This window comes from Lytechinus variegatus, chromosome 2, assembly GCF_018143015.1.
Source record: "Lytechinus variegatus isolate NC3 chromosome 2, Lvar_3.0, whole genome shotgun sequence".
Classification (NCBI taxonomy): Eukaryota; Metazoa; Echinodermata; class Echinoidea; order Temnopleuroida; family Toxopneustidae; genus Lytechinus; species Lytechinus variegatus.
In genome coordinates, this window is record NC_054741.1 from 20904589 (window position 1) to 20976677 (window position 72089).

Sequence of the window (72089 nt, forward strand, 5' to 3'; positions counted from 1 at the left end):
CCTGATAGAACCCCATGGTCTTGTATCATTTGACCTTTGGACCTCTCGATGACATTTGATATACATGTATCTGATCATAATTTTACACGCACTGCGGACTATCGGACCCGCGGTCTATCGGACCCGCGGTCTAACGGACCCGCGGTCTAACGGACCCGCGGTCTATCGGACCCGCGGTCTATCGGACCCGCGGACTATCGGACCCGCGGTCTATCGGACCCGCGGTCTATCGGGATGTCCCCGAAAGGATATAGCAGAGTTTAAAGAAAACGTGATGTAAGAACTTGTGAAAGTACGAGAGAAGATAGGTAATGAGGAAGTGAAATATTATACTGTGTATACCAAACTAAATAACTACTGAGACTGGGGAGAGGGGGAAATGAGCATACGTTAAACAGAAAACTTCTTTTCGTCAATCGTCACTACAGATATCACTGTATTTTTTTCTACAAAGAGAATGCCGATATTGATTATTAGGCCCATTGTGTGTTACAATGTTTGGTAATTTAATAGTGAAAGTGGACTGCAATATTATGACCTAGAAAGTGATTTCAGTATGCTCCTAAATTCGATTTTCGCATGTCAATTTCTACCCCCCCCCTCCCCATCTCGGTCGCTTCGCTCCCTCGTCGGGACTCAAGACACCAATCCTCTCCCCCAATCATCACAAGAAATCGACGTCTATTTGTTTACATTGAAGCCTACAATATTTTACTGCTTATAGGACTACTTCTCTGACGATGTACGCCCCCCCGGCGGGGGCACACTCCCATTGACGAGTAGATATCATGCCTACCCCCCCCCCAAAAAAAAAAAAACGTAAAAAGGGTCTCTTTTTCAAGATCGGGCATGTATATGTACGTAACGTAATAAGAGTGTCAAAAATACTTTAAAGAGTATATATTCCACAAAGAAATCTACATGATTACGGTCCAATTTGCAAGGGTATAAAAAAGACTAAAAAGGATTAAATAATAATACCATTTGTAGGGCGCTTGATACTGGTGTTTCAAAGCGCACAGGTTGGCAGATTATAAAAATATACAGTCAATCAAAAAATTTCAACGGAGGGAGCATTTTGGATATGAGTTGGGAGTTTATTCCAGAGGGTGGGTGCAATTACAGAAAATGCACGATCACCATATCGGGTCTTAGTGCGAGGGCCATGAATTAAATTATAGGAATATGATGAACGTAGGGATCTGACAGAAGAGGAAAAACGAAGGGAAATACTGTACTTCTTGTATAGTCATTGTAAGGATACCGTTTTGTTCCAATAGTCTTGTTAAGGGCAGGGTTTCACACGCCAATACTTGCTCATTTTCAGAACATGAAAAATACTTGTTTAGGGTGCTTTTCGAAACCCCATGGACGCTCATGATATTAACTCGTCAATGGAAGTGCCCCCCTTCCACCGCGGGATGAACGACACAAACCGACATACAAAATAATGTGGAAATAGGAATACAATGTATACAAGCAAACATGAAATAAGATGTGGGTGCGTGTTTTGTCCACCAAAAAAATGACCTTGAGAAATGTTCTCTCTTGTTTTTGATAATCTATTTTTCACTTATAGTGAATGATTTGCCTTTACTGACGAAACACTTTGTGACAAACTTTTGAACCGTTGTCACGTATACCACCCATCTACAAATCTATTTTATTTAGATGACTTCACATTTGCTTGTATAACGGAAAGCACATAGTGCCCTCACTACGACGTTTCGAGAAAGTGCTTCATAATGATAGGCCTAATTAAAAATGCAAAACGCGAATAAACGTCAAAAATTGAGAAAAAAATTACTCGAAAGAAAGTAGGACTCGTGTGTGTTTGGTTCAGCTTTTTTCCCTTGCAATGTACCTCACAAAACGACAAACATTATTGTTGGAAGTAAAAAAAAAAATGAAAGGAAGTAGGACGGTTGTGTCTTTTGTCCGCCAAAACCTTGCTCCCGGGCCAATAATGTTGAATATTTCTCTTTGTCTACTTTTTTTTCAACCAATTGTTAAAAAAAAATTAGGGGCGATGGAAGTTCACTGGTAAAACTCTTTGATTTTTTTTGCTGACTTCTTCCCTTACAATGTTCCTCACAAAACGACAAACATTATTGTTGGAAGTAGAAATTTAAAAAAATCAATAATCATTTTTGTGACGAACTGTTGTCACGTACCACTCACCTAATAATCTTTTAAAAAGGCTGCACCTTTGTATAACGGAAAGCGTATATTATTGTGCCCTTATTGACGAGGCAAAGAACTAAGACCATTCAAGTGATAATTTGATTTTATTTGATTTAATGTTTTCTTCTGCATCCATGGAACATTCGTATAATACATTTTCCATAACATCCTTAACATAATATGATAGCATTTTTGGCATGAATCATAAATAAAGTGTACTAAATAATTCCAGACAAAAATGATTAACTACCAAATTATTATATGATATTCACAATTTGCAGGATTTTCATCGTAAGCAGATTGCTTGAAAAAATGACAATCCCAAACTAAAACTAATTAAATTAATTAATACATTTATAAATAACGCATTTATAATTAATACTTTTATAATGGTAATCTAAATGAAGAATACAAAATAAAAGGATAATTGGGGAAAATAGGGTAGAAGGGAGGAGATGGGAAACGTTGTGTGATATTATCATTCATTATAGAAATGTATTCACACGAACTTCCTCTGAACCTATTGAAACCTAAGAATAAAAGAAGACAAGAAATTCGGAAAATAAAATGTGTAAACAAAATTTGGTATTTTCATGTCATGTTGGGAACTAAAATCCCACTTAATTAAGATTGTAGACACGATTGATAATTCTTATCAATTTTTAATGTCACTTTGAAACTTTAAAGAAATTTAATTGTTGGTAAAATCGTGTGCTGCAGTTGAGGGTGGATGGGTGATGTGGGAATACAAAAAAGTATTCATCCCCGGGGGGGGGGGGCACTTCCATTCACGAGTGGATACCATGTGCGACCATGAGGTCTCAAAAAGCACCCTAAACACCTATTTTCCATATTCTGAAAATGCACCCCTTAACAAGTATTGGAAACAAAACGATACTATTTGCAAGTATCCCTGAATTGAACCCCTATAAACAAGTACAGCGATATGTTATGTCACGGAAGTCGGTCGTCGGTTTTACTTTTACCTACATGATGGGTTTAGTACAGCCCAACTCGCGCAAATCATACTCTAAACCCCGCTCTAAACAAGTAGTGTTGACTTCTGGGGCAAACATGCATCCTTTATAAAACATTTTAGTCTGGATTTTTTAATACCTTCGCAAATTTGACCCTAAACACGTAATTTTATTTCAGTGTTTTGACACCCTTATTTCCGCCCTATCTTGAAAAAGACATCCTTTTTACATGTTTCTTTGGTCGCGCATGGTATTCACTCGTCAATGTAAGTGCCCCCCCCCCCCGGGATTTCATCTCACAATCTCGACCTAAAAAAAATCCTTCTTGTCAATTGCACTTTGTCTCAGAATTATCGTATTTTAATTTAATATCCAGTGGCGTTTTCAGGATTTTCCGAAGGGGGGGGGTACATTTTCCCCAACGAAAATTTGACAAGCAGAAAAAAGGTCCTTCATTGTGTTTGGACGTCAGATATTCCCATTACATATTTTGTGGCTCTCAAGGGGGGGGGGTGCACACTTGTGTTTAAACAAAATTTTTCCATAAAAATATTGACTATGTCTCTCACAAGGGGGCAAGGGCCGGAAATGCCCCCCTCCTTGGATCTGCCAATGTCAACATCCTCTTTATTTTCATCAGAGAGGGAAAGAACTTAGTCGAAATAACACAAAATAATACTTTTCATTTATATTTCATTAGAAACAAATTTTAATACTGCTATAGGAGATTCTAGAAAAATAGAAAAAATGCACATTCATAAAGATAAAGGAAGAATAATTATTCACGTAATATGGATTGAATATGATACTATCAAAATCAGTATACTTTGAAAGATATTCTCTATTAATAAATTTCTGTATAAGAATCTACATTTAAAATTTAGAGTATATATTATTCACATACATGTATAATTATGATTTTCGATCTTCTTCCTTCTCAGCTGCATGTCTATAGATCATCATGAGCAAAATGCTGCAATACTAAAGGAAATACTTTCCATCATCTCTTCATAATATTGGAATCTTGAATAGGCAATTACGCATACATGAGATTGCAAGAGACTTATAATATTACTTTGTCCCACATTCGAAAATCTAACAGGGGGAATATGGGGCACATTTCATAAATGCGTCAACTACACTATGAGCTCAACACATGCCTATGGCAAGCCAATCTTAACAAAGATCGGTGAACAGTACTGATCTGTAATAGATCCATATCCCATGCGTCTGCATTTTATTCAATGTCAATATTGTTCAGCTTGGCATTCCATATAGATGGCGGCGTAATGAACCGAAAACTTTGAGGGGGTCAGATATGATCGGGTAAAATTAATAAAAAGTTGCGAGCGTGCAAATATTTTGACATTAAATTTTATTACAAAAATCCAATTTTGTTATAGATTTTGACATAATATTCAGGAAATATCATATGTCACCTTCTCTCTTTCCTATTCTCATTTTTCTTCTTGGTCATGAACATTATTTTTTGAGGGGGCGCTATAGCCCCAAGCCCCCCCCCCCTCATCTGTACGCCAGTGGGCGTCGAGGTGGCGTTATTATGCTCCCGAACGTGCCCCTGATCTGAGCGTTTCGTAACTGCATTTGAATATTTTTTTTAAACAGATATGGCACCACTCATAACCATAATTATACTGGATTAACTCAAAGAGTTGAACACAGTTGAATTCCCATTTAATTTATCTCAAGCTTTTAGCACCCCCTTCTTCCCTCTATGTGTCTCTCCCTCTCTCTCTACTGTCCCTCTCTATTTCACTCTTAACCATTGTCGTTCTCGAGCGCCCTCAATTCATTCTTCAATATCTTTATTTGTCCCCCGAATTTGTCCATATTCTCCTGTACACACTAGAGGACTTTTTCTTGTATTCTTCAGAAATTATTTTTCCCTCTTGACGTAGTTTTCCAGGTAACAGTTTTCAGGTTTCCACTGCAGCATGCCTGCACATTCTCTTCCCTCACTGCTTCATTGCAGTGGATAGTCTTATTTTATTATATGAAGAGTATTTGTGATTCTCTATTCACATCAAAGATCGATTCATTCTTAAAATTACTTGTTTCATAATGTACATAATAGCCTAAATTTTTCAATATAACCAATCGCATTTAATATGACAATTGTGATGAAAATAATAAAAGTAATTGAGCAATAAAAACGCGTAATTTAGAAACATGATATAAAATTGTTCGAATCTACGTATATATCTCTTTATATAGGTTGTGCATGTGAAATAATGAGATAAGAATCATTATAATAGTAATATAAAGATCATAAAAAATTGATGACGATACTGATGATAAACACAATATTTCAAATTACACAATATAGCAAAGTGAAGTGGGGATGCAAGGTAAAATTTCCAAAACTCATTTATCTCCTAGATGGAGAGTGACAAATCAAAATTAACGTCTTTAATTACTTGTCTATAATCATATAATTGTGGCTGTTAACATCTTTTCTCAGAGTCCGTAGCAATAAGTCGCAGTATCTGACTACAGACGTTACAGACCCACCCAACACGGTCTCTGATGGCACTTTGGTGGAGCATGGCGATGCCGAATCACGATCTTTCGCCAGCTCCGGCGACAATAATATTGCTCCACATTGGATTAACCATATCCTACCATGCTACCCTGAATCTAACACAAAACCCTATTGCAACCCTAGCCCTAACCCTACATCTTAGACAGAATAAAGCCAGGAGCCAGCGTCGTGCCAAACATTATTGTTTCATAAAAAGGGAAAAACAGTTTTTGGAAAATCAGATTGCTTTGGTTCTGGATTTGCCCCTTTTCAAGGTCATTGCTTCCCGTCTTTTGAGAATAAGGATGAAAACACTGAGGGCAGCAGACAGTGACGAGAAAACTGCAGCCAGAACGAAAGTGAGAAGAAAGCTACCAGTCACATCCTTCAGATAACCTACAGAGATACAAACAGGACGATGTAAATATATTGCAAGAATTATGGACTAAGATAAAATCATATATCCCGTTTGTTTGGTCGAGTGGAAGGAACTTTGTTATTCATAATGTATGTTCGATCATTTAAAATTATATCAAGGATTATATCAGACTGGGCCATCCTATCATGTATTGCTTGGCATCTGGAAGATAAATTCACAGAAAATTACAAGACCAGGACTACACGTAAGTCAGTCAAGTCAAATGAACCAATAATAATTATATACTTTGTTTAACACAAGTTAAAATTAACAAATATGTGACAACATTTAGCAGGACTATAGTACCAATACAAAAACAAGAAAAAAATATTTACCCAATGCCAAACTGCCGAAAAGACCTCCAAAACCTTCGACAAGGAGAAGCCATCCCAAGGAGATTGAATTGGCACAGTCATCGATCACCCTCTGCATGACGATGTTGAGTGAGACAATAGTCCCTGCAGATACTCCGAGGGTCAAAGATGCCAAGACAGCAACCGCATAAACCCTTATCAGGAGTCCCAGGACCAGTGAGGACGATGCCATTAGTATCTGTGCTCCTATGTACAGATGCGTGGTTTTCACATACCCTTTCATCACTATGATGCCATTGGAAAAACGGCCAACGGCTTGAGAAATCCCTACGGCAGAGAGGAGTGTAGCTGCCTGCATGGGAGAGAGTCCTCCATGCGTTCCAGCAGGGGCAAGGAAGATACTACACGTCATGTAGGTACCTGACAAGAAAAATATGGCAACGAGAAGTGCAGCGTGGCAAATGGAAGTTGTCCGGCTGATGGGTTTGGCACTGAACTTGCAAAGTTTGGATATTCTGAAAGTAGATCGTACAACCTTTGCATTCTCAAGGTTATGATATTCATTTGGGATATCATTCACTCCAGTTTGACTACCGGTGCAATCTTGACAACTCGAAAGATTGTCTTCTCCAGAGACACTGGATCGAGAGCATCTATTGTCCTTTGTCATGGAGACGCCAGACTTGACATCAACGTGTCTATCCAAAACTACTAGACCTTCTTCTACCAATTCTTTGTTTTCGTCGATATCTTCATCTGAGTCACAGAGACGGTCATCACCATGGGCTGGAATACCCGTTGATGATGGATAACATTCTTTGGTGTCAGACGATTCACTACGGTTTTCGGCAGCTCCCACAGAAGAGCCTAAGTCTTTTGTTTCTGAAGACTCCATACAGGAAGTAGGTTGTTGGTCAGAGAAAGTTTTTCGAAGCAGGAGTTCATGTGTGCCGTTTTTCACATCATCATCATTGTCATGATTAAGGTTGGATACTTTGCAGTCATCACTGACCACCGGTCTTCGTTTCCTGATGACCTCAGGTTTTATGAGTGCACCAATGACAACAGTGTTAAGCGATATGGCCGAAGCAATCACTAAAGCCCCCCTCCATCCGTAGTAGGAAGCAAGGACCCTGAGAACTGGGGAAAAGACAAACACCGACATGGAGACGCCTGTAATTGCCGCACCATTAGCTAGAGCATAGTGACGGTCGGAGTAGTACTGTCGAATGGTAGCTGTAGATGCAGTGTAGATGGCACTTCCTCCAATCCCTAAAGACAAGAATGAAACGATAACAAATTGAGGAACAAATAATTATTAAAGTGCTTGATGAAGAAAGTTGATTACAGATACCTTTTGATACTGACAGAAAATAAAAATTACAATATTTTCCCAGCTTCGTCTGTTTTTCTTCTTTCTACCCCTCCTTTTATAATGGTTTTCGATGGATCCCGAAGTACAAAGTATCTTCTTACATTCTTCATTTCTCTCTCCTCCCCTTCTCTCGATCTCATCAACTTGTTGCAATTTCAAATGTTTCGTACAGTACTCCATATCATATACAAGTACATGTTTTTATTTTTCTTTACCTCCAAGCAGACTGTATCCAATCCAAATGAACGCAATGTGCCTTGCGAATGCCATGATGAATATTCCTGCAGACAGCACAACACCACCCATCATTATTACCGGTCGACATCCTACAACGTTGAGAGCGTAAGACACTATTGGTCCTGAAATCGAGAATAGAATAAAAGTAAAAAACAAACAAAAACATTAAGTACAGTAACGTACATCATTCCGATATTAGGGCATTTTCGCATTCGACCACTACGCAGAGAATTCTTATTAAAAAGCCTTTCATTGACAAAACGGTCTTTGTCGAAAATCGGTGAATCCTAACAACAGGGTCGTCCTGGAACTCTGGACAAACCAGATATTTGCAATTTTTCGTCAGGTCCTAGTTTTCGGGCGATCTGCAATTGGTCTACCAACTGAGGCTTTCGACGAAAACCTCGATCTCATTGCAGCTGTCCTTTGTGATTTGAGTAGCATTTTCAAAGGAATTGCAAACCTAGGCTAATATTCTGCAGACAAGGTTTTGTTTATAATCGGGCGATGTCACGCAACCTTTTTGGAAAAATAAAGATACGTCAAAGATACATGGAATGTGGTGTGTGAAAGAAAACGATTAAAAGATAATAACTAGGTGTAGTAGAAATTCTTGCTCCCCAACCGTATCAATAACCTCAAAACTTACAAAATTTCATAATCTAATCAAATCATTAGTCTCTTTTTTATGCACTCGCTGACTAATTCATCATTTGTGCATTTGATCTATTGTGACAATGAGCCATGGCGTCTATGACATAAAACCTGTTTGGTGACTCCATAATCAGATCAAATCACCGTTACTCAGTGTTCAAGAAGTTAAATCAATATAAGGATTCTTCAGTTATCGCAGGAAAAGACATTTTAGATTTATAAAATAAATCACACAGACACATATAAGACCGTTAGTAGCCCGAAATAAAACCCGTTAGTATTTAGCCTATGAGCAACTTTTCTCAAATTACATTTCCTATTTTTGTTGGGATAGGGTATTCAACACTTGACAAATGAAGATGTACACTATGTATGATATCCCGACATATTCTGTAGTATTCAGATCCTAAGAAAGAAAGAAAGAAAGAAAGGAAGGAAAGAAGGAAGGAAGGAAGGAAGGGAGGAAGGAAGAAAGAAAGAAAGTAACCAGATGGCTAAAAGAGTACGTCAGTGATCAAGAGCTCAAAGTTGAGTTCAATGATTATTTTGTAATCATCAGGATCATGAGAACAAAAACGGGATAAATAGACGGACAACCCCAAAACAACAATACCTATGGTGGGCGGAAGCATAATGTAAAAAAAAATGAAAACCGAAGGGTGTGTAATGGCATTTCATAATATATAAAAATAATTATTATATATAAGCTATCGTTGTTTGCCCATAAAGTTCTTTAAAGTTAGTGGAGGTGCAGTGGCCGAGTGGTCTCAGGCGCCTGACTATACATGGAAAAAAATAAGATCGGATACGGGGTCTATAATGTGACTCGGGCTTAAATGTTTCTGTGCTGTGCTGCAGTCGCATTTTCCCTACGGCGGCCGTTCAGCGAGTCGAAAACAGCCGTTTTGTTTATTTTTATTTAAACCGTCTATATGAAACGGGTACAAAAAATGTTAAAACGCCTGTTTTCGAAAGGAAATGTGACTGCACCGTAACTGCACAGCCAGGCTACCCTGATCGGACGCTCGAGCATTCAAGGAACTCTTCCTACCAGGTATACCCATTTACTACACCTGGGTGGATTTTCATTGTTATACTGAAATGATTTGTACCGGGGTGGCGTTAAAGGGTAGGCGGTGATGAAAGCCTTCTGTTTTTTTTTCAAGTAGTGAAGAAATAAATGACAGAAGAAAGCAGGGAGGGATAAAAAGAAGACAAAGGATCCGAAGAGAAAAGCAATGACGCCAAACTTCGGTCGCCAAACTTCGGTCTCCAAACCCCTTCTCGGATCATTTTAAACAAAGTCCGATGATGGCTTTAAGCCTTTGATGTAGAAAGACTCCAGGGAAGCGTTTCATCAACATTTCTAAGTGTCACACCAAAGTGAAAAATAGGGGGCTCTGGAATTAAACTTGGTCTTAAAATACGGTTCTTCGGAACGGCTCTAGGAACAACGATTGCTAGAAATACAATGCTCTGATACATGACTATATCAGAATTGAGGGCCTGGGGGTCTCCATGCCAGACTGACCGGCGCCATCCGGCTATAAAGTTCAGTATAGTCGCGCACTAGGACGGGGAACCACAAATTTGAGGGTCTCCGCAACGGAAAAAAAATCAGAATTTCAACGGCTTTCTCTGGAACGGAAATTTGGGCTGTAAATGGGGGTCTCGACAGCTATGGAAGGCGAAGTGTTCCAAAATATTTTGAAACACTTCGCCTTCCATATATAGACTGCGGCACATACGTTTTACACAAGTACTGTCTTTAAAACTTTGGCAGAGCATGACTCGGACAAAAAGGGGCAGACCAAAATTAAGGTGATCGTCTGATCATCCGATCCTCACAGTCGCGGGTAGTTTTTCCATCACCATATATTTCTGCATGATTCTGCATAAGAACAATAAATCCATTAAAAAAAAACTTAAGCGCCGGCCCTGGGTTTGCACTTGAATGATTTACATTCGATGAATAGAATGATGAAAAATGATCTGAATTGAAAATCAGATTGTTTGTTTGCTGTGATGGGGTTCAGTAAAAGCGCCCTTTGTTATCAAACCGCCGACAACAAAAGAATATAGCTGTAAATGTTTTTACATACCGGGGGTGGAGGGATCGACCTCACCTCCTTCAACACCAAATGTAGCTCTCTCAAAACTAAAACATGGCCTTGAAAGTAATATTTGCATTCCTAGCATGAAAAGAAGTATGGCTTGCTTTTGGTCTCGGGTGAGTTGTCTTGTATGAGTCGCTTGTTTGTCTGTCATGATTCTGATCTTTAGAAATAATATATTATAATTATCCTCGATCTTTACATCTGACAATTCATGAATGCGTTAACAGCATGTGCAAAACTCTCAATAGCAGCAAAACAAAGGGATAACACTTCAAATCATCTGAATGCGTTTAATTTTACTGAAATAAGGTATTTGTTTATTGTAATAAAAACATAATTTTGTACAGGACATAGTGTCCTGTTTCATAACGAGTTACATCTGTGGCAACTACTATAACATGTATAAAGAACATGGCTCAGCAGCCACTAACAATAAAGTTTTAACGTGGTTACAATCAGGCGCGCCGGAACACTTTCAGTTTTGGGGGGGCAAAATTCCGAAGGGGGCACAATATTTTTGACAGCGTGAGATACCGAAGCGATCGAGCGGGAGAGGCTATGAGACCCCCCCCCCCCCCACGGTAAGGATTTTGTGTAAAAATGGAGTATAAAAGTTGCGTTTCTAAGTGCATTCAAAAATAAATTTCTTGAGAATTAAACAGTCTCGGAGTTCTTTTTGCTCCTTCTGTATCCTCCCTTCTGACCCAGCCTGGTGTTTCTTCATGACCAGGGTCGCAGTTCCAGCAAATTACGAGCCTTATTGCAAACGAAATTGTTTCAAACCAGTGTAATATAGGCCTTTTAAAGACTTTAAGATGACAAACATGACCGTACGCCGCCGGGGGCCGCCGATCGAGAGGGCAAAATTCCCAAAATTCACCAAAAGTGTGCACGAAATCCTTCAATTTCATTCTAGAAAATGCAAAAGCTCCCCCATCACAAATCCCCTCGCTCTTACGTTTCTTCGAAAATTTAGGTCTTGCAGCCCCACCCACTCCCGGGTTGTTTTTTTATTTTTGCAAACGTCCATGAATAACAAAAGCTGGGATGAACCAGAGAACATAGCTGCCATCTCGATCTGATTAGTAACAGGTAATGTGAAGAAGTTTTGGAATCTAAAATACATAAGTGCTATATATAAGCTGAAATATTAAAAGACAAAACGCCTTCCAATCATGCCAATGAAAAGGAATAGAGGAAAATACGGGGCTGTGAAAATAGCTTAAGTTTTTTTTTTATAGTAGAGCACTACTGTAACGCTTATTTTTTTCTTTTATATTCTTTACATTTTTATTCATATCTCGGATAATATGAGTCCGGTTAAGGAGATACTTTCACAGATGATTTTATTTATTCATGTCTAAACATTATCTCTAAGTTGCTTTCGAGTGGGATTCACCATTTTTACAAATTATAATCCTCTACACATGATTATTCTGAGTGTAATTTTCTGATAACATGTCTATATTGAGTTGAAATGACCTTGGTATTTTCTTTAGGGCACTGACTTGTTATTATTATTTGTTTGGCGTCACCTGTGCCTGGGAGGCGAAAAGCGAACTGAATCACTATGATCCACAGGTCTCTCCTCCCGATATATAACTGATGGGGGGATGCAGGTGGACCTCGACACCGGGGTTTCCCCCTACTCTTATACGAATAGTGCAGTGGGTTCTTAACGTGCAAAGGTGGTGACTCTCCTCTACACGGGGCCTCCATTTAACGTCCTATCCGAGGGACGGAGTGTTTTCCATTGTAACATAGCCTGCATCTATGAAACATGGGAGAGACGTTTACACACAACGCACTGACTTCAGTCATCCGCCCAGGGTGGACTCGAACCTACGATCTTTGGTTTGACTTCGACGGGCAGACGCGTTACCGACTGAGCCAACACCGCTCTCTTGTTATCACTGTATTAACTCAATTTATATTTAGTTGAAAATGAAATAATTGAAACAAGTTTCTCGAGATGTTATGGTTCCTGGGCTTGACAGCTATGACATAGATTCCATATCTTGCTCGAGTAACTAGTGTTCACGCGCGTTCAAGCCTGCGCGCGTTAGTTATATCGGGTCCGGTCTGAGCGTTTCTGGGCGACCGCGCGTTTGTTAGACGACACAGCCAGCATCATAGAATTATAAACCTAATCATTGGTGGACCACTATCAATTTGCCATTCGCTTTTAGTCTGAAATGTATTCATTAAAAGGTTAAACGTTATCACACTGTAATAAGATGGAAAATGGGCTTATCAAAGCTATGTTTCACAGAGGAACTGTTCGTCAAAAGACGCGAGGCTTACTATGATAATGTATTTGCCCCGTCTGGGGCAAATACATTATCATACGTTAATCTGGGGGGGGGGGGTCTCATAGCCTCTCCCGCTCGATCGCTTCGGTATCTCACGCTGTCAAAAATATTGTGCCCCCTTCGGAATTTTGCCCCCCCAAAACTGAAAGTGTTCAGAAAGCAAATACATTAATCTGGGGGGGGGGGTCTCATAGCCTCTCCCGCTCGATCGCTTCGGTATCTCACGCTGTCAAAAATATTGTGCCCCCTTCGGAATTTTGCCCCCCCAAAACTGAAAGTGTTCCGGCGCGCCTGATTGTAAAATTTTTTCATTTTTGACAATGGAAATGGAATGGAAGTGCCTTCATTTACTTTTGTCCTTAAATAATTTATCATTTTTCATCTTTTAGGGGGGAACGTTGGGGGGGGGGGCAAAATCTCGTTTTGCCCCCCCCCCAAATTTTATTTGGGGGGGCAAGTGCCCCCCTGCCCCCCCCGCTTCCGGCGCCCTTGGTTACAATAATGACAAAGTTACCACAGTCATGATTAGACTTTATGCAAAAGGCCCCGATATGTATAGACAATCGTTGTGTTATGGGATCTTTTATCTAGATATTAGGGAGCATCAATAAGAAAAATTCATAAACAAATCAGGAAAATATTATATGTCAATATTCAGCAGTATAACCGCATTCTAACAACTTGAGTTGGAAAATATACAGCAACAGCAGGCCCCGGGGGGGGCCACTTCCATTCACGAGAGGATACCATGCGCGACCATGGGGTCTCGAAAAGCACCCTAAACACGTAATTTCCATATTCTGAAAATGCACCCCTTAACAAGTATTGGCGTGTGAAACCCTACCCTTAACAAGTATTTGAAACAAAACGATACTATTGGCAAATAATCCCTGAAATGAACCCCTAAACAAGTACAAGAATGTTTTATTGTTACGGGTCCTTCGGTCGTCGGCTTTACCTTATTTGGTTTAGTACGACCCCACCTTCTACACCTCGCGCAAATCGGACTCTAAACACGAAGTGTTGGGACAAAAAGGACATCCTTTATAAAACATTTTAATTTTGTTTTATCATCCCCGCAAATTCGACCCTAAACACGTAATTTTCCTAGCGAAATAGATACCCTTTTTTCATTATTTTTGCGTTTTTGACACCCTTATCACGTTACGTACGTAACGTGCCCTATCGTGAAAAGGACATCCTTTTTACGTGTTTTTTTGGTCGCGCATGGTATCCACTCGTCAATGTAAGTATTTCTTCATGATTCTAGGTCCCGTTGCATAAAAGTTACCATCATGGTAACTCTGACTGTCAATGGTAGCTTTCCTGAAATCCTTGATCTTAAAGGGGAATGAAACCTTTGGAACAAATAGGCTTGTGTAGAAACAGAAAAATCAAAGAATAAGAATAAAGAAAGTTTGAGAAAAATCGGACAAATAATGACAAAGTTATGAGCATTTGAATATTGCAATCACTAATGCTATGGAGATCCTCCCATTGGCAATGCGACAAGGATGTGTGATGTCACTGATGAACAACTTTCCCTTTGTGGACTATAAAATACCCTCAAAATGTCTCTTTTTGCTTTTTCTTACGATGATACAAACTCTTTATCCATTATGTATTCTTAAAAAATATGTATTACATGCCCTCATGTAGAAAGAACACATGATCTATGGATAGATGTGATAAAAGAGGCAATTCAAGTGAAATATATACTAAAGTAATAGGGAGAGTTGTTCATCAGTGACATCACACATCTTTGTCGCATTGCCAATTTGCTATCTCCATAGCAATAGTGATCGCAATATTCAAATGCTCATAACTTTCTCATTATTTGTCCGATTTTTCTCAAACTTTTGTTGATCTGTTTCTTTGATTTTTCTGTTTTCACACAAGCTATCTTGTTCCAATGGTTTCATTCTCCTTTAATTGGCTGTTGATCAGCATTGCCATGGTATAGTTATACCATTGGATGTCAAAGTTACCATAATGGTAACTATTAAGCAACGGGACCTTGGACTTGTCTCTGCCTATAGCTTTGCGTGAACTCCCAACCTTGTTTCATTACATTAATTTCCTCAATGCAAATTATAATCTAATGGTGTTGGGTTATAGGACAAATTGACCCGTATTCTGAAGTCGGGTTTACCTTACACTCGGGTTTAAAGTTGTGGTTTAAGTATGGGAAGCCAATTGTTACATAAATCACAAACGGTAGAGATATCATATTTCAGCTCATTTGGCTCTCAAATAATTCATAATTGCCTAGGACATATATATAGAGATTGTTTTCACCATAAATGAATCAGGAAAGAGCACAGTAAATATATAAGAAACATACAGCTTAATTTTTTTTATACTTTTGGCCTCCCATACTTAAACCACAACTTCAAACCTGAGTTTAAGTTAAACCCGACTTCAGAATACGGGCCAAGGGGGTTTAATTACTGGGAAGGGGGAGGGGGTTCGATGTTCTGTGTTTAGGGGCTCTCTCAAACTATGAACAGCTATACGATTTAATTGGATGAGATTAAATCGATAAATCAATGAGGATTTTACTATAAGAGGGATCTGCATGGCCATCAAATGGATGGTTGACTTAATACTGCTGCGCTTGATAGATCAAGTGCAGACGGGTCCAGCTCAACTCGGTACACGAGACAACTCGGCCTCGCCAAAAAATTAGGTATATACAGACCTATAATTCCTAACGTTTTATAACTTTCATTGTCTTCCACCGAATTTCTCTCATCATTTTGTTTTGTTTCTTCTGGAGAATGGATGTCTGCTACACGTACATTAAACGCGCTGTTTGAAATATATTTATTTATTCATTTAATTCTGTTTTCTTTAGACAGGTTGGTCTCTGCAGTACCTCAAACTGCTTTTCGAGAGTCATATTCAACGCTGCTTAGTATGAACATTACAGTAGTTGTTTAATAATTTCTAACAAGGGTCCCGACAAGGGTTTAAAATCTTAAACACAAAGTTTGATTTTTAATATTCAACTGTTGATCTCTGTTTTTATCCGGTGTATAGTTGATAGTAGTGAGTAAAAGAATTGCAACTGGTAGTAAATTGATTGGAACATCGATCATTGGCATCTGCCACTATTCTGTTCAAAACAAAAATACAAAGTAGAACAAAAAATATACAAGATCATTGACAAGATATCTACAGTTTGATAACGCAAGGTATACAAGTAACTTTGAATGGAATGTATATCATCAAAACTCAAGTCTATAGGCTTTTATATATTAAAAGACCCTCGCGTCGTATTGTTGGATGCCTTTAAAACAAATCAGTCAAATTGACTAGACCAGTAGTCAGCTGGGAGCAACTGATATGGCAATCACTGATATTCACATTTCTGACATTCTAGTCAGAAATAACTATGTTCTAGTAAAATATGACTAGAAAATAGTCAAATATGACTAGAATAACAGGCACCCAGCCGACCCTATTAACTAGTCATTTTTGACTGATATAGTGCACTGAAATAGAATTAGGATCCGGGGGGGGGGGGGGGAGTCCATTTGAGTCTCACCTGAGATACCAAAAGGAACTACATATGTCGCCAATGTAATTCCGATCACAGCAGTGGTCATATGAAGGTCTATCGAAACATCATCTATGAACACCGTTAGGCTTGTATGAACACCCGAAAACATCGTGCAGATGAAAAACGCCATCGCCACCCACCAGAGCGAAAAGAAATGTTTTAAACACATCATTCCTCGATGAAGGCGACAATATTATTTTCGTAGTCGAAATCGACGTTGATTTCACGTTTCTTTGACGTCCCTTAACCGAGTATCGTTGATCAAATTAGACATAAAAAATATGCAGGTCCCAAATTTTACTGGTCTCGACGGTATAGCTCTTCTAGTAGTACTCAATATTCCATCGACTTCCTGCTCTTATGACAGTCAACCATAACTTATCCCGCTTTCAGACCTACCATCATGACGTATATACAACTCTGGAATTAACCGACCGTGTTACTTCAGACACAAAAAGTTTTTGATTACCACTCAATCCATACGCAATAGCGCTGCCAGGGTATATATAGATAGTGGGGGGGGGGGGTATATACCCAATTGAATTCAGGTGTATATCATACACTACTCAGGCCCTACTTGAAAAACAACGAGGTGCCAGCTAATTCTGCACAACTCGGCGGCGCCGAAAAATTGGGTGCCGTGTTCTTCAATCTCAGATCGCTATATTTTGTTGACAAAATTTGTTTTCTACTATGATTTCAATTGATGTCTGTATATTGGTAACAATCTTACCTAGGTTAGGGTTGGGATTAGGTTTGCAGCGGACAACTCGGGACCTAACTTCATTATTGTTTATTCATTTATTTATTCCACTTTTAAAACAGATAACATAGTATACATAAACAGCGGACAACTCGGGACCTAACTTCATTATTGTTTATTCATTTATTTATTCCACTTTTAAAACAGATAACATAGCATACATAAACAGCGGACAACTCGGGACCTAACTTCATTATCGTTTATTCATTTATTTATTCCACTTTTAAAACAGATAACATAATATACATAAACAATGTATCAATGATCAAATTAACTATCTAACATAAGTATTTAATACAAGGTAAACTGCAAAATGTAAAAAAAGTGAGGAGCTTGAATAAAAAGCAGAACTTGTAGAAAATAAGGCTTTTCAGTGGAGCCGAGTTGTCTCAATCGCAGTTTTTTTCCTGGACCTGGGGCCTGTTGCAGAAAGAGTTGCAATCAAACGCAACTCTAAAAATCATGCGCAACTTGATTTTCAACCAATCAACAGCGCGCATTTGGGACTTGCGATTGATTTCTTGGCTTGCGTTTAAACGCAACTCTTTCTGCAACGGGCCCCTGCTCATAATGGTTCCGTGACATTTGCTCCGGCGACCATTGCTCCGCTGCAAATTCCACACATTGATAATGGAATGACCAACTTCAACCCTGGATTTAGACTAAATTCTTAGACGCAACAAATATAGAGTCTGGAGCAATTGTTGCCGGACCGAATGTCGTGTCGCCGTTCATAATGTATACGTCCGAAACTTCTAAACGATAATTCAATTCAACATTACTTTATTTTCAAAGGTTCAAGCATTAATACATTCTCTAAAAGCTATATATTACAATGGAGGTAACAACTTAGTGAGCAAAGCTTGTAATGAGTGCACCGTGACATACTGGTAAACACAATAAAGACAAAATGAATTTAATTTAAAAAGGACGGGGGAAAAAAACTTCCATGCAAAGTACAATAGATCAGATGAATATATAGAAAGTTATGACATTTAAAAGTTTCGCTTTTATTTCACAAAACAGTTAAATGCACCTTCTGGTCGGTATGCAAATGGGGAGACCGATGGCGTCATCCACTATTTCTTTTGTATTTCAATACAAGTGGAATGCCTCTGGCCGTCTCACCTGCATCACGCAGTTCAATATAGCAGCAGTGCTGACTTTGAAAACTACTCTAACTCGCACAAGATGTTCAGTGATACATGGTTACTCTTATGTCCACTTTTTATGAACTAGACCAATAAACTTACAGAGATATGATGGTTATTCAACAAATACCCCCAATTCGGCCAAAGTTCATTGACCTTACATGACCTTTGACCTTGATCATGTGACCTGAAACTCGCACAGGATGTTCAGTGATACTTGATTACTCTTATGTCCAAGTTTCATGAATCAGATCCATAAACTTTCAAAGTTATGATGGTAATTCAACAGATACCCCCGATTCGGCCAAAGTTCATTGACCCTAAATGACCTTTGACCTTAATCATGAGACCTGAAACTTGCACAAAATTTTCAGTGATGCTTGATTACTATTATGCCCAAGTTTCATGAATCAGATCCATAAACTTTCAAAGTTATGATGGTAATTCAACAGATACCCCCAATTCGGCCAAAGTTCATTGACCCTAAATGACCTTTGACCTTAGTCATGTGACATAAAACTCATGCAGGATGTTCAGTGATACTTGATTAACCTTATGTCCAAGTTTCATGAACTAGGTCCATATACTTTCTAAGTTATGACGTCATTTCAAAAACTTAACCTCAGGTTAAGATTTTGATGTTGATTCTTCCAACATGGTCTAAGTTCATTGACCCTAAATGACCTTTGACCTTGGTCATGTGACATGAAACTCTAATAGGATATTCAGTAATACTTGATTAACCTTATGGCCAAGTTTCATGAACTAGGTCCATATACTTTCTAAGTTATGATGTCATTTCAAAAACTTAACCTCAGGTTAAGATTTGATGTTGACGCCGCCGTCGCCGTCGGAAAAGTGGCGCCTTTTGTCTCACTCTGCTATGCAGATGAGACAATATGAAATATTCTAATTTTCTCCTCATTGTTAAGTGGAACAAAATTTAATTCTTCCTGAACACATGGAATTAGCATTTTCAGTCAGGTTGGCCCTTATTGTCAACTCTGTAAATAAAAAAAATGAAATATTGTATTATTCAAGCAATAAATAACAAAATAGATAGTGAGGGACATCATCCATTCTAACATTTGCATGTGACTAAATATAATATTACTGTGCATATAACTATTTCATGAGAAATAAGCGAAACTTTATGATGTCATAACTTTATTTTGCATTGGATTTTGATGAAATTTTCAGCGTTGTGCTTGTTTGATTTTTCTCTATAGTATCGATTCAAATAAACCATTTTCTGGGGTGGACTTGACCTTAAAGTTTATCTTACGATAGATACGAGAACTCAAAGATCGAAAGTGAGGTTAAAAATCGGAATAGAAAAATGCCAGCAGAAAATTAATTGACGTTACCAGACGGAAAAACGAGTGGAAATTGATATGGATGTGTCCATATCGCTCATTTTCTGAGACCATTTTCAGAGGAATTGTAGTTGGAAGAGAACAGATAAGCAATCGTTGGTATGTGTATTGGAAGATGAGAACACGAAAACGATTTTCTTACTTTCTCTTATTCATGTTATTATAGGTTTTCCCGTCCAATTTCATCAGAGTTGCAGTTAAATTAGTGAAAGGACGTTCAAATTCGAAATATTTCATCCACATTCTGCACACATGGTTCATTTTCATTTATTCAGCATTCAATTCTGTTGTATATCATTCCTTTGAATTTTGTAGAAATTCAATTTAGAGAGAAATTCGTTCAAATTAAAGGCCCAAGGTGTCATTTAATATCGCGACTACGAACTAATCGGTTAATTTCGCCTAAAATACCATTTTCAATTTCATTTGTCGGCTCGCATGCATATTTGCACTTTAAACGTCCAAATTCAGATAATATGTTTCTGTGCTCATTTTTTTCTATGTTATACAATGTTTTTTTTTTCTCCAAACTTTACCCTATCTTTCAATTTTTCTGATCTTTTCAGTTAGAATCAGTATTCCATTATGTTTGATAAAGACGTAATTCATGTAACACAAGGTTGTAAACGGTTATTCTTGTGGTGATTGATGAGTGGGTGCAGGGGCCGATCCAGGATTCCCAAAAGGGGGGGGGCACATTTCCCGAGGAATTTAACGAGCAAAAAGGGGGTTTAACCAAAGAATAAGGGTATTTCGTCCACGAAAAAAATAACTGTGCCTCTCAAAAATAGGGGGGCACGAGCCGGCTGTGCCCCTCCCCCTGAATCAGCCAGTGAGTTGGTGGATGACTTATACCAAATGGTATGTATTTTTTTATTCACCATCTTGTTCTTTTTTTATTATTTTACATTGTAATTTATATCGTTTTGGGAAGGGATAAGAAACATAGTATTGACCACAGTTTATATTTATGAAAATGGAAAAAACGAGTTGTTGTTCCGATGATGATTTGTCAGATGGATGATAAATTTCAGTAAAATTATGAACATCCAATTTAGAAGTAACCACATTTTCTATAGTTATTCGAAAGAAGTGAAAAAAAACCAACGAAAAACACTGTCCATATCCTATAAGTGATTGCATATGAATGATTTTGAATTCCTACACGTTCGCAAGGAGGTTACAGGTGCGAATTTGAAAACACTTCTTCAGCTATTTTAATTTGATCATTCTTTACATACATGTTTAAATGAGATAACCATGAAATCGCGTGCCAATAGAATTAAATTGAACGAGGTATTTGGCTAATTAAATGCTGATCTCAGAGGTCATTCAAATTTATTTCAAACTGAATTATTACATCATTAAATCAGTTGAAATTTTGACGAAATTGGACGGGAAAACCTATATTACCTATAACTCAATCCGGGAACTCAACATATTGTGTTGAATACATTTTCCCAAGAAATATCATGAGATAAGGAGACAATCTGCACCTCGAGATAGTGGCGATTTTTCTTGTACACAAAATATAAAGATAGTTGTGCATATCACTTTGAAGCAACACTGCCAATTTGAGGATCGCTAAAGAAAGTGAACTGATTTATTTTTCTTTTTAAAAATTATCATTATAGCTATCTCTCCCGTATCTCTCTATCTCAACTTTTCCTTTCTCCAATTAAGATTTATTCCGCCTTTAAGCATACTTATCATTCACATCAGCCTGAACCAAACACAGACCCTGGAACCATAGAGCTATCTGTAATAGCTCTATGCTGGAACATTAATGAGCATGTCATTGTGACTTTTGTAACAATGAATCCTCCATAATGCAGCGACTTCCTCAATGTTACTGTTAAATCACACACACACACTTTTTTTCAACATATACACACTCTCACCCACCCACACAAACAATTAAAGGAAGTTGGCACATTTTATCATGGGCCATTGAAAGCCATATTCATCATCTGTTTTGAAGGAAACTGATCATAAAACCATTGTGTAATAAAAAGATTTAATCGTATTAACGACATGATATTTTCATTATCATTCTTCCTAAGATAATAATTTTTGTCATCACTAACCAGGCACAATAACACCCGGTGCCATGAAACCAGTACATTCTGGTTAGTAGGTCTAGTTTATGGCAGAGTAACTCTTCAATACCGAGCAAGTTTTTACCCTTCGCAAACGCAAACTAATATGAAAGATCAGGGCTCCGTCTTATAATAGTTGCAATTGATCCAACCAATCACAGCTATGGAAAGCCAGGAATGTCAACACCTAAAATGCATGTTTGTTCAAAATATTTGTTAACTATGATGTATTCACACACCCATGGTTTCTTGAAAATTCAGTGTACTTCTTTTTGTTTATAAAGGACATTTTTTTAAAACATTTTTTGTTGAAAATATTATGACAGTACTGGATTTCCATAGAATTGCGATTGATCGGACCAATCGTAACTCATTGTAAGACGGGGCCAAGCCGCCCAGGTGACCATTTCATAGCTGTTCGTAAGTTACGCACGACTTTACGCACGACTGGTGATCCTTTCTTGTGCCATATGATATCCCTATCTGACTTCTGCGTAAGAACATGTTCCAGTCGATCGTAAAGTTGTGCGTAACTTTACGAACAGCTTTATGAAACACCCACCAGGCATGTATGAAGAGACCATTGTAGGGGTGTAGAGTTATAGGGTGTTGTGCATGGCCCCGGGAAGCGGGATTGCTGGAGGGTGTTTCATAAAGCTGTTCGTAAAGTTACGCACAACTTTACGCACGACTGGAACATGTTCTTAGGTGATATATCAATTATACAGGGATATCATTTAGCACAAGAAAGGGTCACCAGTCGTGCGTAAAGTCATTCGTATCTTACGAACAGCTTTATGAATCACCCAGAAAATCTGGCTGAAAAAAGGGTTATTGCTCCAAAAAGTCTTTATTTATCATTTAAAAAAAAAACCCTAGCATCCCTATTAAAATGGTACACAGTGGCCATGGGTGTTGCAAGAAAATATTTGCAGTCTATTGCAAATTTTGATGCAGATTTACGACAGATAGATCCGAGATAGATCAATTTAACAAAAGCAAATCAATTTATATTTGCACACTGTTAGAAAATTTCAACATAAGTTCCTGCATTGTGTGAAATTAAATAAAATGTGTATTTAGTGTATGGAGCATTACAAACTAACCATTAAAACTCTTCTTTCAAAGCAGACCTGTTCTTTTAAATTGCAGAAAATTTCCTTTCATGACAATTTATCGAATATTTCTGTTATTTTTTCCCTGTAAAATCCTGTTTTTTAACATTTTCTTTAAAAAAAAAAAATCGTTTTTTTAAAATCATAATATTCATACGGCTTAAAACTCAACATCTAGTTTTGTTTTGACATATTCAACGACTTTACCATAGATATGAATATATTGAGACTAACAATCTTCTCATACATTACAATCCCCTCAAATGCAGACTTAGAGTGAGATTATGTAATTACACATAAATATATAAGCAATTGTAGAAACAGTCAGGGGGGCTACTAGTCTGCAGGCATAGACCCTGATTTAAACTTTGATTAACAATGCTTGTCTCCACGCAAAGACTAGTACATACAAAACTTGCTGTTTCTATTCAGTACACAAGGCATGAGTAGGCTGCAATTCAGACCCTTTACTCGAGTAAAGGTTTTGCACAGCAGACTAGGGGGCTACAGGGAATGTCCCATTTAGCAGTTTAGGACCCCTTTTTATGACTGTCAAAAGCACAAAAGCAAATTGCTTGTCATGTTTTTTTTTTTCCAGCAAAGTGCTCAACATCCTTTGTATATTCTGGACCCGCCCCTGCATTGGAGCAGCTTTATGCGACGCCCCCAATATACTTGTTGGTCATAATGCATCATCGAATTAAAGTCCTAAATTGATATGCAATTAATAAACCCCGAACATGTAGCCAGTTGGACCTACAACATCGAATTAAATTTCGAACCTGAAAGGGGCGGTTCCGGAGGCCAATACAAGGGGAGAACCTGGTAACGACCTTTTTAGGCATAACTTAATAATAAAAGATAACATAATAACGGCTAATACAATTCATTTTTTTGATGAAAATATCTCACTCCCCATTATCTTCTCTGCTATTATCATCACTCAAAGGCAGATCGAGGCATGCATTTCCACTTTGTTTGTCAAAAGGTATAAATTTGAATAGTTACTCCCTGAACCTTGGGTAATAATATCAGTACGTTGCCTTTTGGAAGGCTTCGAATGTTCGATAACATAATCCATCCATGTGAGATAGCACTAGAACATTCTCAACTCTATGTCGACTACGTATTGCCTGATGTGGTAGGTTTTTTCTCACTTTGAAAATTAATATTTCATCATTTCCAAAATGAGCAGATGTATCGATCTCATTGGTTAGTGGAGGTGCCGTGGCCGAGTGGTCAAGGCGCCTGGCTATACATGAAAAAGTCCGGGGTTCGATCCGCGGCAGCTATACGCCCGTGAGCAAGGCATTTAATCTACAATGCTCTTTTATCTTGCTTTCAAATAAATGGAAATGCTGTATGCATTATTGATAACTAGTTGTAAATTGTTTTTAAAAAAAAACAGAAAAAAAGTTTCTGTGAATTATTTGTAATTCTTGTTTTGAAAATGGACTTTTAACTGTTATAATTGATTACAAAAAATACTGATAAAAAAAATGGCATGCCTTTTACATGTCATGTCAACTTTTAGTTGGCACTGCACTGCGAATTACAAAAAAGGATATGATAGGGAATGACATGTCATAACTATTTGACTGAGTTGTTGTCTTCGATCTAGTCTGAGATACTTAGGGGAACGGTTAATGAACAATGACACCCCTCTCCATTTTAAGTCAAATAGAAATTATAGACTACTGATTTATGAGGGCCCTGATCACCAAGATAAATTATTATTTTTTATTTCACACACACACACACCAACAGGCATTTAGAACATAACATACAGGGACGAAGCAGCCAGGGGCATAAGGAGGGGTGGGGCGCATGACGACTATAATGGTGACGTCACATTCTCAATTAATAATAGGGATATTAACGTGGGACATTATTGAATACGTTTCTCCTTACTCTTTTCTGACCTCTTTGAAAATCACAACTTAATTGGCCAGGTTGCATCGGGTCGCTCCCTTACCCCCACACCATTTGAGGCGGCGCCCCTGGATGCATCATCAAGAAGAGGATTATACCTGAAATACCAAATGGAACTGTGTACGAAGCGAGCAACATCCCAACAACAGCTGTGGTCGTTTGAAGGTCCTTGGCGATATCGTCGATGATCACGGGTGCTGAATTCGGTACGCCACGACCGATGCCAAGACAAATATGGAACAAGAATGCCATCCACCATACGTGCAGCAGTGAAGCCCCGAGTGAAGCACAACCTTTTAATTTCGACATCGTCGTTCGATCGAGATCAGATCGTTGAATTCCGTCGGCTTGCTGAAAAGTGCTAGGCCCTACAGCTTCCTTGACAATTTACAGGTCAAAGAGAGATTGACAACAAAATGACACTGAATATTACAGACGGGAGCCTTCCAAGGGATAGAAATACAACACAACTTGAAGCGTGAGCTTCAGAACAGTGTTGCGCTTCATTAGACATACCGACTTTTTTAAAGATTGTTCTTTCATGAGCCAAACCCCGATACCCACATCAGCCAGAGCGTTTGACAAAAACTATTTTTGAATGAAAACCCCCGTATTTTTAGGATATCTTTTGAAGCGTGTAAGGGTATAGTCATCCAGAAATGGAACTCCATTGGACTAGTGGGCATGAAACGTTAGAGGCTTAATTTGGCTTAACGTACAGATTTTCCATCGGAGCAATTGTCGCCGGATCGAGCAATGTCATTGAAGTAAACCCTCAATCAGGGATACGAGCATGTTACGCCTCTTTAGGTTTTCCTAAAATGGTCTTTGGTAGAACCGCTCTTCGGAAGAACGAGATATCGTTCAACTGTTTCACAAAGCCGATTTAGGCGATCCGAAGAGAAAGACACCTCCAGACCCCCCCCCCCGGGGGGGGGAAGCACTTCTAATCAAGTATTTTCAAACGCACTCCCATTTCATCAATATCTGGGGTATAGAAATCAAAGTTCTATGTCTTTCTCTCCTACGAACGCAAAGGAGATAATTATCTTGCCTAAAATTTGATTAAAAGTGCAGGATTCTCAAATTAATAGACTTTTTTTTCATGCAGAATTCAGGGCACATACAAATATTCTGTTTTTAAGAAATAAAGTCTTGAAGATAGTATTCTTTTCAACTCGGACAGTTAATGTACAAGTTTATCAATAAACAATTTACCATTACTTTTTAATGATATGTTTGTAAAAAAATGATACGATTCATAAGCACTTCACTCGCCAGGCGAGTTCCTTTCATTTACCTCTGAATAGAACATCGTTTGCACAGAAGACATTTGTTTATTTTCATTATTTATTTTTATTTTTTATTTTTTATTTATTAAATATATATTGTTTATTTCTTTATTTTATATTATATTTTTATTTATATATTCATTTTTTTTACTCTACTAGTTGTGCTTTTTAGTTGGTCTCCTTCCATTTCATGGTATTATTGTATCATAAAAATTGATTTAAATGTTATAATTTGTCATCATTGTAAATGTAAACAGATTTAAAGAGGAAATAAATGAATTGAATATTCTGAAAATGCACCCCTCAACAAGTACTGGCGTGTGAAACCCTACCCATTAAGTATAGCGATACCCTTGTCAAGTATTCCCTGAATTAACCCCTGAACAAGTACAGAGATATTTTGTTTTATGTCACGGGCGTCGTTTTTTTTATCTTTACCTTCATCATTGGTTTTTTTATTTTATTTTATTTTTTTAGTATGACACCCTGCACCATCCACACCTAGTCTGCTATGCAGACTCTGAATGGCTCGTGAGGTGGGATCTGCTACTGGTTTGCCTCAGTCATGTCAGTAGACCTAGTCTGCTATGCAGACTCGTTGAATCAGCTGAGGTATACACTGCAGATGTGGGTCTACATTTGTAGACTAATCCACACCTCAGTCTCGCAAATCGGGCTCTTAACCTGCGGTGTTGTCTTTTTGGGCAAAAATTATATCCTTATACCCTCGCAAATTTGACCCTAAACACGTATATTACATTACATATTAGTCACCGTCACGCCATGCTCGGACGCATCTTCCCTCTATAGGTATCTCAAGGTAAATATCTGAAATGCGGTATCGGACTGAAAAAAAAGTTTTTCCGAGCATATATAAAGAGATATCATAATAACATATTTTGTTCTCAAACGATCCGAGCCTTACCTGAAATACCAAAAGTTATTGAGAAACTTGCGAACATCATTCCGACCTCAGCCGTGGTCGTTTGCAAACCCTTTGCGATATCGTCGATGATCACCGGAGTGGAAAGCGGTACAGCACGGAAAGCAAGGCATAGATGGAACAAACACGCCATCCTCCATACATTCAACTGCGAAACGATGTTTTTTAAACTCGACATCTTGTACTATATTTGTAAACGATGAATGGATGTCGATTCGGAAGGATAATGCTGGTCTTTTTTATTATTATTCTTTTTTCACTACTTATTTGCCAATAATTGGCCTGCATGGACATAGATTATTTTGCTGAAAATTAGCAATTATCACTCGATTATCCTAATGGTTTTACCGTATAGGCACTACCGACGAATATAACGACGTCCAAGATCATAAAACACGTCCTGGTTTTGCTTTAATGTAGAACATGTAGGGTATGACGATAATACAGTTTACCAGGGCCCCGCTTCATAAAGAGTTACAACTGTTGTAACTTTGCCAAGTATGACAACTACAAAAGACCGTGGACCGTTGGGTAATACACCGCACCCTTTTCGTCCTGTCGGCAGGACTGGGGTAAAAGGTTAAATTATTCTGAGTACAGAACAATTTATCTAGGATATTTTTCATGTACTTACACAGTGTGTATCAATGTTCTATTAAAGTGCAACGATATATGCTTTGTATATTTTGATTGTTTTTTAGACGAATAAAAACTGCAAAGATAAAAAAAATATGGCAACTACAATAGCAACAGGGCTCATGATTTCACGGACATGCGTCTGTCGCAGATTTTCTGTTTCCATAAATTGAAGAATAGATTTTAGCACAAAAATTGGCCAAACTTGGAACAAATTGCAACAGCTTTTTTTTTCTTCACCACAATGCATTTATGTGAGGTCCCTAGTACAACATACTAAAAGTCCCAAACTATCAAAAATAGGGGAAATGCATCTAATTTGCATGAACCCAAGATGGCTATCAAAATTAATTGATATGCCTTATCCTTAATGGTGTTCATATTTTGTGCACAATAGAACATTTTTAAGTGAATACTATTACCTAGGAGTTAAAAATCGATTTGCAATCGTTTTTTTGGACTGATTGGTTAATATTTTTTCAAAATATGTGATAATTTATTCCAAAATGTCCATGTTTTGGAGTCAAAAATTTGCATGTGCGTTGAAAGTTTTCTGTTTTGTCATTAACAGCAAAAACTAATTCAAAATATCCTCATTCGACACGAAAGGGGATAGATTAACAAGGATAGTGCATTGCTTCATGACAGTATTATCCATAGCTTAACTATTAAAATACCGTGCTTTTCTGAGCCCCAAATGTGACAAAATGGTGTTTTTGCTAGAGAAATAAAAACTTTTGTGGTCTTGAAACCACTTGGAGGCAAGAGTCGTCTTTTTGCTAACAGTTACATATAAAAAAGTGATGGCAAAGCAAATCCTTTCCCCTCAGGGGCTGCCGAAGTCACCAACCCCTCTATTTTATTTTGCCCATTTCTTGGAAACTTCGCCCTTTTTAGCCCCATTGAGGCAAAAGGCGTTTCCTCTTTGCAGTAAACCACTATCATTGATTTATAAGCACTTGGGGATGAAAAAATAGATTTTCCCCTACAAGCACTGGCACTGCTGGCACAGCAAAGCCTATCCCCTCAGGGGTTTGCCAAAGACACCCACCCCTTTTCCATATTTTGCCAATTTATGGGAAAATCTGTAAATTCGGAGCTCTCATAAAGGCAAAAAGGTGTTTCTGCTTTATAGAAAGCCACTTTCGTTTTAAAAACCACTTGGAAACGAAAAAGTAGCCTTTTCTATATCTGCTTCATATAAAGAAGTGCTGGCATATCTCCCCTGTTTTGCGTATTTTGCAAATTTCTTGGAAAATTCGCCATTTGGGAGCCCCGTTGAGGGAAATGGCGTTTCCCCCTTTTCAGTATACCACTTTTGTTTTTTAACCACTTAATAATAATAATAACAATAATAATAATAATAATATAGGCATTTATATAGCGCCATCTATCTAGAAATATTCTATTCCGAGGCGCACAAGAAAAGAAAGAATGAGAAAGTTTGGATGAGTGTCAAAGTGCCAATAACTAATACTGTTAGAAAAGATAAGATTTCAGTTTGGATTTAAAGGTCTCCAGTGATTGTATAATTCTTAAATTTAATGGCAAATTATTCCAGAGAGAAGGTGCTGAGGCAGAGAAAGCTCGTGCACCATATGCTACACGTGTCTTGGGAGTCTTAAGAAGTTGCTGGTGTGATGATCTCAGGCTTCTAGCTGGTGCATAAGGCGTGACAAGGTCTTGTAGATATTTTGGTGCCAAACCATTAAACACTTTCCAAGTGAGAAGAAGTATTTTAAATTCTATACGCTTCCGGATTGGCAACCAATCATAACTTTTGGAGAATTGGTGAGATGTGTTGATATTTTGATGTACCAGTTAAAACCCTGGCAGCTGTATTCTGAGCATACTGAAGTTTATGAACATTGCGTGAGGTTATATTAAAAAGAAGAGCATTTCCAACATCTAATCGAGATAGTACAAATGAGTGTATAAGCATAGCAGCAGACTTATGGTCAAGGACTTTCCTCATGCTGTTAACATTATGAATATTATAGTATACTGATTGACATATTTTCTTTACTTGTGCATCCATAGACATATGTTCGTCAAATACGACACCGAGATTTCGAACTGATGACAAGGCTTTAATCAAGGAGTCCCCAACCTGTATAGTCCGGTCCTTAATCAAATGACTTTGTGATTTAGAACTAATAATCAACAAGTCTGTTTTACTTTCATTTAATTTCAACTTATTGTTTAGCATCCATGACCGCATATCATCTATTGTATTTTGTAAACGAAGCCTGGCAGACAACTCACTAGCAGGGTCAGTTGGATCAAATGCATACAACTGTGTATCATCCGCATACATATGAATGTCTATGCCATGTTTATGCGCAATTTTTGCAAGAGGACTGGAATAGATGGCAAAAAACAACGGCCCGAGGACTGAACCTTGGGGCACTCCAAAAGGAAGTTTAACAGGAGACGACACATTTTCACCAATCTTGACAACCTGTGATCTATCATGAAGATAAGATGAAAACCAATCAAGAACAACTCCTTCTATGCCACAATATTTCAACCGATCCAATAGCAAATCATGGTCAACAGTATCAAATGCTGACGAAAGATCAAGCAGAAGGAGGAAAACAGCCTTCTTGTCATCAACAGCACGAAGAATATCATTTGATACACGAACCAAAGCAGTTTCTACCCCATGACATTTCCTATATGCAGATTGGAAAGGTTCAAACAATTCATTATCCAAGAAATAGTTGGTGAGACGCACAGCAACAACCTTTTCTAATATCTTTGACACAAACTTTAAATTTGAGACAGGTCTATAGTTTTTTAATTCCTCTGAGTCTAACAATGGATTTTTCAAGAGAGGAGTGACAAGTGCTTGCTTGAAATCATGAGGAAAATTACCAGTTTCAAGAGAAATGTTGATAATTTTTGTGATTATTGGAAGCAACAGATTCATATGTTTCTTAAGAACCCAGGTTGGAACTGGATTTAATGAGCACGATTTAGCAGGATAAGAGGTCACAATATTCTTAACTTCTTTATCGGTTGTCATTTCAAATGTTTTCATTATAGGAGTAGCTGTATGTGAGGAATCACATTCTTCAACACTATGAGATAAGGTACCACGCATTGAGTCTGAATTATCCCGGATAGTGGATATTTTTTATACGAAGAAATTACTGAAACGTTCTGCTAGGTCTAATTGAGATATATGTTCCGGCAGTTTTGGTTTGTTCTTTTGATGAAGAGCACTATCAATAACTCTGTAAAACTGTCCACTATATTTACAATTGGACAGCTGTTCCTTCAAGTACTTTGCTTTGGCATCTTTTATCATATGCCAAATTAAGAGGCGCTGTTTAGTAAATTTTTCTCTATTTATGTCTGTTCTCTCAGCTCGCCAACGACGCTCAAGTCGTTTACGTAAACGTTTTGCTTCCGCTATGTCAAATGTATAACAGACATTCCTCGGTCGGATTGTTACTTTACTTTTTGTTAATGGAGCATGTTTGTCCAAGATAGACTGAAGACTAGAATCATATTGATTGACAAGAGTATTGACATCAGAAGTAGGATGTAAGAGAAGATCTGAGGTAAGAATATCAACAGCCAACTTTTCATGATCAATGGCTTTGAACTTCCTGTATGAAATGACCTTTCTGTTTCTCATAGGTTTAGTTAATTTCAAATTACAGTGTATTGCAGCATGATCAGTAAGAAAAGATGACACCTCCAGAGCTCTGATAAGCTCGTCATCGGTACGCGTAATCACAAAATCTATAATGTGACCAGTTTCATGAGTAGATTCATTTACGTGCTGTTTTAAGTTGAAAGACTCAAGTCAGAAAACTTTTTGTTCTCTTGATTAGCAGGATTATCCCAGTGAATATTAAAATCACCAACAACAATCAACTTACTTGAAGTTGACAATAAGGACGTTAGAAAATCAGAAAATTCATCAAAAAAGACATTAAACCCCACTTTATTCTTTTGACTATACGGTGGTCTATAGATAACAACAAGCATAATTGGGAAATTTTGTTCCATCAAACTTCATGGTAACACTCATACACTCAAAACTGGATGCAGTGTGTTCCATTTGCATAAATGTACTCTTGATTGAAGAATGGTGTATAATGGCAACTCCTCCACCGCTACGAATGGAGCGAGGTACATGAATTAGATTAAATCCAGGTGGTGTTAATTCACCGATTGTCTTTTTATGTTTTTCTGTGTCTGATAACCAGGTCTCTGTTAAACACATAATGTCGATGTCATGTTCAATTAGGTGATCAATAACAATATCTGTCTTGTTACACACTGATCTAGTATTAACTAAGCATATCTTACATTCTTTAAGGGAACCAGTGTCAACAACCCCTAAGGTTGGAGCTTCTCTTTTCTTTTTTGCCTTGGTCCCACCTTTTCTTCCACGCCTTGTATAGTTACAAGAACGCCCCAAACCAAGGGAACGAATGTTTGCCCAGACATCATTGGGGAGTCGATAAGCACAATTCAACTCTAAAAGATTGTCCCTAGTATACACATACTGACACTTATTAGGAATCAAATTCAGATTTATTTCTGTGTTATTTTCACCACCCTTGTTACTACTGGAAAGAGGATCAGGGCCTGGATTTGGGTGAATATCACCTGCAAGGAGCAATAGGGATATTCTAAAAGAAGCACAAGAATTACTATAGTAATTAATTGACTTTCCAATATACTTGCACTTCACATGCCCTCCTGACAACCATTCAGTCCTCCCACAAAGACTGAACCTAATCTCTTTAGAATTAGGATCTGGTGGACAGACACTGAATAACAATATAACCAACAATAGATGACTGTGCAGCTTCATTGTAGCCATTTAGCTGCTCCAACATTCCATTCATGTCTGGATCTTAAATACTACTTGAATAACTACATACCTTGAATGAAGTACATGATAAGATGTCTACCATACTTAATAGTGCACACAGCAAGAAAGCCAAAAATCAAATTTGAAAAAAGATCATCAAAACAGCACCAGCAATGCTCAATCTTGGTCTAGTTGAATCTATGGTACATAATAACTTGACACTTAAAAAAGAACACTCATCCGTATAGAAGAAATATAGTAAAATTCAGATGAATTCAGAGAAGGTTGTGCAAGCTGCCTCTCAGCGCTAAGCAATGGATTCATATCCATTTGAAGATAACAAAAATCCTCTATCAGCTAAATAATTTATAAAGAAGTGCTGACACAGCAAACATATCCCTCAGGGTTTTGCTGAAGTCACCCACCCCTTTCCCCATATTTTGACAATTATGCAAAAATCTACCGATTCGGAGTCCTCATTGATGAAAAATGTGTTTCTGATGTATAGTAAGCCACTTTCAATGTCTTAAAACCACCTGGAGACGAAAGTGCAGACTTTCCTCTATCTGCTTCATTTAAAGGGGGGCTGGCGAATCGAATCCTACCCCCTCAAGGGGCTGCTGAATACACCCACTCCTTTCCGTATTTTGCTAATTTATGGGGAAAACCTGCCAATTTGGAGTCTAAATTGAGGCAAAACGATGTTTCTGCTTCACAGTGCTAATCAAATAAAAGTTTACACATGTAAAAAAAATCCTGTAAAATGATACATTTGTAATATCCTTAAGATTTTCCACATTTTAACATTGGTAAAGATCCATTTAAGCAAATGACGATGTAAATGTCGAAAAATATTCCCACTATAGAGTTGTTCATATTCAGTTATGTCCTCAAATCCAGCTGGCGCAAAAAGGGTAAAGGTTGTGTCATCACTGAGGCAAAAGGCGTTTCCACTACAGTGCGTATAAAAAAGGGCCAGATTTGAAGTCTATAAAAATTTTGTTTCAAATTATCTCTATATTTTGGTGTCAATAGGTGCTCTGAAGAGTTATCCTTCAAATGCCATTAAAATAATTTAGTTTCGTTCATGCTTGAGCGAACACGGAATGTTTTTGTCTGGGGTTAAAAAGGAGGCTTGCGCCAAAATGACATGAAATGATAATATACGATGATCGGACTTCTTGCGAATAAGCAGACTTCCTCTTAACCTTTTCATTATCTTTGCCATAATTTTCGAATTATGCGGTCAAAATCCATTTCCAAATCTACTTATTTGCTTGAATAATTATGTTGTTGTTCGGTTTTAATATGTTCTCTTTTAGCTTTGAATATTCCTTCTTTAGGCAAGAATATTTTTTTAAACCGAAGTATGGGAGAGCGTGTTTTTTTTTATTCAAATCCTTTCATTGTGTGCTACAAAGGTCATGGTGCCTTTGAACAGTGACATACTGATGGATGGGGCTCGGGTGCTCCCCCAAATTTAAAAAAAATAATAAAAATAAAAAAAAAAAATTATGACCAAGAAAAAAAATGGAAAGAAAATAACAGAGAACATAGAAAGTGAAATATGATATTTTCTGAATATTACGTCAAAATTACAAAGTTGGATATTTTATAAAAAATGGAAATGTTTGCTTGCTCGCTTCACAACTTTTTAATACATTTTACCCGATCTGCCATATTTTGCTCCTTAAAAATTTACTCGATACACCATTGCCAATTAAAGACATGAATCCTTTCGTATTGTCCTGTCCAGCACAATACATAATTAAAGTTGGTGAAAGATTCAATAACCCCTTGAAAATATAATTCATGTCTTTTACGTGTACCATAACATAATTTGTTTCACATAATAAAAGGATTTGAATAAGTACAAATTCTCCCAATTAATAATGCAAATCTACTTACTTTGACAAAAATCTTTTCTTACTTATGAAGGAAAATTCCAAGGTAAAAGAAGTTTAAATGAAAAACAAAATAATTCAGGTAAACAGATTTGTAAATGAAATATGACAGCATAATTCGAAAATGATGGCAAAGATGGTGAAAAGATTAAGAGGAAGTCTGCTGATTAGCCAAAAGTCTAATAATGATTTTTTTTTATTTCTGCAATTTTTGCTCAAGACTCCTTTTGAACCCCCGACAAAAACGTCCAGTGTTCGCTCAAGTATGAACGAAATTTATTTTTCTAAATGGCATTTGAAAGATAAGATCACAGAGATTCTATTAACATCAAAATATAGATATGATAATTTGAAAAAAATTAGAGGCTTTTCAAAACTGTCCCGTTTTTGATACGCACTGTATAGAGTAAAGTCACTTTATTTTCCATCAGCTACATATAAAGAAAACAAGTGGAATGCCTCTGGCCGTCTCACCTGCACCACGCGGTTCAATATAGCAGCAGTGCTGACTTTGAATACTACTCTAACTCGCACAAGATGTTCAGTGATACATGGTTACTCTTATGTCCACTTTTTATGAATTAGACCAATAAACTTACAGAGATATGATGGTTATTCAACAAAAAACCCCAACATGGCCAAAGTTCATTGACCTTACATGACCTGTGACCTTGATCATGTGACCTGAAACTCGCACAGGATGTTCAGTGATACTTGATTACTCTTATGTACAAGTTTCATGAATCAGATCCATAAACTTTCAAAGTTATGATGGTAATTCAACAGATACACCCAGTTCGGCCAAAGTTCATTGACCTTTGACCTTGGTCATGTGACCTGAAATGCGCACAGGATGTTCAGAGATACTTGATTACTATAATATCCAAGTTTAATGAACTAGACCAATAAACTTTCAAAGTTATGATGGGAATTCAACAGATACCCCCAATTCGGCCAAAGTTCATTGACCCTAAATGACCTTTGACCTTAATCATGAGACCTGAAACTTGCACAAAATGTTCAGTGATGCTTGATTACTATTATGTCCAAGTTTCATGAATCAGATCCATAAACTTTCAAAGTTATGATGGGAATTCAACAGATATCCGCAATTCGGCCAAAGTTCATTGACCCTAAATGACCTTTGACCTTGGACATGTGACGTGAAACTCATGCAGGATGTTCAGTGATACTTGATTAACCTTATGTCCAAGTTTCATGAACTAGGTCCATATATTTTCTAAGTTATGATGACATTTCAAAAACTTAACCTCAGGTTAAGATTTCGATGTTGATCCCTCCAATATGGTCTAAGTTCATTGACCCTAAATGACCTTTGACCTTGGTCATATGACATGAAACTCTAAAAGGATGTTCAGTAATACTTGATAAACCTTATGGCCAAGTTTTATTAACTAGGTCCATATACTTTCTAAGTTATGACGTCATTTCAAAAACTTAACCTCAGGTTAAGATTTGATGTTGACGCCGCCGCCGCCGTCGGAAAAGCGGCGCCTATAGTCTCACTCTGCTTCGCAGGTGAGACAAAAACTGACGCCTTCCCTCTTTAGGGGCTCTAAATCAACAGATTTTCCCATAATTGACAAAATACGGAAAAGGGGTGACTTTGAATAAAAGTATAATGTCATGTTACAGGTCCGATGGCTACATTTCATTTTGCTCTTGAACTCTGAGATCGAGCAGTATTTTGGTGTACATCACATGACTAGCATATATGATAGTTTCAGTTTGCGTGCCTAGACCCTTTCATTTTAAACAATTAATACAGTCCAAACAGTCGAATAGTAACAATGTTCTTGTAGTATAATATTTTGCTTACTGATATAGCTATAGTTTGAGACACAGAGGCTCAGGGCGATTTTGCCCCCCCCCCAGGGGGGAATCCAGCCTTCGCCAGTAGGGGGGCCCAGAATTTATTTTCAACCATATTTTCCCCGATCGGCCGCTCGAAGACGATTTTTGGTTTCTTTGAAGGGGTAGTCCTAATAGTTACTTTTTAGCTTTATTCTTATCATAGACCTACTTGTAGGTCCATGTTCTTATAGATCAACATAAATATATAATATCATAATCCTCATTTATATAATGCGAGCGCAAAGCGCAAGCTAAATTTTTTTTGGGGAATTCGTGTCATTTTTTCCTAAAAATTTGAACATTCTGGGGAATGTTTTTTTATTAATAATGCGAGCGGAAAATTTTTATATACGTTTTGAACTGATCAAAAGGGTACCTGTTAAGGACTGCTTGCAATTAGCCATGAAGACGTTACATTCAACAATCAAATAAGCGAGCACTAAGTGCGAGCTGAAAATTTTCGACATTTCTACATAAAGAATGGAAAATTTTAATCACTTTTTGTAATGGTGAACAGGATAGCTATATAAATAAACTATTGATGAGAGCGCAAAAAAATCGAGATGTAGACATAAGAACTGGACACTCTATTCAAGTTCTGTAAAATCTACATTAATAATGCGAGCACAGAGCCAGAGCAGAATTTTTTTATATTGTGATCTGAAACTGGATAATGATTTAAATAGAGAAAAAAATGAGTATCCGAATAAACATGCATGCGCGTGTTCATTATTTAGACCTAGAATCTGAGGCATACTAAATATTTTTTAATCATGAAAATCAATGCGAGCACGACGCACGAACTTAAATATTTGATATTCCGATTTGAAAGAAAATAGTCAATTTCAGACCTAGATTTCAAGCACTTTGTAGGAAAATTGTGAGGTGGATATGGATGGCACTTAATAAAGAGCTGATTTTTCATTATTACTATTTTGAGATTTGACATAGGACTGGGACATCCTTAGGTCATGTCTTCATATGAAAATGATGACTATCTTCCTATTCCACTTGCTAAGCGCGAGATGAAACAAAAGGGACAATATGATTATTAAATTAATATCTTATTCATTAATGCCTAATGAGGGCGCGAAATCTGATGATATTGTGGCCTGAAAATTTGACATTTCAATCACTTTTGTTCTTATAAATATGATGCATCAGTTTATATATTTTAACCATTAATGCGAGCGCTAAATTATTGCTAGCCAAATTCTTTTATAAACTGTCATGAAAAAGAGGATTTTAAGTAGTTTCTTTTATGATTGTGACATACATAAATCGCCGATCAAAATGCGAGCATGCAGCGCTAGCTGATTCGTATTGACAATCGGACCTGAAAAGGGATATTTTGAAAACGATATGGAATACATGACAAAAATAAGTACTTGATAAATCAAACTGTTAATATTCAAACCATTAAACTAACAATTTTTAAAGAGCACTTTTAAAAATCAATTTGTAAATCACAAAAATGATGAAAGTTCGATTTCCGAGGTGAAATACGTTTTGTATATCGACGTCCAAACTTGATATTGAAACTCCATATTGAACCAGATATTCAAATCACCAAACAGGCAATGCGAGCGAAAATTTTATATACAAGTGTAGTAACATGAAAGATTCTTTTAAGTTATTCTTTTAAGGCTTCCCCTTATCTTATTTTATTCACTCACCTTCCTCCTCTTCTTTTTTCCCTTCTTTTTCCCCTTTTTTTCTTTCTCTCCCTTTTTTTTTTGTTCCGCCAGTGGGGGGCCCGGACCCCTCGGCCCCCTGGATCCGCCTATGCCCCCCAAAATGCTCAAACAAGCCCTGGGAAATACAAAAGGGCCCCTGAATTACCCATTCACTGACGGGTCATAAGCTCGTCGACATCCAATGTTGCAGATTTAGGCAGTAGGTTGTAAAAAGTAGCCCCCAAAATAAAATATTATTTTTGCCTGGAATCCCTTATGTGCAGTTGTTGTGCACAGCATTATGTGGCATGGTGTACGGAGGTGGATGTTTGGGGGGATGGTATGTGCAATGATGCTCAAACAGTATCAAGGTAGGATCTTTGGGGAGCTCACTGGGTCAACTGGGTGGCAGGATAAAAGGAACTTGTACGCACATGTTTGTACATTTAGCCTATAGTAACCCCCCCCAAAAAAAAAATAAATAAATAAAATTAAAAAAACTCTTTGCTCGACAATCCACTTGAAAACAAATGTACCACGCACACTCTATCCTTCAGACATTGGATCAGATCTTCTTGCACATCGCGCACGCAATGCATTATTTGTATAATATGCCATGTTGACATACAATATTTCACTTTGGAGATTCTGACTTGGACCACTTTGACTGTACTTGACTCACCTTCACTAACTGAGGCATGACAGAGACCATGGGACCACTTACATTAAGATATATATTTAAATAGGATTTTTCTTTTCAAAATATTGTAGATAAGATTAGGCAAAAATAAATGTCCAATAAGCCTAAAAAGAGTTAACACTTTTGATCATTATTTCTTTTAAAAAACGAAATAATGTTATCTCATCATTCATTTGAATTTACTCTTCAATATTGAACTGGAGGTTTTCTAGAGGTTAAGGAGAAAACTATGCATAAACACATCAGGCTTTTAGGAAATTAAAATGGATTACAATGTTGAACTTTTAATACAAAAACACAATTAGAGAAAATAGCATGATCAACTTTTTTGTTTAAAATTTGTTACATACAAGAGGAAAAATATTTCCGAAAATAAAGGACAATTTACAATTTGGGTGATAGACGATTTATATGGACTTACTTATAAACTTTTGAATCCAAGTTCTGGATTTCCTTATTAGGCTGACATCGAAATTCTTTCTAGACTGTGTTGGTTAGGTGTACTTCAAATCATCAATATTCATAAAACTTTTCCCTGGAAAACTTAAGGTAGATTTTATATCACTGTGTGATAATCCCTAGAGCTACAGCATGGAAACAATGGCAACAGTCAATGGTTTTAAAGGGGATTTATTCTCTAATACATAACCATGAGCAAATCACAGAGCCAGCACAATTCAGATATCATCTTTTAGGAGATCAATTTTCACATCCTGAACATTCACTGTCCTTGCTCCTGAGTGTCGTAAGAGATGGCGATTTAAATGATGTTTCTGAATAAATCCTTTGTTACAGTAAGAACATTCATAAGGTTTTTCCCCAGAGTGGGTGAGAACATGGCGGTCTAGATGATTTTTCTGGGTGAATCCTTTTACACAGTAAGAACATTTATATGGCATCTCTCCTGTGTGGGATAGAAGATGACACTTTAGTTTATCTTTCTGAGAAAATCCTTTGCCACAGTCTGAACACTTAAATGGTTTTTCTTCGGAGTGGGTGAGAACATGGCGGTTTAAATTGCCTTTATGAGAAAACTCTTTCCCACAATCTAAACATTTAAAGCGATTTTCTCCAGTATGAGTCATGACATGGGATTCAAGATCAGCACACTGGGCAAAGCTTTCCCGACAATAGCGGCATGCATATGGCTTTTCTTGATTGTGAATCAGTAGGTGGCGCTTAAGATGCTGCTTCTTCGAAAATCCTTTCTGGCAATAGCTACATTGATACTGCATTTCACTAGTGTGAGTCAAGAGATGAAGATTGTAACGCTTTTGGTAAGAATATCGTTTTTTACAGAATGAACATTCATATGGTCTTTCCCGAGAGCCGTGGGTTAAGAGATGGCAATTGAGAGAATCCTCCATAAAGAATCCCTTCTTGCACACTGTACATTCATATGGCTTCTCTCCAGTGTGGTTGATGAGATGACGATTTAGATCGCGTTTATTAGCATACCCTTTGCCACACTCTAAACACTTGTGTGGTTTTTCTCCGGTGTGCGTTCGAATATGGCGCTTGAGGTCACCCTTCTGTGAAAATCGTTTCTTACAATAAAGGCATTCATACGGCTTTTCTCCTGTGTGGGTCAAGAGATGGCGTTTAAGATCACAGCTCTGAGGAAATCTCTTGCTACAGTAGCAGCACTCAAAAGGCTTTTTTCCTGTGTGGAATAGGAGGTGACGTTTTAGAGAGCCTTTCGCTGAAAATTCTCTCTTACATAGGTCACATTTAACTGACTTTTCTGTGTGTGATGTTATAATATCAGGGTTGGAAAGGTTAGCCTCGCATAAACTTTCACTGAAACTAGAACACTGACTCTGCCTTTCTCCAAAATGTATGCCTAGATTGGATATAGCTCCACTTCTGTTTGAAGCACTACATGTATGTCCTACCGATCCATGTCCAGTGTCAATGATATCTGATGGTGGCATAAGAAAGAGAAATAACCAAAGAATCTTTTGGTAATTAATGCTGAAATGCGTCGGTCACATATTAAGTGAGCATGCATCTCAGCTTGAGTCATACCGCTCTAAATGTAATTTCTCATCCAAAATTATAATCATTGCTTATACTTATAAAGTGATAACCAATCAACATTGAGCATGCAAATGGCACATCCTGTCAAGAATAATGGAAGGATGACCAGAAAATACACAAATCCATAAGGCTAACGACCCAACCTTGCTGCTATTAAGGTAGAAGGAAAGTGGCAGAAATTACAGAGGTTGGATAGTGAGCATCTGACTCTGTGTACATCTTTTGTATATATGTCCTTATTTAAACTACAGTTTTGGTACATATGTTTTAGTTAAAATCATAGTACACAGTACAGAGGAAAAAAAAGACACAAAATGGTGAAAATCTGTATACATGTAGTTTTCATTTACAAGATATACAGAACCGAAACAGGCGAAATCTATTATAATTGTCCACATTCACATGCAAAAAATGAGAGATGTCTTCTCAAAAAGCATTGAACAAATCTTACTTTGCATGCCAAAAAGGTGGGCATGAACTTGCAGCAGAAAAGGTAAAAAGTGGATGTTAACATTGTTAGATTACAGTGCCCTTCCATAAATGGCATATGTAAATGTGTATCACACATTCCAAATGCCTAGCTTCATTGAATCTCCATCCATTTTACAGTCAAAAGTATGTGTACTTCACACAGAATTTTTCAAAACTTGTGTCACTCTCGTATAGAGCTCTCAATTTTTTTCATCCTTTTCTCATTATATGATTCTTATGTGAGAATGCAATAATTACTATCTAAATGTTCATACAATACATAAAAGACTATCCATGTGTACACCATAAATTGCAAGCTATATATTTACAATATTCATGCCCTCATAGAGCCAAATGAGTGTTAGTGTTGCACCAGATATATAAGAGTCTTCCAGAAGCTGCATAAGGGAACTTGACTTGGCAAATTCTACAAATTCTTTTTAAAGGTCAAGTCCACCTCAGAAAAATGTTGATTTGAATCAATAGAGAAAAATCAGACAAAGACAATGCTGAAAATTTCATCAAAATCGGATGTAAAATAAGAAATTTATGACATTTCAAAGTTTCGCGTATTTTTAACAAAAAAGTCACATGAACGAGCCAGTTACATCCAAATGAGAGAGTCGATGATGTCACTCACTCACTATTTCTTTTGTTTTTAATTGTTTGAATTATACAATATGTCATTTTTTACGAATTTGACGATTAGGACTTCCTTGCCTGAAGCTCAAAATGTTAAAATAATGGAAATCCATTTCATATAAAAAAATACAAAAGAAATAGTGAGTGATGTCATCAGTTCCTCATTTGCATACCGACCGAGATGTGCACATAACTGTTTTGTGAAATGAAGCGAAACTTTAAAATACATGTACCATATTTTTCTTATTTTACATCCGATTTTGATGAAATTTCCAGTGTTATGCTTGTTGAATTTTTCTCTTTTTATTCAAATCAAGTTTTTGTTGGGGTGGTCTTGTCCTTTAATAGTCAATCACTTTATGACTTTGTGAACTGGGTTGAGGTAATCAGAATCTGAGCTTCAGTTTGAATTCTATTCATTAAATCAAGATAAAAAAAACCCATGGCAATAATGACAGAAATAGATCATAGAATTACAGATCAAGTCTTCTGATCACCCAGGCTAATAATTTGTACCACTCCATACCCAAAGTGGGCATGCAAGCTGATAAAATGTGACATTTACAGAATGATTGAGTCAATGCTCACACAAGAGTGACAAGAATGACATGATAAATGACATCATGTCATCAAACATATGTGACCTGCCATCCATAATCCAACAATTAGCTTCCCCCCCAAAAGGATTTTTAGATTTTTATTATTTAGCTTGAATAAGAAAATCATAAGCTTTATGTACAACTTGGCAAAATTGAATCATGCAAGTTCTTAATTAAAGAGAGAACAGTTACTATTTCAAGTACTGGTGGCTAATTTTCTAATTTTTAATTTTTGGAGACCATATCATTGTTTCAGCTATTTATAGAGAACCTTCCCAGGGGGCCATTTGATAAAGCTGTTTGTAAGAGTGACCTTGAGCACAATTGGTGATCCTTTCTTAGGAACTACATGTAAATCAACGCCAATGGAAATTTCGTGCGTATCACTTACCACAAGAAAGGATCACCAGTCGTTTGTAAAGTCTCTCTTAACTTTAATAGAAACGGCTTTGTGAAACACCCACCTGGGGCCCGTAACACAAAACTTAGCAATGATCGTAGGACATTTTTCTATGATTGATTCCATTGACTACAATGTACAATCAATCATGAAAATCAAGCGTACGATCAATCACTAACCTTTATGTTACGGGACCCAGGTGACTTATTGTTGGTTTTGGAATGGCTAGTCACATTGTCTTAACCCTAAATAGACTGGGCTATTTCGACGCCTAAGAAGACTGGGGGGGGGGCTGATTCAGCCCCCCCTTATGATCTCGGCCGTCGATCGCGCAATCGCGACGAAAATTGGCACACGCGTTACCCATGGCATTATCTACAAAACTATAACATCAAAATCTGCAAAAATCTCATGTTTGATTAATTATGCTAATTTATGCGTAAAATCATAAGTTTGCTGTAATTAATAAAATAATGCCCCTGAAATGCTAATTTTTGTTTCACATACTCTAGATAGGCATCTGATCAAATTTATTTTAAAAAATTTCAACATCACATTTATTTTCTTATGTATTCTATTGTTTTCTAAATTTCTTATGTATTTCTTTGTTTTTCGACTTTTTGTTTTTTATTGTTTTTTCAATGGAAATTGTCAGGGACTTTATTTGGACCATAAAAAAGATAAAATTAATTGATTTTAAGCAGTAAAAGGAAAAATAATGATACATTTATGAATTTTGGTTAAAAACACTATTTGCATTGGATTTGTACACAAATTCACGTTTTTGAGTAATTTTGGGTGTGCATGCACTTACGAAATGTTGCGTAATTTCCGAACCGCGTACCCGGGGGTCACAATTTTGGTCTCAAAAGTTGCGCGAGACTTGAAAGTAAAAAGTCAGTGAGCGACACGGTCAAAAAATTTTGCGCGGCGGATTTATCGCGAAAAATGTCGAGGGGGGGGCTGAATCAGCCCCCCCCCAGTCTTTTTAGGGTTAATGTAAATTCAAAATTACCTTCTGATGTAAGCCGTTTAGACTCTGCTTCATCTCCATCAGAACCCGACTCAGGACTATAGGCTGTGCTTCCAATTCCACCTCCATCTGGACCCGACTCAAAACTTTCATCAGGGCTTTCCCCTGAAATAAATGAAAATTCTCTGGTAAGGCAAACTATCCTTCATCTACATTTTCTGAAGGCAATTTACAGATTCACTCACTGGATCAGTCATACTGCAGACCAAATAACCAAATCTAATGATTTTAAGTAGATAACACTTCCAGAATTTGCTTTTTGAGCGGATGTCATATTACACTTATGATGAAAAACAAGTGGAATGCCTCTGGCCGTCTCACCTGCATCACGCGGTTCAATATAGCAGTGCTGACTTTGAATACTACTCTAACTCGCACAAGATGTTCAGTGATACATGGTTACTCTTATGTCCACTTTTTATGAACGAGACCAATAAACTTACAGAGATATGATGGTTATTCAACAAAAAACCCCAACATGGCCAAAGTTCATTGACCATACATGACCTTTGACCTTGATCATGTGACCTGAAACTCGCACAGGATGTTCAGTGATACTTGATTACTCTTATGTACAAGTTTCATGAATAAAATCCATTAACTTTCATAGTTTTGATGGTAATTCAACAGATAAACCCAATTCGGCCAAAGTTCATTGACCTTTGACCTTGGTCATGTGACCTGAAATGCGCACAGGATGTTCAGTGATATTTGATTACTCATATGTTCAAGTTTAATGAACTAGACTAATAAACTTTCAAAGTTATGATGGTAATTCAACAGATACCCCCAATTCGGCCAAAGTTCATTGACCCTAAATGACCTTTGACCTTAATCATGAGACCTGAAACTTGCACAAAATATTCAGTGATGCTTGATTACTATTATGTCCAAGTTTCATGAATCATATCCATAAACTTTCAAAGTTATGATGGGAATTCAACAGATATCCCCAATTCGGCCAAAGTTCATTGACCCTAAATGACCTTTGACCTTGGTCATGTGACATGAAACTCATGCAGGATATTCAGTGATACTTGATTAACCTTATGTCCAAGTTTCATGAACTAGGTCCATATATTTTCCAAGTTATGATGACATTTTAAAAACTTAACCTCAGGTTAAGATTTCGATGTTGATTCCTCCAACATGGTCTAAGTTCATTGACCCTAAATGACCTTTGACCTTGGTCATGTGACATGAAACTTTAATAGGATGTTCAGTAATACTTGATTAACCTTATGGCCAAGTTTCATGAACTAGGTCCATATACTTTCTAAGTTATGATGTCATTTCAAAAACATAACCTCAGGTTAAGATTTGATGTTGACGCCGCCGCCGTCGGAAAAGCGGCGCCTATAGTCTCACTCTGCTTCGCAGGTGAGACAAAAACTCCTAAGTCCCAATTTACCTCATAAAAAATGTTGTACAATAGTGTTTGGTTTTCTCAAAGTAAAATGATATGTGATCTGAGTGATTTTATTTCACAATCTGAGGTCTTGAGGAGCATGTAATCGAACAAAGAGTGAGCAATTCTGAAATACTTAATCCTCGTATCTGATCGACCGATTGTTCAGAGCAAATTCATCAGTGAAAATCACTTTTTTTTCATGAAATAATTGCCTGAATGAAAGTCAAGGTCAGACAGAATCATTTCACCGTGAAATAATCAAAACAAAATCCTCATTTTGAAGAATGATGCAAACAATATAGGGGAGACCGGGGTTAGTTGGAACATGGGGTAAGTTGAAACATTGTAATTTTCTTTAAACCTGTAAAATAAATTCATGCAATATTGCCCTCAATGTATTGCTATGAATAATACAACAGTGTGGAATTATTATTGCAATAAATTGAGGGCAGTATTGCATAAAATTTTATTTTACAGGTGTTAAAGAAAATTACAATGTTTCAACTTACCCCATGTTCCAACTAACCCCGGTCTCCCCAACTGTAAAATAGGTTTTTCAATGACTGTTGATGAACATCAAAGACTACTAAAATGTTTTTAAGCAGTCTGGAAGTGTAGTTGAAATGTAAATCAACAAAACTTACACCCTTCTCGATTTGTTGACAAAACGCAATCTTCCTCTACTTCCCAATCTTCTTCAAGTTCTTTCTTGATGGTGTACCCAGAAATAATATGTTTGGTCTCATCTTCATTCCCCTCGGTGTCCAACAAGGTCTCTTTTTTTTCTTCCTTGATAAAAATATTGATGGGAACTGATGGTATCATTTCCATGACTGAACAGAAATTGGGAGCACTGTTCTCAACTTCTGGACTGATGCAATCCTACATCATTCTCCTACCTCTGGTTCCAGTATATCTCTGCATTCTTTACAGAGTATATGATATGAAACATCACATCTTCTCATTACAAAATATAGTTCCATGTTGCCCTTCTTTTTCGTATGGCCTTCTCTGCATGACTAGAAATTTGAGACAAAGATCTTCTTCAGAGTTCCCTTTGCTTGATGTCTTCCGGATCCATAATACTCCTACCTGTGATGGGGTAGAAGTTAATTCTACAAATGTTTAAGAATAGAAGTAAAATGTTGGCAACTAGTATTTCTCTTTTGAATAGATCATCGAGTTCATAAGTCGCAAATGATAAAAAGATTAATTAAAGCTCGAGGATAGTTTTGGTGAAGGATCATAAAATCCAGTTGTATGGGTCGTGGCTATTGAATAACAAGAACTGATCATAATGCAATATGAGAGTGGCGAAATTTCTACTTGAAAATGTCTAAATTTTAAATAAACTCAGAAAATGAAGTCATTATCCTCGGCTGAATTTCACCGACATCTTACTCAATCTACCTATTCGCAATGTTCAAAAAGGTGATCAAAAAGGTCACTTTTCACAGCGCCCACTTTCGTCCATGACTGAGCATTTGTTTTTCACGTGACCGATATCTACTTTACTGGAAAACAAAATTCTTCCGCGCATCGTCTGCTATCGCTAGGCTACACGGAGTGCATGCAATGCTTTAGTATCCAAATTTCACCGCGAGTGAGCGCGGGAGCATGGCCGGAGAAACGCCGAGCAGCCACTGTCGTAAAGTCGGTTTGTATTGAGCCAGAGGAATTGGAGGGATATCTGTTGTAGATTTACCTTCGCTATGCTAATGCCATCACTCAGACTTACATATATATATGTATGTATTTATATATATATATAGTGTACTTTGATATCCATAAAATAGTATCGTTGAGGTTCCTGAGAATATTTTGTAGAGATTATAAGACGACTACAATTTCTGCAATGGTTGGTCGAACAACCAAAACACAGGACACCGGATGCGATGCACAAATCGCAGCATCGCCTGACGATGTGTACGGCGGGCCGGCCGCTGACATTCACATCACACTCATTCACGCGAACACTTCTGACCGCATGTAATACGTGCCGCTGAAATCTGCATTCTCTTTCTTATCACATGTGACACACAGCCGCCTCTCGACCAAATTACTTTTTCGAGACTCTGTAAGCAGCTCTGCCATCACACATTTTTCTTCAAAGAACAATTTACATGACCGATGTGATTGTAATCTCAATAAAATTCAACAAATTTCTCCTTTCTATTGTCTTATGCTTATTGCTGACAGTTCCCCGGGCAGTTCCCCCCCTAAATTTGAGGTGGGGGAGGGGACGGTGCTCCCTAAAATTTTTGTTGATAACCTTTTTTTGCTTGTCAATTTTCTTTCATGCGTCCCTCCTAAATTCACGTGGGCCCCCCTGAAACGTTTTGTGTCCCCCCTAAAATTTAGGTTGATGAACTTTTTTTTTGCTTGTCAAAAATTTTTGGTGATCCACTCCTAAAACTTAGGTTGACAACCATTTTTTTTTTTTGGGGGGGGGCTGTCAAATTTTTTACTTGTGCCCATCCCAAAATTTCAGCTGGACCTCCCCTAAATTGTTTGGCTTCCGCCGCCAAGGTGTATTTCCATCTAAATATGTAAAGCATTTTCAAGAAACAACATTTCAACTAATGTAAAGAAAAAATGCACATTTTCGAAATGGCAATTATTGGGTCCTTGATCCGTAAACAACAAGAGACATCCTTTTTTATCATCTTATAAAGTGCTTTGCAGATTTTCGCCTGTATCTTTTGCTGATAAATCTATATGATCTTGGCCCAGGGCCGGCGCTAAGACTCAAACGTAATATTTTCACCTGCAGCCTACCCCCCCCCCCCCCCGACCAGCAAATCGATACTTTTCTTTTGGGAGGGGGGTGCAAAGTTCCAATGCATATCTAACTGTATCACAATCCTGATCGTAAAGAATTCCATTACGAAAATATGTAAAGGTCACGATGGAGAAATAGGCTTTATGTATTACATATATACATCTCTTCTATTTTAGCATCTGACGTGGCGTACCTAGGATTTTCCAAGGGGGGGGGGCAATTTGACAAGTAAAAAATGAAAAAAAAAACGTCTTCAACTAAAATTAAAGGATTTCGTACAGGAAGAAAATTTGACAAGCAAAAAAAAAAAGAAAGAAAAAAGGTCTTCAATTTCAAAGGCACGGGCCACATGTGGCTCATCACGGATCAGTTGTGACTCGTCGGGGGGGGGGGGGGGGGACATGGGTTGTGACTCGTCAGGGGTTGGGTAGTCTGTCCCTCTGTAGGTACGCTAATGTCTGCTAATGTCTCCAAAAAAAAAAATAATAATAATAATAAGATTACACTCGAAATTACCAGGAACTGATCGCTTCTATCACCGACATGCTGTATAAATAGCACTGACCAAGTTCCCCCATCTATCTCTTACCCCGTTTTTTTTTCTTTTTTTTTGGGGGGGGGACAGAATCATATGCCATTGTGGTACTATCAGGTGCACATTACGTTCGGCATGGCTGGGGGGGCACGATATAAAACAAGTCGGGAGTCAGTTGATATTGATCGCGCTTCTTGCGCTAAATAGCCATATAAAATGACCTGAACATGGAAATGGAAATTTATTTGACGACCGTTTATACAAGCTATAGCGTATAGGAATTCACGAAGAGCTAGCGTATCGCTGCTAGCACGAAGCGCGAGCTGATATTGTTTGTATTCCCCGGTTGTATTCAAACCTGACAATAGTACATTGGAGGAGGCCTACATACTAGCTTGTTTTGCAATCATGCCGTGGAATCTATATATAATTAACAATTATAATAAGTAAACAATGCGAGAGCGAAGCGCGAGCTGTGTTTTTTCAAATAACTATTTATATTGACCCCCAAATCGAACGTTTGACATGTAGGTTTGTGATGAAAAGGATACAAAATCCAAGTACAAGTGCGAGCTCTAAGCGCGAGCTTGTTTGTTTTTTTCAGACTGGGGTGGCGGAATTACTGGGAGAGTGGAGCACTTGCCACCCTTATTTCCACTAAAAAAAACATATAATTTTTTCAAATTGAAATGTGCCTTACAAAATTAATTCCCCGTTTGAAGTAAAACAAAATACATTTTAGGCTAGAAAATGACAAATTCTGGGCTGGCGCTTCGCGCTCGCACCGATTTTTGTTCGTGCAAGAATCATCCTGTTCATGGTTACATTTCGTGATAATTATTGATATTCTGATGTGAAACTGGATAATTTAAGTGCAGGCTATCGCGCATGTTTAAGATTTAGACCTAGAATTTGAACATTCTGAATACATTTGTTTAATGGAACATTATGGAATACAAGTATACAATATGAACTTGGCAAATCAAAGAATGTGACCACGCAGCGTTAGCTTAAAATGCTGATATGTATAGACCATAAAATTGATATTTTACAGAGCACTTAAATTTGTAAATGAAAGCTCGTTGTCCGAGCTAAAATATGTTTTGTATATTGACTTGCTCCATATCAGCCTATTGAGCAAGATATTAATCTATTCGAACAGGCAATTCTTGCGCCAAGCGCAAGCAAAACTTTTATATGGTAACATGAAAGATTTGCAAGTCTCCTCACATTATTACATTCACTCGTCTTCCTCCTCTTATTTTCCTCTTCTGTCTTTCTTCTTTTCCCTTTTTGTTTTTCTTTCTCCCTTTTTTTTGCTCTGTCAATTTTTTCAGGGGGGGGGGGCACGTGCCCCCAGGCCCCCTCCCTGTAGCTACACCACTTCGGGTCAGCGGTCACTTCGCCCCTGGATTCGCCAATGCCCAATTTTGAATTATCCTGCATGTCTTCATTACAGAACATTTTCAGTTTATTTAATCCCATTCAATATCAAATCTATCAATAATTGTCAATATACATGAACCTCTATGAAGGGGCTAGTTTTAGCGGCTTGTATTTCCGCTCAGAGTTTTAGAAAGATGCAAATTGGTCGCATCCCCTGCCATTATTTTGGACAGCGTAGGAGAACCCCTTTTCTTATCAATCATGGCAATGATTCTGGTGAATTAAGTTACCAAAGAACGATCGGTCAGAATAATTTATGTAATTAATGTTCAGTGATATCGATGTTGAATGGCCATTTTCAAATTAATGAGCTTGCCTAACAGTTAGGCAAGCTCGTTAATTTAAAATGGCCATTCGTATAGGTTTTTTAGCTTATAGAATAGGAAGGAGAAAACAATATCATTTTGGATATTGAAGCAAGGGGTAGATATAAGTTTTTTACAAAAGAGGGGATGCAGGTGGCAATTTTCGTAGATTTAGCTATATCGTGCGGGACTCTCTGGAGAAGCATGTATACTCAAGAAACTAGCCTTGGTAAAAAAAAACCCGGGAATAGATAAATAAATAAATGAATGAATGAAAAAAATAAATGTAAGCCTATGTCTTCTATGAGCAACTGTAAAAATATACGGGGTGCGTCTCTGCCTGGATCCGCCAAAGATGATATGCCATGAGTGTCGATCGGTGGGGGGGATGGAGATGGGGAAATATACCCCAAAAGAATTCAGGTGGGGATGGCTTGTAAAATCGCACCCCCCATTATATTGAGGGCATCGAAAAAACAGTATATCTCCAGAAAAAAAATCGATCTTATAAAAATACATGAAATCAATAAAAAAATGTTAACACAGAAATACACAAAAGAAAGAAAAAACAAAATTTGTTTTCCAATTCAGTTATACTTTTTTTCTGAAGTTGACAAGTCTGTTTTGAAATAGTTACACATTTATCTGTAATGATAAGTGAACTTGCCGATATCTTAGGGTAATTTCATGAGCCATGAATAAATGCAAATGTTTAGGCCCTCTCTCCATTCGATGGTGCAAAAGTAAAATTGTATTAACAACAAAAGCATTTTATATATGTTATCTGAATTCATAGGCGAATCTATAGGGGGCGAGGGGAACGATTCCCCCGCTCCTATTTGCGGAGCAAAAGAAGAAAACGGGGAAAAGTTAAAGAGAGGAGAAAAGAAAAGGAAAATAAAAGAAGGAAGACGAGTGAATAGATAAGACGATGGGAAGACTTGGCAAAAAAATCTTTCATGCCACTATTTTCGATCGCGCGAAGCGCTCGTATTGCTTGTTCGATGACCCATATCTTGCTCAATAGGATGATATAGAACTAAAAATATCAAGTACTGAAGTCAATATACAGAACATATCTCAGCTCGGACATCGAGCTTGAGCTTTCAATATTGCTATATAGTGCTTGAAATAGTGCTTAAATTACCCCTTGTTCAGACCGGAAGAAGAACAAATATTTTCAGCTCACGTTTCGCACTAATGATTGAGATCGGTTAAATATTAAAATTTTTCTGCCCGCGGTTCGCGCTGGCATTATATATGTAGGAAGAAACCAAATTGCCCAGATTTCATGACTTACAAAGCATGAATTGAGAGTTCTATTTTAAGTCAGAATTTCATCTTTTCCGCTGCTCGCGCTTCGCGCTCGCATTTATCGTTTAGCTTTATATCCTGTCCTTTTCATGATTACAACAAGTTGTTAGAATTCCATTGTGCCAAAACGTCAACAAATTTCAGATGTAGGCCTATACCTATCCTGTTCATGATGAAAAAAAAATCAAACGCTCAGTGCTCTTTCTCACTTCATAAAAGATGACGTATGGAATATATAGGCGAGTGTAAAGTCAGAGATCTTATCATTATGAGCTACGTTTCGTTGACAAACCAAAATTACACTTTTATGTCGGTAATTTATTTTGATTATTTTTTCCTCGCTCTTTGCTTGGTCCGTATAAGAGGTTGAGGAGTAGCGATTTTGTAAGTCGTGTAGTTGAACAAAGTAATATTAAAAAAGAAAGTGTTTTTATAATGACCTATACAGTGCGTATAAAAAAAAACGGGACAGATTTGAAGTCTATAAAATTTTTGTTTCAAATAATGATGTCTATATTTTGGTGTTAATAGATGCTCTAAGGTCTTCTCTTTGAAATGCAATTTAAAAAAATAAATTTTATTCATGCTTGAGCGAACACGTGACGTTTTTGTTGGGGGCTCAAAAAGAGGCTTGCGCCAGAATTGCAGAATATGTGTAATACAATGATCAGACTTCTTGCTAATCAGGATACTTCCTCTTGACCTTTTCATTATCTGTGCCACAATTTTCGAATTATGCTGTCAAATTTCATTTACAAAGTTATTTATTTAATTGAATTAGGCCTATTTTATTTTTTCATTCAAACTTCTGTTACCTTTTAATTTTCCTTCATAAGTAACTGGGAAAACAAGATTTTTTTGTCAACCCAAGCAAGAAGATTTAAATTATTAATTGGGAAAACTTGTGATTATTCAAATCGTTTTATTATGTGAAACAAATAATGTTATGTACCTTTAAAAGACATGAATCTATTTTTCAAGGGGTCATTAATTCCTTGACCAAGTTTAATTGCTTGACAGGAAACACAGGAAGGAATTCATGTTTTCAATGCCAATGGTGTATTGAGTCAATTTTGAGGGAGCTAGATATGGCAGATCGGGTAAAATGTATTAAAAAAGTTGTGAGCCTGCGAAGTGAGCACGCAAATATTCCCATTTTTTAAATTACAATATCAAATTTTGTGATAGATTTTGACATGATATTCTGAAAATGATATCATATTTTACTTTCTATCTTTCCTTATTTCCTGTCCACTTTTTTTCTTGGTCATGATTTTTTTAATTGAGGGGGGGGGAGAGCAACCCGAGCGCCCGCCCATCTGTGTGGCTTTGTTCAAAAGGCACCATAACCTTTGTAGCACATAATGAAAGGATTTGAAAAAAATCCATGCTCTCCATAATTTGGTTGAAAAAAAATCAGATTGAAGTAGGCCCGTTTCGGGTACACGTGTACACGTGTACACGCACGGTCAAGTCAGTGCACGTGTACTAAATTCCATCACCGTGTACACGGTAGCATCTGCATAAACAAGCTCACAGCCTCACATTAAATCTTAGTTCTCAGACACTGCACATGTTTTAATTACTAATATGTCAACATATTTCAATTAATCCAGAGTGAGTTCACTTCCAAAATCGCCAATTTAATCCACATTCTTTCTGGAGACTCACGTTTTTGTACCACGAAATCGGCACGAAATGGGTCTTCTCCGGTCTCAAAAGCTCGAAAGCGTTGCTCAATCACACTCAGAGTCAATTTGAGAATCACCAATTGCGATAGCGATCATCGCTACAACTTACGTGCTATACGCTCGCACACAAGCCTACAAACAAACGCTCTTCAAATTGGCAACATAATAATGAAAATTAATCGATAACTTCAGTTACACTTATTCTGCAGCGATCTGTGCATGCATGTACGGCTAAGAATCTACTGTCTTCACTTTCTGGTTTCATGGTCTCGTACTCTGCGAATCTACCACACACTTTCCCAAATGGGAAGAAGAAAGGGAAGGCAGAATGGAATGCTGAGGTTAGCCAGGCCTATAAGCTGGCTAAGGAGTCCCGGAAGACCTGGCTTTTGACTGAAACCACCAACAAGGTTCAAGCCAATGTTGACCACATCAATGCAAAGAAGTCCTTCAGAAAGCGTCTTAGACAATCCAGGGCGCAGTTGAGGAACAAGCTTCTCTCTGAAATTGAATCTGCCTCTGCGTCAAATAACAAGCTATTTTATCGCCTTGTCAAAATGAACCGGAGTTCGGACTCTTTGCACTGTGAAGTTGACCATCTCTCCTATGGTGACCACGTTTACAAGGGTGATGAAATGCTTCTCGGTTGGCAACATTATTTCACTGCCCTTTCCTCTGGTGGTTCGAATGCCTCCCACATAAACTCCGCTCAAGATCATTCGCCGGTAGTCTCCTTACCCCAAGATGACTCCTCTGCTCCTGAGATAGGGCATAGCATTCAACTCACATCACAAGACCTGGATGAGGCTATCAAGCACCTGAAGTTGGGCAAGGCTGCTGGGGAGGACAATGTCTCCCCTGAACATCTGAAACATCTGGGTGACACAGCTCGCCGTCTTCTTCTTGCCCTGTTCAACACCTTCCTACATCAGGCCTACTGCCCAAAAATCTTTAAGCAAGGCCTTATTCTCCCTCTTCACAAGGGCAAAGGGAAGGATCCACATGACCCAAGGAATTACAGAGGCATTACTCTCACATCCGTCCTTTGCAAACTTCTAGAACACTGCCTTAAACCACACATGATCCGTCAGCTCTACATCAGTGACACCCCGATGAACTCCAGTTTGGCTTCAGAAAGGGATTTTCATGTGCTCTCACATCTATGTCACTTGAGTTGATCATCGAACTAAACACTGTGCAAAAACTCCCAACATATCTTGCTCTCTTAGATGCTGAGAAGGCCTTCGATACCGTGTGGCATAGGGGGCTCTTTGAGAAGCTAAAGTCCTCTCATCTAGACACCAGTATTCAGGACATGTTGGAATCTATGTACCATGGGATTGAAAGCAAGGTCTTCTGGAAGGGTGCAGCCAGTAACCCAATCCCCATCACCCAAGGCGTACGTCAAGGGGGGGTTCTGTCTCCCCTACTCTACACAGCGTTTGTTGATGGACTGATCAAGGAGCTGCGAGACAAGAACCTCGGCAGCTCAATAGACGGCCGGTTCTCTGGCGTTGTTGTTCTTGCTGATGACGTCGCACTGATAGCCAACTCCCCAGATGAGCTTCAGCTGATGCTTGATGCCACATTCAGCTATGCGGAGTTCTGGCAATACAAAATCAATCCTTCCAAAAGTGCAGTGATTGTCTTCAACAATGCTAAGCATCCCACAAAATCTTCCTGGACAGTCAACGGAAGTACTGTTGATGCAAAAACCAGTCATCCTCACCTTGGAATTCCAAAATCCGGTTCTCGGTCTGATCCTACTGATGGCATCATCGGAACTGGCCTTCGTGCATTCTATTCCCTGTCTGGCTCTGGTGCATATACTGGCGGTCTCTCCCCCTTGCTGATTGCACACCTTTGGCGAACTTTCTGCATTCCTAGGATGTTGCATGGCGCTCCTATTATTAAACTCACTAAATCCATGCTACAGAAACTCGACAAAGCCCAATTGCATCTATTTAAGAGGGTTCTTGGAGTCCCAATAACAGCGGCGGACGAGATTGTATATCTTCTCACCAACCTCTTGCCTCTCTCCATCCAGATAGATCTTGATAGATTGCTCCTTTTCGGCCAACTCTCCAATCTGGACCACAACCGCTTCGAATACCGGACATTTCTGGCAGCTCTCGGAGCATGGACTCCAACTATCCAAGTCATCCAGGATACGTTGAGAAAGTATGACCTCCCTGATCTTCACAGTACTATCTTGAAACCACTTCCTTACTCCACCTTTAAGAAATTGATTAAGTACAAGATCTACACTGCCGTCAATGATCTCGTTGCCCAGGGCATCCGTGTGAAGTCAACTCTCAAGTTCTGGATTGATCACATACCACCCTCAGTTAATCTCCTTTATCCGAAGTCCTCACATTCTCCTGTAATCCGTTTCGCACTCATTGTGAGAGCCCAGCTACTCTCATCCACATATCTCACTCACTGTCGCCTCCACACATTGGGAAAGTCCTCCACTCGTACCTGCCCCCTTTGCGACTCATATGATGAGACAGTTGAACATTTTGTTGGATCTTGCTCCGCTCTTGACCACCTCCGCCAAGACTTCATACTCAGAGTAAAGGAGTGTCTCACTGACTTCCCACTTTATCTAGACGTGTATACTGCTGATGACCCACACCAATTCACCTGTGCTACCTTATTAACCCATCAACCTGGTCTCCCATCCGAAGTCAATAACTGTCTGCTCCTTAAATCTCTCTTTTTTCTACATAAAATGCATGGCTACCGTTCCAACCTGTTGCTGAACCTGTGATTTACCTGACTGGGAATTGTTCTATTTGAATCTTAGAATCTCCAGAACAGTGGAGGGATCACCTAAGAGAGAGAGGTACAGTATACAAAATGCGCATCCACCGAGCGTCGGCGATAGCTAGGGCCCTGCACTGATTTTCTTTTGCATTCTTTATTAATTTAATGCGCTGCTAAGCCGAGAAAACTTTTAATTTGCACCAATTTTTGTGGATTGATACTTCAAACTTCTCAGGTAAGCTTTAAAACCGTGACTTAGGCTATATAGACCCCTTTTTATGACATGTTTTTTTATTATTGATGCAGGTCCGTGTCGACATGAAAACAGAACTCGCTCTCACAGTGTTTACAACGTGTACATGTGTACACGACCGAAAAACACGCCGTGTACACGTGCATCAAAAATGGACTTTCAAAACGGGCCTAGCTTGAAGAAGGAATATTCAAAGCTATCAGAGAGCATATTAAAAAGAAATAACTGAATAATTCAAGCAAATAAATAAATCTGAAAATGAATTTTGACCGCATTATTTGAAAATTATGGCAAAGATAATGAAAAGGTTAAGAGGAAGTCTGCTAATTAGCAAGAAGTCCGAACATCATATTACTCATATTCTGCAATTCTGGCACAAGCCTCTTTTTGAACCCCCAACAAAAACGTCCTGTGTTCGCTCAAGCATGAACGAAACTAAATTTTTTTGGTAGCATTTGAAAGACAAGACCTTAGAGCACCTATTAACACCAAAATATAGACAAAATAATTTGAAAGTAAAATTTTATAGACTTTTCAAATCTGTCCCGTTTTTTTTGATACGCACTGTATAGTAAACAAGTGGAATGCCTCTGGCCGTCTCACCTGCATCACGCGGTTCAATATAGCAGCAGTGCTGACTTTGAATACTACTCTAACTCGCACAAGATGTTCAGTGATACATGGTTACTCTTATGTCCACTTTTTATGAACTAGACCAATAAACTTACAGAGATATGATGGTTATTCAACAAAAAACCCAACATGGCCAAAGTTCATTGACCTTACATGACCTTTGACCTTGATCATGTGACCTGAAACTCGCACAGGATGTTCAGTGATACTTGATTACTCTTATGTACAAGTTTCATGAATCAGATCCATAAACTTTCAAAGTTATGATGGTAATTCAACAGATACACCCAATTCGGCCAAAGTTCATTGACCTTTGACCTTGGTCATGTGACCTGAAACGCGCACAGGATGTTCAGTGATACTTAATTACTCTAATGTCCAAGTTTAATGAACTAGACCAATAAACTTTCAAAGTTATGATGGTAATTCAACAGATACCCCTGATTCGGCCAAAGTTCATTGACCCTAAATGACCTTTGACCTTAATCATGAGACCTGAAACTTGCACAAAATGTTCAGCGATGCTTGATTACTATTATGTCCAAGTTTCATGAATCAGATCCATAAACTTTCAAAGTTATGATGGGAATTCAACAGATATCCCCAATTCGGCCAAAGTTCATTGACCCTAAATGACCTTTGACCTTGGTCATGTGACGTGAAACTCATGCAGGATGTTCAGTGATACTTTATTAACCTTATGTCCAAGTTTCATGAACTAGGTCCATATATTTTCTAAGTTATGATGACATTTCAAAAACTTAACCTCAGGTTAAGATTTCGATGTTGATTCCTCCAACATGGTCTAAGTTAATTGACCCTAAATGACCTTTGACCTTGGTCATGTGACATGAAACTCTAATAGGATGTTCAGTAATACTTGATTAACCTTATGGCCAAGTTTTATTAACTAGGTCCATATACTTTCTAAGTTATGACGTCATTTCAAAAACTTAACCTCAGGTTAAGATTTGATGTTGACGCCGCCGCCGCCGTCGCCGCCGGAAAAGCGGCGCCTATAGTCTCACTTTGCTTCGCAGGTGAGACAAAAAGTATTACTTTTACATTATTTAAAATTTCGTTGCAATTTATTGATTGCAACACAACTTTTTGCTATTCTCTCATGAAAGCAGTCAGATGGACAATTCTGATAATATATTTCTCCCTTATATGAGAGGTTGAAATTGCTTTTTATTATGTGAATGGATTGTTTGTAAAAAAACAACAACGAATTTATACTGCAATGAAGTCTTGAAGTCATCCTTGTTGACAACGCGATCCAGTTATTCCCTTTTCTTCAGTTCTTTCTTTCTTTATATATTTATCTATTAATCTCTATATTTTCTTTCATTGCATTCCCTTCCTTTCTATCTCAATTTCCCCTCGTGCAGTTGTGACTTGAATGGAGCGGTCTTCCCTGCTTTGTACAAGGCCCATTCCGTTTTTTTTTTTTCAATTTACTCGCTCGCGGATTCGCCGCGGCTGCATGTGCTGGTCTATTTTCAGTTGGTATAATGCCAATTCGTCTAATTATGAACTGGTCTACTGGGGTCTACCATCATCAGTTCGTCCATGCACTCACTGTTTTGTCTAATAACCAGTCAGGTCAAATACCCATCTAAAGTCCATATACCCCCGTATTTAGTCTAATAATTGGACTAAAGTGTGAATTGGTAGAAATGAATAAAAATAAAATGGGTATTAGACCAACTGGTTATGAAATGAATGAAAATAAAATGGGTATGAGGATAGACCAAATTGTTTATGAGACGATTTGGTCACTGTGATAGACGAAGATGAAATGACGATCGAAGTGGATTTGGCAACACGAATTGGCACTTTACCGCTGTGCTTTACGGTGGGTACAAAAACAATGATTAAAAGAGGCGAGCGTGACCCCCCCCCCCCCCGAAAAAAGCCCCGCACAAATGAAATAAAAGAGGAAAACCCAAAACACGAGGCCTATATATTCGGGTCGCTCTTTGTAGAAAATGTAAATTCCTAAACATCATCCCTCACATTTGGAGATCATGCATATAAAAGATAACACTTTTGCGATCCAAAATAAAGTCGTGTCATTTTTCTATCGCCAGTTATGAAACATGTCTATGTCTAATAATTGCATATCGTCATACATGTACATCGAATCCCCGGGACCCACAATGTTTTTACTCATATAGTTAGTAGCTTATGTTAATTCCAGGACGTATGTGAAAATCATCCATCAAAATATGGAAAATATACTAAACTCAAATGACACTATATACAGAACTTTATCGAGTTACTTTCCATTTCCACATTTGAAGCTTGGTATTATATAACCTCGATTGAATTATTTCTGCAGAGGACACGTATACATGCATGTAGTGTAGGAACATAACCGTGCATATAACGCATACATAAACCCATATACATGTGTATATATATGGCCTTTCCAGTAGACCGACGCATAATGCAAGCATTGAACTCTGCATGACCTCGTCTGGACTAGCAGTATATGACCTTATTACGTAAAGTTCATCTGCTCTCGAATCAACACAATTCCCATGCATAGTACACCCATAGAGCTGTTACACATAAAAACAACTTCATGTAGTTTATGATTTCAGACACAATCCACCCAGTGGTTTGTTTCTAATTGTTTTAGCGAGTAAACACTCCCGTAAAAACATATCCAAACCGTCTTTTGGCAATTGGAGATCAGTTATTCAAATACACTCATTGTAGCATATCGTGGTTCCACTTTTTTTAAATGGGATGATGAGGGTTTGTTTATCGTTGGGGTTTAGTCGTCGATTGGCAATGAATCTAACTTCCAAGGAATAGGAAATCAAGGTGCATTAGCTATAAGACTAAGTTCAGTGAGGTACGTATCGTTCAAGTATTTTCTTTTGTTCTTCTCTGCCGTTTGGTGTCACGTTATGCATCGGAATTATCATCGAATAAATAGTGCGTATACAGAACGGGCTTAGCAAACCTGAGTGACTATAGACTGGACAACTCCTCTTTTCAGCGGACTACATTTTGTTCCCGCGTACGTAGCTCAAGCGGTGGTGCGTGTATAGTGCAGAGCGCTAGCTGGAGGCCGAGGCAGTGCATGCAAAATAATGCATGGATTTCGGTGATAGAGGGAGGCAGCTCGCAACCTGTTTGCCAGAGATCGCGCGTCAGCTCGATAATTCTGGGATACCCGACAGGGTTAAATTACAAGGGAAATTGCAAAATTAACTATGTAAAACACCATTTCATTTCATGTCATCCACATCATGACTGTTTTAGGGCATAAGCATTCATATCATATAGAAATTAATTAGAATGGTGACAAGCAGATTTTGAGGATTTACCAAAACTATCCACCCTCTTTAAAGGTCATGTCCACCTCAGAAATATGTTGATTTGAATCCATAGAGAAAAATCAAACAAGCACAATGCTGAAATTTTCATCAAAATCGGATATAAAATAAGAAAGTTATGACATTTTAAAGTTTCGCTTATTTTTAACAAAATAGTTATATGAACGAGCCAGTCATGAGAGAGTCGATGATGTCACTCACTCACTATTTCTTGTTTTTTATTGTTTGAATTATACAATATTTCAGTTTTTACGAATTTCATGATTAGGGCCTCCTTGCCTGAAGCACAAAATGATGCAGTATTTGGTACCCTGGGGTACCAAATGATAATCCGCCATTTTGTTGAATTATTTATTTTATTTTTTGCGCTGTACCCTGGTTACCAAAAAATGTGTACAAGTATATTTTAATGTTTTGTACAGATTTTTTCTTTCTTTTTAGTGATTTTAGGGAACAATTAATGCATGCAAATGAAAAAATCTGTACAAAATGATAACTTTATTCTAATTTTCATGTTCTCTTCTAATCTTCACTATACCTGTAGTTGTAATTATTGATCTTATGTCTTTGAATTCAATTCAATTCAATTATTTAGTTGAATATTTGAATGAAATTGGAAATTAAAGTTTGTTCGTTATCAAACATTTCAGTGTCAGTTTCTCTCATTAATTTTCCAGCACTGTGTGAGTGAATGAAAATCAAGGGTGTGCTTACTGTTATATTACAACATCTTCAGACACAAAATAAAGAATTATTCTCACACGATTATTGTACAGTATGTGGCAAGACATTTTTAGTCATTTTTAATTCAGATAAAATTAACCATTATCAAATTCCACCATAATTGAAAGAAAATCTTTGGTTATTGTGAGCATTAGGCCCTACATAGATTTAAACTCATACAATAATGGTATGTGGCAAGAAACATTCAGATCAAATTAACCATTATTTTTTCCAACAAACTTGAAAGAACATATTTACACTGCCTGCAGTTTCAAAAGTGATCTCACATAAATCCTTTACTACACAATCATCTTACTGAATTTGATAAAAGTATTAATGATAAAATTTCAACAAACTTGAAAAACGTTTTCATGTGATACAGCATGCTACAGTACAACTATTACATGTAGTCGCCCTTCACTTTTGGATACAGTATGATCTCATATAAATCCTTTGCTAAAGACACGATCATCTTACTGAATATGGATAAAAGTATTGATAAAATTTCAATAAACTTGAAAAACATTTTCATGTGATGCAGCATGCTACAGTACAACTATAGTCAGATACAATATGATCTCATATAAATTCTTTGGTAAAGACACAATCATCTGACTGATTATTGATAAAAGTATTAATGATAAAATTTCAACAAACTTGAAAAACGTTTTTCATGTGATACAGCATGCTACCGTACAACTATTACATGTAGTCGCCCTTCACTTTTAGATAGAGTATGATCTCATATAAATCGTTTGCTAAAGACACAATCATCTTACTGAATATGGATAAAAGTATTGATAAAATTTCAATAAACTTGAAAAACATTTTCATGTGATGCAGCATGCTACAGTACAACTATAGTCAGATACAATATGATCTCATATAAATTCTTTGGTAAAGACACAATCATCTTACTGATTATTGATAAAAGTATTAATGATAAAATTTCAACAAACTTGAAAAACGTTTTCATGTGATACAGCATGCTACAGTACAACTATTACATGTAGTCGCCCTTCACTTTTGGATACAGTATGATCTCATATAAATCCTTTGCTAAAGACACGATCATCTTACTGAATATAGATAAAAGTATTGATAAAATTTCAATAAACTTGAAAAACATTTTCATGTGATGCAGCATGCTACAGTACAACTATAGTCAGATACAATATGATCTCATATAAATTCTTTGGTAAAGACACAATCATCTGACTGATTATTGATAAAAGTATTAATGATAAAATTTCAACAAACTTGAAAAACGTTTTCATGTGATACAGCATGCTACAGTACAACTATTACATGTAGTCGCCCTTCACTTTTGAATACAGTATGATCTCACATAAATCCTTTGGCAAAAAAAACTGAGAGATTGTGCATACATTTTCATAGGCTCATAAACCCACGGTTGAATCTATGGATTATGTAGATTTCATGATTGTAAAAATTACGCTTAATTTAGCGCATATCAGGTGCGTGTATAAATAATGTCCAATGCTGATGGGCGTTTTTGTCACAGTACACCTAATTGCCGCCTGTTTCCATGGTTAACATGCTATTTTATTCATGAGTCCACTCTTTTGAACCGTGGACTCAACAGTGGACTCATGAATAAAATAGCGCCTTAACCATGGAAACAGGCGTCAGTTAGGCTTACTGTGACAAAAGCGCACATCAGCATTGGACATTATTAATACACGCACCCTATACGCGCTAAATTAAGCGCAATTTATACAGGAAATCTACATAATCCATGGACTCAACCGTGGGTTACCACCTTTGTGAATTCGGGCCTATGTCCATCCCTTTCAGTGCTCTGAAGCGATCATAAATCGCACAATACTCTTCTGCACCCCTCCAGTACTCTCTACAGAACTTGACTTCTTGGGTCGTCCCACCGGCTTCTTTCTCGTAACTGGTGGGGCTTCCTGTTCTGTGTCAATTGGATCATTAGAATCTTGGCTCACATTAGCACCGGGGTAGTATGCCCTGTATTGTGCAGGGATGCATGACAACTTCTTGGAGATTGACTTCTCTTTGGACTTTGTAACAGGTCTTTCCTCCAGCACGGGCAGCTTGGGAACTCTGCTAACAATATCTGCCAGCTCTGCTGTGGATGGCAATCCTAGGACATCAGCAAGAATTGCCTTACGAGTTGCAGCCACATTAGTGCAGAAGATGTGCTCCAAACCGTCTTCATCTGGAGATGACACCAATGGCTTGTACACTACTGCTCCATTGGCCACCTCAAAGCAGTAGTTTTCTGTGAATCCGGTAGGGAGAGGTTTCAGATACTTCTTCAACAAACGGTCCCAGTCACGGAAGACCTTTTTCTCAGGGATGAAGAACTCAGCGTGCATTCCAGATACTGTGTTGAAGGCATCAACTACCTACCAACATAAAAATTCAAAAATAAGAAAAATGACATCAATTTAAATATCTTAATTTACATTTCTAACAGCCAGAACAAACTACAACAAAAAGGCCTCATAATTTGATCCTAAATTTTTCCATTCTTCAACTTGAGAGTAAAAGAAATTAATCATTGGTGTATTTTCTTGCTTTTATTATATTATCTTCACACGAATTATGAACAGCAAATTAACATAAGTATAAATGAAATTCCACCCTTAAAAGTTTCCTTATAATTGTCCTTTTAAAATTAATTTTATTATTAATTTGGAAGTTACAGTGCAACTAAACAATTTATAAAGCAATGATAGACTGCAGGACTCAACTCATTTGGCCAATCTGAGACACTAATAATACCTAAATAATTACCTGATCTGGGATGTAAAGGTTCTTCTTGTTGAGAGCTCGCTTGCAGGAAGATACGACCTGGTCTGGTTTCATGTGGCTGTGTCCAGGAAGCAAATAAAAGTTTGCAACCCGATCATACAAGAGGAGGCTCAGAAGACAATCAAACATCAATGTACACTGAGACTTATTTTGTCCAACACAATTGTCCAATACTTTAATGGCCATGGTAGGAGGAGAAATGCCCTTCTGCAGCAAGTTCTGTAGAAATTTGCAGTGGTAGTACCAGCGCAACGAACATGTAGCATTGCCATCCTTCCCTGCTGTTCTCTCATCGTACAGCAAGATTGCATTCTTCTTCTGGGTGACATCACAGATATTGAACATTTGGATGTGCAGGTCAGAGTTAAAGTAGTCCACATTAGGTCTTGATAGCTTGTATGATGGCAAGGCTATGGCTTGTCCATAGTCTTCACAGAGAACAACAATCTTTCTTGCTTCATCCTTTGTTGTTGAGGCTTGGTCATTGGGGTTGGTGTCTGGAGGTGGAACAACAAAAATTCAAATTAGATGTGAAATACATGTTTGTAAAGTTTTGTTTTAAATTGCTCAAGGATTAGCGATTAAAAAAAATAGCACTGGAAATAAATCTCAGGATAAAACTCACTGGTGGTAATAGAAGATGGATGCCCGTTTGCCTCAGAGCTTGCATCTCCCTCATCAATCTCAGCTGGTATCTCAGGCTGGTTTGTGTCTGCATTAAGAAAGAAATTAAAATGGGATCTGAATGTCACAGGAATATTCACCACATAATCATCGCCATCATCGTCAGTCATCATCATTTATCATCAATCACCATTATAACCACCACAATCATCATTTATAATCAATCACCATCATAACCTTCACCACAATCATCATCATCGTCGTCATTTATCATCAATCACCATCATAACCTCCACCACAATCATCATCATCGTCATTAACAATCCCCATCATAACCTCTACCACCATCATCATCGTCATCATCATTTATCATCAATCACCATCATAACCTCCACCACAATCTTCATCATCATCATCATCATGTCATTATTAATGTCATCATCATAAATCACCACAATCATCAATATCAGTCATCATCATTATTGTCATCAATCATCATCATCATTTTATCATCAATCACCATCATAAACTCCACCACAATCATCATCATCATCATCATTCAAACACCAATATAAATATAATAGGTCTCCACCATAATTATCATTTTTGTCTCCCCAACCCCCTTTTTTGACATAGGCCTACCTTCATTTCCAGGCTCATCTGGATCTATCACTAGTGATAGCACTTCTTCAACTGCATGGTCATTTGGGGCCCATGCCTTCTGGTATTGAGCTACAGCTTTATTCATAGCCCGCCGCTGAGTAATCGCATCCTCAAGATGTGTTTCTTTCTGGAGCTTCAGCTCAGCCTTGCGTTCATCAGATATGGCAGGATCTTTAAGCTCGAGGTCAATCTTATAACAGCAGTTACACAAGTCTGTTGTCGCATGCTTCAACCTAAGCCTGGGCCTAAAGGCCCGCACATACTCCCTCCATCGGACTAGGCTCAACACTCTGTTTCCACTCATGCATCTCTCTTCTTTGTATTCTGCGTAGAGAGCCTGCCATTCCTTCCCTGCTTCAATGTATTCCAAGGGTTTGCGGTGGGCACAAGGGTAGCCTGGTTCTATGTCCCAGGAGTCGATCTGCTTCTTGATAGCTTCCTTATCTTCGTCTGTAGCTGCATGCCACGGAATTTTCCTTGTCTTTCCCTCCTCTTCCTCTGGATCGAACCTGGAAAGTCGCGAAACCCGATATCCGCCAACAGGCAGAATAGAAATCACTTCGATTTGCGACAGCCCCTGCGCGAGCATTGTCAAAATCATGCCATCGGCTCTCGCCTTGTTTGCAGTGCCGTCAGCCTTTGAAAAGGTATTCACAATTTCCTCAATCTTCTCCTCCCCCAACTTCCTAACCACCCTCTCTCTTGCATTATCAAGTTTGTCCTTCCTGCTAAGTTTCTTGTATTTTTTCTTCGGCTTAAGAAGGTCTTTGTAGCCGCCCGCGACCGACATGATTGTGTACACACAATCCGAACACTAGCTACGTCCGAAGCGAAGTTAGCTACGTTTAATTGTATCGTGTTGCCGGTCTACTACCTGGTAAATAAATTAATACAAAATGAATGAAAATAAAATTATAAAATCATTTTAATGACATTAATATTATTTATTACGTAAATTATAATTATTGACGTTAATCACAAGAATCAAAGTCCATAAATTTAATTTTAGCTCTCCCCCAACATTGCTCGATCATTATAACAAAACTAACGGCTATCTTCACTTTTGGAAATTCATGCAATACCATTGCAAATGCGCTGCACATGCACAGCGCTGTGGACGAGTAATAAGCCTACGGCTACGCCACCCCCACCACATGTACCAGGGCGAGTTTTGGGACTATAAGCTAATCTTTTGTGTAAGTTAGCTGTCGAAAAGTATACTTAAATTCTTAAGTATAACATAATTTGTTTACTATTATTGGCATTAGATTGTATCAAAGAAAGGAAATAGGCGTTGTGATCATTGTCCCCATTCATTGTCATGATTGTCGCACCGATCGTACGACCGTGATCACCATGACAACAATGTAACTGTACACTATTACAACACGAGATGGCGCTGCACAACGCCGTACCCCGGGGTACTACGGTACCCCGGTGTACGGCGTGGTGCATCAAATGTTAAAATAATGGAGTTACACGTGTTCAGTGAGGAATAAAACTTCATTTCACATGACAATGACGAGAAAATAAAAATATTTCATATTTCATATAATAAAATACAAAAGAAATAGTGAGTGATGTCATCAGTTCCCTAATTTGCATACCGACCGAGATGTGCATATAACTGTTTTGTGAAATAAAGCGAAATTTTAAAGTGTCATAACTTTCTTATTTTACATCCGATTTTGATGAAATTTTCAGTGTTAATTATGCTTGTTGAATTTTTCTCTTTTTATTCAAATCAAGTTTTTGTTGGGGTGGACTTGTCCTTTAACAATTTTTCATAAATAACAAATATATTGAATTTAGAATTTTAGTATTAAATATCTTGTGAAGAGTTAAAAATACCTCCATTAGATCTGTATCATATGGATGAAATTGAAGGTCTATCGTGACACAGAATCCCGACATCGAGGCACAAACTTGACCCTCAAATAAGAGAAAAGTTAGACCTCTATATGTCGCTTTTGTTCTGAGTATCGATCAGACATTTTGTTTACAATTTGGAATGGAGAACGAACGAGACACAACTTTTCCTCGACTCAATGAGTCTCAATTAAAAAAAGGGTCCAAATCCAGTTTGTGCATCGATGTCAGGATTCGTCACTGACCTTCATCCATAATAAATACCATAATAATTGAGGTAAGTGCAAACTCATAGTTTATTTTTCCCCTTTTATTTGGGGTGCTATTGCAACCCCATTCTACCACATTTTGGAGAGTACCCTCTGCCTAATTTACACGGGCGAGTCCTGGGCGCATGGTCGGGCTCCCTGGGACTGGGTTAGACCCCCGCGAACACAGGCCAAACCTGGCCGAGCTATAGCTAGCACCCTAGCGCGGTCAGTTCAGGCCTCAGCGACGGTACCGTACCGCTCCTCGCCGCTTAAGTTTTTCACGAAAATAACTAGGATATTTTACGGCCTGTTAGTCTATGACTTCAATATGAAATTATTCAATGGAGAAAAAACTCACCATTCCAACCTTAAATAGACCCAGATTCCTCCAGAAAGAACAATTAAGGTACCGGTAGTCAGATCTAAGTTACTCGTTTTTTTGTTATTGCACTGATCAACCTTGGCCGGCTAGTGTCTGGACAGGTTGTGTGTCCGGCCGGAGTCCGGACGATCAATTTTAGAAAGTCAGGGCATTTGGAAAAAAAATACAAGCAAAGTTTCATCAATTTTTAGTGCAAAATGTTAGAAAATATTATAGAGAACAAAATATAAGATGATTGCAACTATTGAATTCATATTTTTGTGTAATCCAAAGACAAAAAAAGAAGGCTTTAAAAATATAGAGTGTCCGGACACTCGACCCCCATCCTTCGCTATACCGGTTGGTTCCGCGGCAGATTCGGTATTAATGCCTATATCCATCGGCTATTCTGGATAGCTATATTAATAACAAAAAAAAACATTGACAAAATATCATAAAAATAGTTGGTCAAAGCCATCAAACATCATGAAAATATTTTACAGAAATGTTAAAATCATATGAAAATGTATGGTTTCTCATTGCTATAAAACATTTCCAGGCTGCAACATTAAAAAAAACCATTTAAACATATTTTTCCCAATGCCATTAGGCCTATATTTTCCCAATGTTATATTAATAAAATGTCTAGTTGCGATTATCTTTATGATGTTTTAATGTTCTAAAAACGTTTTTAATCATTTCTGCTGAAGCCATACATTTTGAAATAATTTAAAAAAAAATTAAACCATTATAATACTGTTTACGTTTAATGTTTTAAAAATGTTATTTTAATAAATGAAATGTCGCAAAGAAAGATATCTTTTGATGTTTCAAGTGAATGTTTTCATTTTTTCGTCAAAATATTACTTTATTTAATACATGAACATCTTTACAGCTCTATCACACAACCCATACAGGGTGACCAGACGTCCCGTATTTCCCGGGATTGTCCCGTATTTTGATTCTTAATTTGTCCCGGCTTCCCGACAAACCATTCCCGTGACAGTCCCGTATTTGAGATTATTGAACAAAATGTATTTGAAAGTGACGAATTTTTATCAAATTAACAAACAGATAACGAAGTAGAGACAACAATGAAATCGATAAATAAACTTTTGCAAGTTCTGCGGTGATTTTATCGCTAACCCAATACATCGCAAACGAACTGAGGCTCCTGCCATTGTGTGGCAGGCTTATAGCTGGCCGCCATGGGCATGTAGGATCGGAGCAGATTCTCTACACCAAAATAATCACAAAATTGGCGGGAAATTTGTATAATTACATTATGGGTTCTCATTACTGATTTGGAGATAATTATGTAATTGGAGGAAAAAGTTATTGAGCTTTCATAACTAGATCTAGTTGTTTCAGCTTTTGTTTTGAGTTTTGTCGTGTATGATGCCGCCGATGTTTCATCTAACATTTAAGTTAAAAAATATCACTTTGAACTTGTATTCTTTTCTAAACATTTTTTTTTTGTTATTTTAAAAATATATTTGAAAACACCTAATATCATTATGATTTTGTTAGATGATTGGATTTTTTTATTTGCTTGAAGCTTGAGCCATTTTTCCTCTGTCTTTCTTTTCTATCCGTCTTTCTATATCATTCTATCCTTCCTGCTTGCCCGTTTTTGTTCCATCTATCTTTATTTCATATTTGCAATGTCTTTCCTCAGTGGCGTAACTACGGGGGGGGGGCATGGGGGCACGTGCCCCCCAATCGCCTGACCCCCCCCCCCCCAAAAAAAAAAAAAAAAAAAACGGGGAAAAGGAGAAAAAGAGGGAGAAAGGAAGAGAAACATACTGGGGAAGAAGAAATTATTATTCATTATATGATGTTATATTTAATTATATTTAGGTTATGTTATATTACATAAGAATTTTTTTTCATAACTTTATGAAACGTAATTCACTCAGGGCCTATGTCTTCATTGTTCCTGGTGCTCGCATTGTCTGTTTAACGAGATATGTAATCCTAATATACTAAAACCTCCCGTTTTCAAGTCGACATACACCTAAAATATTTCCTCGCACTTCGAGACATTGTTTTATGTTCAATTAAAATCCCGGGGGGCCACTTCCATTCACCATGCGCGACCATGGGGTCTGGAAAAGCACCCTAAACACGTAATTTCCATATTCTGAAAATGCACCCCTTAACAAGTATTGGCGTGTGAAACCCTACCCTTAACAAGTATTGGAAACAGATTGATACTCTGGGCAAATATTCCCTGAAATGAACCCCTAAACAAGTACAGGAATATTTTATTGTTACGGGTCCTTCGGTCGTCGGCTTTATTTGGTTTGTACGACCCAACCTTCTACACCTCGCGCAAATAGGACTCTTAAACACGTAGTGTTGGGGCAAAAAGGACATCCTTTATAAAACATTTTTAGTTGTTTTATTATCCCCGCAAATTCGACCCTAAACACGTAATTTTCCTAGCGAAATAGATACCCTTTTTTCATTATTTTGTGTTTTAGACACCCTTATCACGTTACGTACGTAACGTGCCCTATCGTGAAAAGGACATCCTTTTTACGTGTTTTTTTTTTGGTCGCGCATGGTATCCACTCGTCAATGTATGTGCCCCCCACCCCGGGTGGTCAAGCTATATATGCTTCTTTTTCATGACTACTAAGAGTGATTCCCCCATTTTAAGGTCTTAACATAAAACATTTCCTGTCCGTGCTTACGTTCGCATTAGTGGATTGGTGATATATGTCTGCTCTCCATGAATTCCTAGAATCAGTCCTTAAAATGTCCCTTTTTCTGATCTGAATATAAAAAATTTTCAGCTCGCGCTTCGTGCTCGCATCATTTTGGTTAGTGAAATACGTATGTTCTTAGTAAATTCATACAAAAACAAGCCTTAGAATGCCCCTCTTCATATTTGAATTTCCTAAATTTTTAGCTCGCGCTCGCAATATTTGATTAGTGAGATGCGTATAATGATGATTACAATTACTACAAGTGCTCAATGCATTTAGATGCAATTCTAACAAAATCAGCAAGAGCTTGGCACTCGCATTATATGACTATGGTGAGATTTGTATACTATTAATGGATTCCTAAAATATAGTCCTTAAAATCTCCGTTTGAGGTCAATATATGCAAAAATTTCAGCTCGCGCTTCGCGCTCGCATTGTTTAGTGAGACAGGTACGTATCACGATTACAAAAATTTGATTATAATGTCCCTTTTTAGGTCTGAATATCCAAAATTTTCAGCTCGTCTTTCGCGCTCGCATTATTTGATCTGTTTAATGGCACGTTCCTTAAAATGTCTCTATTGGGTCAGTGTACCTGGCAACTGAGCGCTAAGTAGCTCAAAATTTTTGCTGGTGCCCCCCCCCCCCATGCCGTGACCCACGGTACGCCACGGTCTTTCCTGGTCCTATCTCTCTCTCTGTTCATTTTCTTGCTTTCCTCCTTTTTCTTACCCGTCTTCTTTATCAAATTTCTTTTTTATTTCCTTTATTCTTTCTTTCTTTTTTCTTCCTCTCCTTTTTCTTTTAATTCTTTCTCTTCTTCCATTTCTCTTCATTCTTCCTCTCTTTCTTTCCTCCTTTCTTTCTTTCATTCTTTATTTTATTTTTCCTTCTAATTCTTTCCCTTATTCTTTCTCTCCCTCCCTCCATTAATTCCTTCCTCCCACCTTCCTTACTGTTTTCCTTCATTCTTTCTTTCTTTCTTTCAAAGAATGAAGGATACATTTTTCTTTCTCTCCTCTATTTTGTCATTCACACATGTATTCTTCTTCCCTTTCTCTTTTTCTTTCTGTATTCAGTGAATGACGGAAACCCTTTTCTGTCTTTTATTCTTTCTTTAATCCTTTTATTCTAACTTTCTTTTATTCTTTTTTTCCCCTTTAATTCTTCTTTCTTTCTTCGATCTCAATTTATCTCTTTTCTTTCTCTCCTTCATTCTTTCGTTCACCCTCCCTTCCAATACTTTATAATTTTCACAGGTCTAACACTAGGTAGCCTTCTTTGTTGATCTTTTTTGTCGATTGTCCCGTATTTCATTTTGTGAAATCTCGGGTCACCTTGAACCCATATCATCTTATCCTAATCATAATTATATCCTATCCTAATCTTGAACCTATCACTCTATATCC

At 37.7% G+C, this 72089-nt stretch overlaps 3 protein-coding genes across 4 annotated transcripts; all 3 read right to left on the reverse strand.

Annotated features, from left to right (window-relative positions):
- Window positions 1-4684: 4684 nt before the first annotated feature.
- On the reverse strand, window positions 4685-25714 carry LOC121407544 (monocarboxylate transporter 13-like). 2 transcript variants are annotated; one of them, XM_041598676.1, is made up of 4 exons: window positions 25230-25714; window positions 8026-8169; window positions 6457-7707; window positions 4685-6099 (listed from the first exon to the last, which is right to left on the reverse strand). In XM_041598676.1, exons 1-4 carry the CDS (start codon window positions 25438-25440, stop codon window positions 5942-5944), a joined length of 1764 nt encoding a protein of 587 aa, XP_041454610.1. In that variant the 5' UTR covers window positions 25441-25714; the 3' UTR covers window positions 4685-5941. The 2 variants fall into 2 exon arrangements, with proteins under 2 accessions (XP_041454610.1, XP_041454612.1); XM_041598678.1 differs by lacking the exon at window positions 25230-25714 and adding an exon at window positions 16681-17099.
- Window positions 25715-39258: 13544 nt separating this feature from the next.
- LOC121407546 (gastrula zinc finger protein XlCGF46.1-like) lies at window positions 39259-46500 on the reverse strand. Its single transcript, XM_041598680.1, has 3 exons — window positions 46235-46500; window positions 44162-44284; window positions 39259-40915 (listed from the first exon to the last, which is right to left on the reverse strand). Exons 1-3 carry the CDS (start codon window positions 46419-46421, stop codon window positions 39672-39674), a joined length of 1554 nt encoding a protein of 517 aa, XP_041454614.1. The 5' UTR covers window positions 46422-46500; the 3' UTR covers window positions 39259-39671.
- A 16619-nt stretch (window positions 46501-63119) lies between these two features.
- On the reverse strand, window positions 63120-66796 carry LOC121407545. Its single transcript, XM_041598679.1, has 4 exons — window positions 65466-66796; window positions 64825-64911; window positions 64182-64696; window positions 63120-63790 (listed from the first exon to the last, which is right to left on the reverse strand). Exons 1-4 carry the CDS (start codon window positions 66274-66276, stop codon window positions 63209-63211), a joined length of 1995 nt encoding a protein of 664 aa, XP_041454613.1. The 5' UTR covers window positions 66277-66796; the 3' UTR covers window positions 63120-63208.
- Between the last annotated feature and the right edge of the window lie 5293 nt (window positions 66797-72089).

What these genes read in the sequence shown, in the direction of transcription:
- LOC121407546 (XM_041598680.1), bottom strand. Translation starts at nt 46,421, where the DNA reads ATGGAAATGATACCATCAGTTCCCATCAATATTTTTATCAAGGAAGAA. An exon ending in GTCAACAAATCGAGAAGGGT is followed by an intron (nt 44,285 to 46,234) that starts GTAAGTTTTGTT and finishes CATTTATTTCAG; the next exon opens with GGGAAAGCCCTGATGAAAGT. An exon ending in TAAACGGCTTACATCAGAAG is followed by an intron (nt 40,916 to 44,161) that starts GTAATTTTGAAT and finishes TGCCACCATCAG; the next exon opens with ATATCATTGACACTGGACAT.
- LOC121407544 (XM_041598676.1), bottom strand. Translation starts at nt 25,440, where the DNA reads ATGTCGAAATTAAAAGGTTGTGCTTCACTCGGGGCTTCACTGCTGCAC. An exon ending in AGTTCCATTTGGTATTTCAG is followed by an intron (nt 8,170 to 25,229) that starts GTATAATCCTCT and finishes TCTCGATTTCAG; the next exon opens with GACCAATAGTGTCTTACGCT. An exon ending in TGGATACAGTCTGCTTGGAG is followed by an intron (nt 7,708 to 8,025) that starts GTAAAGAAAAAT and finishes TCTTGTCTTTAG; the next exon opens with GGATTGGAGGAAGTGCCATC.
- LOC121407545 (XM_041598679.1), bottom strand. Translation starts at nt 66,276, where the DNA reads ATGTCGGTCGCGGGCGGCTACAAAGACCTTCTTAAGCCGAAGAAAAAA. An exon ending in AGATGAGCCTGGAAATGAAG is followed by an intron (nt 64,912 to 65,465) that starts GTAGGCCTATGT and finishes TTCTTAATGCAG; the next exon opens with ACACAAACCAGCCTGAGATA. An exon ending in ACCTTTACATCCCAGATCAG is followed by an intron (nt 63,791 to 64,181) that starts GTAATTATTTAG and finishes TTATGTTGGTAG; the next exon opens with GTAGTTGATGCCTTCAACAC.